Source organism: Leuresthes tenuis, unplaced genomic scaffold (assembly GCF_036924035.1).
Source record: "Leuresthes tenuis unplaced genomic scaffold, fLeuTen1.0.hap1 SCAF_13, whole genome shotgun sequence".
Classification (NCBI taxonomy): domain Eukaryota; kingdom Metazoa; phylum Chordata; class Actinopteri; order Atheriniformes; family Atherinopsidae; genus Leuresthes; species Leuresthes tenuis.
The window spans coordinates 12,429,755-12,490,702 of record NW_027325367.1 but is presented as its reverse complement, the minus strand read 5'-3'; the positions used below and the strand labels follow the sequence as shown (position 1 = coordinate 12,490,702).

At 41.9% G+C, this 60,948-nt stretch overlaps 3 protein-coding genes across 6 annotated transcripts; 2 read left to right on the top strand and 1 right to left on the bottom strand.

Moving 5' to 3' along the window:
* Positions 1-629: 629 nt before the first annotated feature.
* On the bottom strand, positions 630-15,313 carry snx9b (sorting nexin 9b). 4 transcript variants are annotated; one of them, XM_072361815.1, is made up of 19 exons: positions 14,996-15,313; positions 12,777-12,863; positions 11,740-11,814; positions 10,696-10,827; positions 10,090-10,167; positions 9,005-9,167; positions 6,797-6,935; positions 6,553-6,640; positions 6,319-6,444; positions 6,040-6,157; positions 5,790-5,920; positions 5,491-5,594; positions 5,287-5,390; positions 5,084-5,161; positions 4,896-4,972; positions 3,535-3,624; positions 2,380-2,494; positions 2,199-2,290; positions 630-2,018 (listed from the first exon to the last, which is right to left on the bottom strand). In XM_072361815.1, the coding sequence occupies exons 1-19, from the start codon at positions 15,005-15,007 to the stop codon at positions 1,971-1,973; spliced, it is 1,857 nt and encodes a 618-aa protein (XP_072217916.1). In that variant the 5' UTR covers positions 15,008-15,313; the 3' UTR covers positions 630-1,970. The 4 variants fall into 4 exon arrangements, with proteins under 4 accessions (XP_072217916.1, XP_072217917.1, XP_072217918.1 ...); XM_072361816.1 differs by having other exon boundaries at positions 6,553-6,637; XM_072361817.1 differs by lacking the exon at positions 10,090-10,167 and having other exon boundaries at positions 14,996-15,311.
* Positions 15,314-16,958: 1,645 nt separating this feature from the next.
* moxd1l (monooxygenase, DBH-like 1, like) lies at positions 16,959-21,587 on the top strand. The gene is made up of 13 exons (XM_072362198.1): positions 16,959-17,354; positions 17,476-17,622; positions 18,546-18,698; positions 18,799-18,882; positions 19,107-19,262; positions 19,411-19,513; positions 19,607-19,779; positions 19,873-19,961; positions 20,089-20,185; positions 20,260-20,319; positions 20,670-20,788; positions 20,918-21,002; positions 21,145-21,587. Exons 1-13 carry the CDS (start codon positions 17,085-17,087, stop codon positions 21,301-21,303), a joined length of 1,695 nt encoding a protein of 564 aa, XP_072218299.1. The 5' UTR covers positions 16,959-17,084; the 3' UTR covers positions 21,304-21,587.
* Positions 21,588-21,834: 247 nt separating this feature from the next.
* rps6kc1 (ribosomal protein S6 kinase polypeptide 1) lies at positions 21,835-44,815 on the top strand. The gene is made up of 16 exons (XM_072361843.1): positions 21,835-22,007; positions 23,681-23,716; positions 24,829-24,949; positions 25,166-25,281; positions 25,377-25,470; positions 25,568-25,621; positions 25,720-26,142; positions 26,956-27,080; positions 27,265-27,363; positions 28,988-29,035; positions 29,539-29,671; positions 31,991-33,643; positions 34,342-34,431; positions 40,498-40,580; positions 42,111-42,206; positions 43,270-44,815. Exons 1-16 carry the CDS (start codon positions 21,906-21,908, stop codon positions 43,369-43,371), a joined length of 3,375 nt encoding a protein of 1,124 aa, XP_072217944.1. The 5' UTR covers positions 21,835-21,905; the 3' UTR covers positions 43,372-44,815.
* Positions 44,816-60,948: the final 16,133 nt, after the last annotated feature.

Genomic DNA, 60,948 nt, shown 5'->3' with positions numbered 1-60,948 from the left:
CAGAAATTCTCATTTTAGCACACAATGGATAGATTGTGTGGCCTCCAGTAAGTGCTATTTACCTTCAACAGGCTTCAAAGCGAATGCCAAATACCTTCTGCACGTTTGTGTAAACAGAGCAGACATGTTGAACAAAGGCAACGTCTGCAGGCCGACGTCAAAGAGCCTCCAAAATCATAATTTACTCAGTTAAAACTCTGTTACATTCACACTTTTTTTAAATAAAAAATGTAAAAAAAGAAGATTTTTTCCATAACAAAATTAAATTGTGACCCGAAGGCTTCAGGCTCCAGTGAAGCAATAATCCCACAAGAGCACATGTCCTTAAAAATAACCAGCATGAGAATGGTTTCAGTTTGATGAGATCTCCTCATGAAAGCTCTCTGTGGCCCACACATCCAGCTGCACCTGATGGCAGCGATAGCAGCGTGGCGGGTGAAAGGCCTCTTTCACTTCCCCCACCAGAAGACTCCACAACGCGCTCTCTTCACACAAGCTGACGACTCATTTCTATTCCTACCCATGTCTGCACAAGAATCTGCTGAAGTGAATGAGGGCTTTAGTGTGAGCCAGTCAGTTATACAACATATAGAGAACAACATCAGGATTCATACACACACACACACATCTCCATGAATACAAATCATTGTTTAATAAATCAAACAAATTTAGCTCTTCTTTCAATGACACCATATAGCAAATACTTCTATACATAAAACATTATCTTAATGACAAGAGGCACTTGACATAGAGTACATATATATATATCTATCAAATTATAAGAAAACAAAGAGTGAACCAGATTTGAGGCTGATTGAAAACTGGGATGTGAAAGCGAAAAAAGAAAAGAAAATACATTACATGGGAACTGTCAACACTCGTTGCAGCTACACCTTCTTTTCAAAGACAATAATCGGATTAAACAAGGAGAAATACTCTTCAGGGGGAGCCAGAAGAGAAGAAACTTGTTTTGTGGAATAATTAAGCCCATCCCGGGCTCTTACATTCTTATTCCACATCTTGTCTGCCGACATGTAAACTGCAGTGTCAAAGTATGTGCACATGGTGGGTGGTTTGAGCTAATTTAAGCATTTCTAGATTCTCAAAAGGCACAAGAGATGTGAGTAAGCCAGGAAGAAGGTGGAGCTTCCTGTTAGCTTTTGAGGAAGTGCAGGATGAAAAAGGGGTAAGGCACTGCCAGCAGTGGACATACAGACGACACACACTCTGCCTTTGCCTGCTCTTTCAAGGCTCAAATCCAAAGAGGAATGCTTCTACGGTTCTATGCATAAAGTTGGTGAAAGTTAAAAGCGTTTACAGAAGCAAAAATGATTCAAGAAAAAAGACAGTAAAGCTTTGATATGGAGGTGAGGCTGCTTTGAGAAATGCTCTGCCTGGCTTTGCCCTCTGACAAAGCAGAAAACGCCTTTGGTTTTGGTGTCTGCACGTTAATATTCGACTGTGCAGCTATTGTTGCCTCATTCAAAGGTCCTTTAGCATGTTGACATGGAAGATTGGGAAAGGAGCAGAGTATGGCTTTAAAACAGTCTGATATAATGTTGGCACCCAAAGCTGTACAAAAATTGTATCACAGAGAATAACGCAGCAGTTCAACTCGTGCAATGAAACAATTCACGGCTACTCTAAGTGCAACTAGGACGTTTACTACCAGTGTTACACGTTTTGGACTTGGAGAGGAAAGGGTGTAGGGAAGTCATGCTGCTCTTACAAACCACTCGTGTCAACGCCTCCTCTGCTCTTTCACTCATTAACTGTGCATAAACCTGTGAGAGCAGTGGTGAAAAGCAACAGTGTGCTGAGACTGTTTGCATGGGCAGTAAAAAAAAATAAGATGTGGTCAGAGTGAAAGAAAAAGAGAGGTGAAATTCAAATTAAAGAACGCAACATAAGCAAAAACATTTTGGAGATCGGACTGGTTTAACTTCTTGTCTTGTAGTGCGAGACGGCTCTCACATTGTAGTGAACTGACTGTGTGCTTGTCTCAGCTTGGCAGCAATCTGGGGGGGGTTTAGGCAAAAAGAAGCTTTCATAAATACAAAAACAGAGAGGGCTCATGTGATAATTCAGTACCATCGGTATCTAAGCACTATGCAACTGCAGGTTATAAAGCAACGAAAAGGACAAACTGTTACAGACTCAAATTTACTTAGATGAATGTTCAATGAACATGCCATTACCGTCTCGTAAAACTTGACTTGTTCCTCCAGGTACAACTGCATGACCCTGTTGTAGTCATAGATACGGTTGCTATGGAAGTGGTTCATCTCAGCTGCGCCACAATAAGAGGGAAACGAGCGACATCAGACAGCAGGCCATAACACACCACACTGTTGCAATCTTTTTCATCAGGACCACTACCTTGTAATGCATAAGACATGGTGCTGACACGCTTCGCCATGGTGACTTTGTCCTGAGGGGTAATCTTATTGGTGGCCACCAGCTTATCAGCCTCCTTCACCTTGTCTATGGCTGCCTGTAAGAGTTGAAAATAAGGAAGGAAACAAGGGAGACTTCAGTGAGACCAAAGAACCCAAACCTGTACATGTTAACTTTACTTAAGTTTCTTGGCTGGGTTGAAAATGACATTTGTAAATCACCAATGAATTAAAACCCCTGACAAGCGTAGGTGAGAGTTTATTTAGTGCCGGTGTGCATGCAACAGATGCATCATAATATGTGGTCCTGATAGAGCACAGTGTGCTTTTCTCAAAGAAAATCTTTGTAAAGAGTTTATGACATTCATTCAAACCACTGCAGTTCATTTCAACATACACAACATTGGGTAAATCAGTGCAATGGGTGTTTGAAATAGATGTGGACAGCCTTAAAGGTCCATTCAAGTCTCCATGACGTCGCACAACGTTGGTTTTCTTTCCCCATGTAAAACCTATATGACAGATGTGTCGACTGTTATAGTGTAACTCTTATATCTAATGGACTTTTTTTAAATCCCCAAAGAGCAGCGGGTACGCCAACCCATACATCAGCTGACTCAGTTATATTTGAGCTCTGAAACGACAGGTGCACAAAACTCCGCTCACTTTTTTTCACCACTTCTTTTTTAAGTGGTGACATTTTTTTTCCTCAGGAGTCTTTGTACAATTTGCCCCTCTCCATTTTAACCCTGTCCCTTCCCTGCCCTCACGGAGTCATTTATTATGCCTCTCGATGTGTCCCTTCTTAGCAGGACAAAGGCAGTATGGAGAAAAATGACATTTCTTCTGAAATGTTCTTGTTTGCTTGCCTTGATAGCAGCGTATGGGCAATTTAGAGTGGGAGTATTGAGTTACACTGTATTAAATCCAAATATAATTTTCAGCCATTTAATCCAAGCTACATTTTGTAACTGTTCATGCAATTGAAAAACTAACTAAACTAAAATACTCTACAGTCTGAGCATTTCCTTTGCACCATTTTCAATAATGGTTCGTCAATCAGGCTGAGTTTGTCTTGTGAAAAACCTTTGTACTGATAACGTTTTCCCCATTTCCTGTGGCACAAGAAAGGATGTACCTTATGGACTCCAATGGTGTCTGGGAAGCATCCAAGAAGACCCTTATATTCATTGTTGGTCTCCATGACGAAGTGGAGGTCCTTCCTGGGCTGAAAAGCAAAGAAACACAAACCAGAGTAGATAAATGTAAAAAAGGAAAAGGTGAGACTCTCAAGTACCTAAAATTGGAACAAAAATGCCAAAGTTATCTCGAGAACAGGAAATAATGCAGGACCCTGATAAGAGAGCACACAGGGATACTTTATGATCATGGATTCAGAAGAGCCTTCAGTAGGCTGAGACAGTTAAAGTTGGACAGGACTTTGTATAGGAATAGAAACACCAAACAAATAAGTAATTAAGTAAAAATATTTAGCTGGACACTGCTTATATCCAACATGTAGGTGCATCATCTGCATTATATTTGACTATGAAAAGGGAAAAGTGAATGAATGTAAGGATCTCAACAGTTAATCTGCACTGTTTTAGCTTTTTGTGTCCTGAGATGAATCCATGTCCAGACGTTATCAGCCTCCAACACTGAACTATATAACAGGCGTCACTAAACTACAGCCAATAATCCCTAAGGAGCACTAACAAAAGTTGTCTGGATCAGCAAAAGCTTACCAGATGAATCCTCCCTCTGGAAGCTGCTGGGACATAAAAAGAAATAAAAAAAACAAGCCAAGAAGCGACTTTATTATACAAAAACCCTGTTCAGGCTGTCAAAAAAAACCATACGAATAAAGAAATACAGCGTAAAACTTAGAAGTCCTAGTTTGCCCGCAGTCTCCGCCTTTACTGATACACCATGAGCAGGACGCTGGGCTGAAGAGGTCATGGAAACAGGACAAGAAGAATGCAAACACGGGCCGTGATCAGGAAAAGCTCACAGATATTGTGAGATGCTGTGAACTGAGGCCGATGATAGCAAAGACTAAAAAAAAAAAAAAAAGCTCTGAGACATGAAGAAAAACAAGTGTCATATATCCAACAGCTCCCGCTTACAGTTCCAGTGTGTAAGAGGTCCACCGGCAGGAATCTAATATCCTATTCAGAAGTATATTCAGTTTGTGCTGAAGGATTGTAAAGTGGTTTCTTACAACCTATGGATGTTTTCTTCACCACTTGATGTCACTAAATCCCAAACAACCTGGCAACCTGAAGAAAACTCCGGGCAAAAGTAATTCTCTAAGTTTAACATTATTTCGGGGATTATTTCGCCTTTATATATATATGATGGACAGCGTTGGGCAGCTCGTTCAGCAGGAGAGAGAAGGCTGGCTGCGGTGAGGACGTCTCGCTCTGTGCGATTTATTCTGTAACCTCTTGAAAAAGCATCCACATTCCACGACTTCAGAGCAGCAGCTGAAGAACCTACCTGCTCTGCCACCATCTGGGCTATCTCCTCATACGTCTTCCCCGCTGCGGTCATGGCGTCCGTCAGAGTTGACTCGCCTACAACAGAAAAGGTGGAAGAGAAGTTGCAGTGAAGGAGAGGAACTGGAAGTGAATACCGCTGGGAAAAGCACTCAAAATAGCCCATGTTGTCATGCTGGTGGTCTGTACCTTGGTATCCACTGCTGTTGAAGACAGAGGAGAGGTTTTGGAAGGCTTTTCCAATTCTCTGGTACTCTTTTGGCAGAGCTATCGAAGAGGGGAGACGAGTTGACAAAATACTCATAAGAATGATTTTTTAACCCAAACAGTAATTACAACCCAAAGCGAGGGTGTGATAACATTTATTTAGCTTCGGCTCAGTGTGAACATACGTCCTGTACATCTCTTCCAGTGCTCCTGTCCCACAGTGAGGATTTCCTTCACGCCGTCGTCCATGGCTTTGGTAAACCTGCTAAACTGCTCACATTTGAGTTCCCTGCGAAAGAGGAACAAACACTCAACGCGTACACTACTGCGCACAAGTCACTCAGGTGCTTTACGAGTCGAGGCTGCTCTGTTTGCAAAGTCTCATTTACACTTCACTGGGCTCCAGGTCCGAAGCTTCAGGCTCTATCGTGGAGAAGATCATCACTCCAACTGCCTCGTCTTTTTCTGCTTTTCTCTTCCCCATCTTCCAGTCCTGCACCAATAAGTCACCCACCTCAGTTAAACAATAAATGACTGCTACAATCAAATGAGTCCCAAACCCCTAACTATTACTAACGATAGACAATAGCAGCTCGAGCCCACACAAAATACTGCCTTTTGCATAAAATCTAATAGGTAATGCCATCTTGAAGTCTACATCTAGTCTCAGTCAAAGAAATGAATATACCTTCTCATCCTTGTATGTGAGGAAAAGCTGAAAGACTTCGCTGCAGGAAATAACAGGGTGTCTACACATCCTGGTCATCCAACCCTGCAACCGCTCCATACGCATCTTAATAAACTCTTCCTCAAAACGGCCTTTAATAGATGGAGAAGAAAAAGAACAGCGGTTTTCTAGTTATGAGTGCTGCAAACCACCTGGCATTTTCAACCACCCACACAAGCGTTTCTAAGCAGCGTGAGAGTCAGGCGCTCACCTGTCACCTGCTTGTCTGGTAAAGAAGGGATGGGGATGGCTGACCCAAACTTGTCCAGGAGCCTTTCGTACAGCCAATCAAAGTGCTTGTATCTGTGATTGACCGTCCGATTTGTGGTCTGCGAACCAAAAACGGTGAGTAGGTCATTTAGCTTTAGCTTTAACACATCCATGTGACATGAACCTTTACATGGCTTTCTTGCAGCCACCTGCTTTTAGCCAACGTCTAAGATCCTGCTTGGTATGTGCAGTTAATCTCAGAAGGCTAATGCATACTCACGTTAGGTGTGATTTGGTACTCGATGTAGCTCTTGAGGCCGTACATCTTAGTGCCTTTCTTGGGATCAGCTACAACACAGTCCAGCTGGCTTTCTGGGTAAGACCACACTGGGCCAACCTCTCCCACCTGAGCATGAAACACAACGGTTTAGAGTCCTGCAACACAGTTGGTTAACGCATAAAAACATGTCATGATGCATTGTGTGGAACGTGTATGTATTTAGAGATAACCTACATAAATTGTTAGCTTCTCTTTGCCTTTGGCAACCTGCTTGCAAAGGAGGTAGAGCTCCGGACCAGACTTGGAGAACCCTGGAAACCTGCTCAAAGACGATGCACAAGTTAACTGATCAGTTTGAATTTTCTTAACAAAGTCTGAGGAGTTGCCTAGTTTAAATCAGTACTTTGTCCCTCTGGCTTTGCATTAAAAACGTATTTCCAAACTTCTCGTGCAGTATTAATAATTCATTGACTCTTACTTGTTGAGGGATATTTTCATTGATGATCCATGCACTCCACCCCTTTGTATTGCTCCACCATCTCCAGATTCTGATTCTGCGTAACCGCCGGTGGACTTCATGTCATCCCACTCGTCATCCCACTCATCATCCTCTGCTCCTGAGGTAAGATTCACCAGTTACCAGTTTTAAACCACAGGCCCAAGAAGGAACTGTTCTGTGCACCTTCACAACGTGTTCAGTAATCTACTTTACTTTGTGTAAAGAAGTTTCCATCCTCAACAAGTGGAGGGAGTAAAGGAACTGCATGAAAATCCATAAAGGCAAGCCTCACTCTTTGGCTTCAAATATCCGATTCTGTTTTCTTGAACCTATGGATGTATTTTCACTGGCTTCTGAACTGCAGAGCTGATTTAAGACAAAGTGCAAATCTGTAAAATGTTGGCATGCACTGAAGATGCATTTTCAGTGTTTCTACTCTCACTTAGAATACAGCAACAGTGCTTGTGTCTCACAGTGCACATCTGTGTGTTGTTTTTTTATCTCACAGAGGTTTAAATTTGTCCTTGGGTACATTAACCTCACAGATAAAGTTTCATATGATAAAAGTTGACATGCGATAATATTTCCACACATTCACTTAGCTTGATTGCTGCTTTACTGCCATATGCAACCAAATGTAAAACTATTAATTTGGTCAGAATTGGAATAAGTCTAAACCTGGTTATTCTATATAAACAAAGCATGCAATCAGCTAAATCCACCTACATTTCTCTTCAGTTAGTTTGTAAAAACAATTTTGTTAGCAGACAGCAGCTCAATCAAACCAGAACTAACAAAGTTGAACTCGTCCTGCTGGAAGACTGCTTGTTAGCCTCTGACCCCACAAAGGCTCGAGGCTTCTTTACTGCACCTTTGCCTGGCATGCTAATAAAAAAAAGAAAAAAAAAAGGCAGAAGGCAGCCACAATGTGTGCTTTCTCATGTTCCAACGCAGTTAATATAGTGTTAATATCCACTATCACACACATGCTTCAACAGAAAACGTAACTCAGCTCTCTGGCAGGAAGTATCACTCATCAGAAGCATTTATTGCCAGTTCACACACACACAAAAAAATCAGGAAGTTTCCAACAGGCGATAAATCAGTACCTGTGTAATCAATAAGGTACGGATATGGGTAGATGTCTTTGGCAAAAGTGAAAGAAAGAAAAAGTCTGTTATTGCTTCTCCTCGCAGTGTTCTCTTTTTACAAAAGCAACTGGAGAATTTTAAAATCCAGGTCGAGTCATTTGTCCCACTGAGTCATGAATGAGGTTAACTTTTCCAGTCTGGCAAAAACAAAATAATGACTTGATGGTCCCGTCCACGTGCTGGAGCATCTCAGTGGAGGGACTGTAGGGAGAAAGTCTCTCCTGTGAAGACAGGGAGGACCAAACCGGCTGAACTTACTCTATGTTCTCCTTGCATCTCATTTGGTGTCAGGTTAAGCATGACAGAACACTGTCCAGAAATGCAAGAAGGAAAATAATTAAATAAATCCTTTCTTATATTGTTCTGAACTGCAAACCCCAAATTCTTCATAGGAAGCCCTAATTCAAAATCCCAACACCAATTCAAATCAAGCCATCTCGTGGCTAAAAGCACTCATACAGACACTAACAAACATTTTTCACTCAAACAGAAACCTTTTTATGCCCGGAGAGCTGGATTGTGGTCAAAAAGTTCAAACATTTGCACGGGATGTTTACCGAGACCCTGAGTGCTGTGGAAGGCGGCAATCTCTCCTATGAAAGGAAAGCATCCCAACAAAGAGGTGACTGTGATGTCTGACTACCGAGCCAAGCCAGGAGCAACAGAATCTACTGTAAATGTGTTGCACTGCAGCGTCACGTTGGCTTGCTTAGTTTGACTGAAATCTGGGAATTAACCACATAAAACAAATATGATCAATTGTAAAGGATTAAGTTCTTTCTGATTCAACATATGCTGAGGTTTTAAATTGAAATAATAAGTCATTTGTAATTTTATTTAGATGAAGATCATAGAAACCTCTAATACAGGCCAACAATATGCACCAAAGCACATATCCAAACATAAGTTCTGGGTGCTGTGACAACCTAAAACGTTAAGTCTACACAGTCAAAATACTGCTTCCTATCAGCATTTATTGAATTCCCACCTCCCAAAGTTATCATTCATCTGACATCAAGCCAGTCAGTTTGTCTACCTGGGCCTTGATAAGCCTGCGGGTGGCCCTGTGACGCAGAACCCCAGGGGTCAGCAGCACTCTTCCCGGTCTGGGTGCCCTCTGGATTGGACGCCCAGTTGTTGTTGGAGCCCCCCGAAGGGTCTGTGTTCCACACCGACCAGGGATCATTACCGTTGCTAGCCTGCAAGAGACAGACAAATAAATTGTCAGGGATGAAAGGGACAGAGGGACGGGACAGAGACTCTGTCTGTTTAATAAGAGGCTGACAGCAGTCTTAAAACAACATGCTTTTCCCAGCATGTAACACAGACCCGGCCTCCAACCTCCATCTCTGTTGAGAGATAAATCAACTGAACAGCAACAGGGTAGTGTGTGAATGCTGCTTTATGGATAAGGTCATATTCAAAAGGCACATGCTTCCACACAAACACTACTTATTTCTTATTTACAAGCTCAAAATAAACCTCCATGCCATGCTTTTTAAATCTACAGGAACAGGCATGCAACAGAGGGTGTGTGTGTGTGTGTGTGTGCCTTTAGTGGGTTGAAATTAGCTTAATGCTAGCCAACCCTGAGCTTCTTAAATGTAGACTTGAGAGATTTCAAAGCAAACTGCAGCTATGGCATGACCAAATAAACACATGAATGCAGCTAGGAAAAACCTGTCACAGCATTTTTATTATATATATATATTTACTTATATTATAATTTTTTTTAAATCAAGGAGAACATTTAATGTACATTACATAACAACTTATATAAATCATTATTTAAACTCATGACATACTGAAATCATTTGGAAAGTGTTCTAGTCAAGTGATTCATCGTCTTCATTACCGATCATTGATCTTTTTCACTGTGGTGCTGATTCAAATGATCTAGTGTGGGAGTTGATTGGTGTGATCTGTGAGCATCTGTGTATCTGCACAGGAGTGCAAGGTGAATGGAGCAGGCGAGATCATGCTTTCTGCAGGCAGTGGGAGAAGGAGGGACAATTTGCCAAAGTTGGCAAATGAAATGGCTTTGGGCCTAGAACAGGTGAGGGGCGAGAGGGCTTGGGCTCATGCCTCTGGTCACGCCCACCACCTGAAAGTGGCGATTACCTCATCTGGGGACGAAAGGAAGGGGGAAACTGGGGTGTCGGGGGTGTCCGGCTGGGGACTCAAGCCCCCAGCATCCACCTTGAGGGGAAAAGAAGGTGACATCATCACAAAGCGCCAGCAGTGCAGGTAAAAACAGAACGGGGTGGGTTAAAGGGATGATGTTGATGTGTGTGTGTGTGTGTGTGTGTTTGTGGGCGAATAAGATCAAGAGGCCATGAGGGACAATAGCTGACACATTTCCTGCCTTGACTCAAAAATGTACTGCCTCTCAATTTTTTCCTGATCCAGCAAAGATCTCGTTTTTGTTGAACTTCCTGCTTGCTAAAGAAAGAGGATTTCATTGAATTTCTTTCCTCCTTGTTCTGCAATACGAACGTGAAACTCCGCGTCAGTTTTAGGTGACGTGACTGCAGCGAATATCTTCCTCAGCAGCTGCTCTCACTTCTGCATCCAGCGCTCAAATGAACTGTGTCACCACTTACTTCTGCTTTTTGTTTTTCCTTCAGCGCCAACACATATTTCTGAGTGGGAGAATGGAAACATGACAGGTGCGCTGCTGCGCTTGATGCTGCTGGCTTTATCTACACTTTGCACTGGGTGTATCACCTGGGATTGCACGGGTGCTGCTGTCGGCGCAAATGCGTCAAAGAAAGACAGGTCTTGGGATGCGACATTTCCCACATTTGGAGTAGGTGCTGCGGTTCCTGCTCCTTGGAATGCAGGAGCAGACTTATTGAGCTACAAATGAAAGGACAGAAGACAAAGAAAAAGGACAGAAAATATTCCCATTAGGTAAAAAGGACAGATATTCCACTAACTTAAAGCTTTCCAAAGGTACAATCCTTTACTGTAATATAACCGTCTCTTTAGCAGTCCCCTCTGGCTTACAAATAAGCTGACGTTCACACATATACTCATCCCATTTCTGTAATAATGTTTTGTTTTTGCAGATTACTCGGACATAAAGAGTAGTCGCTTGAGAAACAGAGTCCTGATGTTTTTCTTTCTAACTTACATAAGCTACAAGTGCTGTTGTCATCCGTGTGTTTCTATGATTTGGAGGCAAAAATTAAACAGTCTGAAGGCAGCTGGGAAGGTGAGTTAAGGACAGGCAAACCACAGAGTCACACAAGCTTGCCTGCAAAGTTAAACAGACCGATGGTATCAATCTCTCAAGTGTATACATAGACACTGCATTGTTAGAAACTGTTTAAAGAGAGGCTAAATTGTTAACATCACAGGCCTCGGTTTTAATCAGACTCCTTCTCTGCCTCTTCCTGGATGTCTTTAGAGTGAATCATTTCCACATAATGAAGTCAGAGTTGCTGGATCAAGCAGGACCCACACACTCCCATACACACAAAAACACTCTAATCAGCAGATCCCTGAAGGAGGCACATCCTGTTGTGAATCTAGTTTCAGAGACAGCACCACAGTGTGCAGCAGTATCCCTCCACTGATCGTGTGAAATGCCATGTATTCTATGTGCTTTGGCAGGATGGCACCTACACGCAGACCTCAAAACATAAAAAAAAAGAATGGCTTTTGTTTTGTAATTCTGCAAGAGAGGAATTCGCTTCAAATGCTGCGCGAGTTGTGAAATGTCTGCCAAGTTAACCACCTCACACCTCGTACCGCTGCCTAACTTACCTCGATGTAATCTTCTGGCACCAGTCCAACCTCCCCTCTGGAGTTCTCTGCTTCAATCCAGCCACCTCCAATGTTCTGAAACAACGTGACATCGAGCAAAACATTAGCATAAACGGCCTGGGCTGGCAGAGCGCTGGGGAGAGTAGGTGTCTGCATAACATGCACACAAAAACACTGTGAGATACTGAGAAAAACGACAGAAAATGAGAACTAGAGCATGCACTGGAATGTCTAAACTCCATATGCACTGCACACGGAGCTGATGGTTAAATCAGATCATTCACCTTTTCCCCAGACTATGTTTGAATGATTTGTTGGGGCAAGAAATGAAAGCAAACCCAGCAAGAACTGAAGGAACCAGCTTTAACAATTTGCACATAACTTAAGAGTTTTGTGTCAGGGAATAAAGTAATAACCAGGTTAACTAATCAGCTATAAATGTACTTACTGCCTCGGAAACAGACAGTTTATCTCGCTAAAAGAATAGTACTCTGTTTCCCGACTTAGATTAGAAAAGTATGTAGGTCGGCACACGGTCAGTGATCTTTGAACTCTTGGCAACTGACATTAATGACATCATGTTTGCGGAGTTGTTTTCCCGATTCTGTCCTTCGGTTGTACATATTTACGACACCCACGGCTCCAGTTCAACGTGAGAGCATGTGATTATGACCTTTACAAGACCGTTCCTTTTTAATGATAACGCAAAAGGTAGAGCGTCCTTATCGTCACATTCTGTCATATGCAGTGCATTCTCTCACATCAGTTCCAACATACACATTTATTAAACAGCTGCAGTGACAACAAGAAGCTCCATCTTAATTCCTAATCATCACACATTCAAGATAGAATTCATAGGCACAAGAAATTTTATGTGAATAATGTTAGAAATGATCATTCATAGCAGAGAATTTGTATTTGCATAGTTCCTTCTGCTGCCTTTGACCCCTGTGAGAGTATGAAATTCAACACCTTATCTACAATGATGATAAAGATTAAGTATAAGAGTTTATTAATGTTATTACTGTATTATTTACCTGATTGGTAATAGTGATCGTCTCGCCTTCTTTCACCGTCAACTCATTATTTCCAGGCTCAGCGGAGAAGTCATATAAAACCTGTGCCTGAGGACAATCAAGGAAAAGGCTTACTGAATGATTAACACACACACACACACACACACACACACACACACACACACACACACACACACACACACACACACACACACACACACACACACACACACACACACACACACACACACACACACACACACACACACACACACACACACAATGACACCTGTGGAAAACTGATGGTTGTAATGAATAATAAGGGCACAGTGAAACAGGACAAACTAGTTCTTCAGAACTTGTGCTAACTCTTGACTAAATGCCTGTTTAAATTAAAACAAGCACCAGAGCCACTACGTGATTCAGTTTAAAACAGGAGCTTTCTAGGCTTTCTCCAACAATGAGCTATATCTTTGAATCTGTCATTTCCCCAGATCCCCACAGGAGCTCATACACACACATATTCATTCAACTGTAGGTGCAAGTAGAGCGAATACTACTCCAGCATGTTGTGAGGCTCTAAAACAGTATCAAAGTCACTAACAGGTTCAACGACCATTAAGATGGAAGGCAAGGTAAAACAGAGATCTAATCTAGTGTTTGCCTGTTACCTCCTGGGGTGATGGTGAATGACATTCTTAATCAGGGACGTCATAAGAGAAAGAAACACACCTCTACTGGCTCAGATATCATTTCTATGTAGAATCTTGACCATCCGTGCTTGGTTGCATGAAATAACCCAACAGATAATAACCCAACAGATAAACAAGTTTTAATTCTCTTAAAACATGTCCAGAGGAGATATTTAATTGTGGTCAGCACACCGAACGCAACCTCTTTCAAATAATAGAACTGGCTGTACCGCAGATGCTTGAATTATTAATAATTAAACTCAATGAAAGTTTACATTGCCCGCAGCTTTTACTGCACTACTTTTCAGGGATAAACTGCATTTTATAACTGCCTGCATTCATCAGCTTTAGATTACAAAGAATAGGACCAATTAATTAAAACGTTTAAAAGGGGTAAAATAACAAATAAAAAATCTCTACATTCATCAGTGGCAGCATTAAATCGATACACATGTTCTGTACGTGGCTGTTATAGTCCTGATTTTAAGGTTTCTTACCAAATTTTTAAGGCTCTAAATTAGCCTAGATCTAGGGGAACGCTGTCATGCTCCAGTTAGAACGCTGAAGTCAGCCAAACAGATGTTCTTAGATGTTAACCAGATGCTCTCAGATATTTGAAGAACCAGACACAAATACAGGAGTGATCCCAGTGGCTGCTTCCAACCTCTGAAATAACTTCCAGATTCATATATGATCTGCTCGGACATTAAAAACTATCAAGGGCCCACCCTTTCTAACTGGCATTTGATTCGAGCAGAGCCAGACATCTTGATTTAATTCACTGTGTCTTAATCAGAATGTTTTTTTGTTGTTGTTGTTGTTTTTAACCACTGTTGGTGTACTTTTTTTTCCATTTGAATCATCAATTTTGATTGTACCGCCCTTTTATTTACCTAGCATAGTTTTAAATGTACTTGAATGTATATATAAAAATACGCATTAATAAAAAACAAACATTCGGCATATGGCAAAAGCATAATACTACTCTTATATTCTTATAAAATGAAAATGGGCCGTTCTGCTTAACAACTTTTACAATGGGGTAACTAAAGCCTATTTCAACGCTAACAACTTTACTTTACGATAGTTTCAATGCAGGACTTAAATATCTTCCAAATTATTTTCACTTATTCTTGTATTATCTATTTTAAACAGGAGATCAAAGTTCTTCTACAGCCTCTGAATACAGACTGCATTTCCCATAATTCCACTGGCGTAGAAATGACCCGCACTAGGGAGGTAGTAAAATGTCACAAGACGCTTTCTTAATGAGACACATTTTCCATGTATACCAAAAACAGTTTAACACAAACTCGCGCACAGCAACCTTCCATGATGCGCTTCTTATACCAGAAGGCTGTCTGAATGTGTTTAACTGTTAGTGTGTAGCTTATCGAGTGAAGTGTTCAATGTAAAACTGATAAACTACAAACTGACTGAGTTCATTGCTCGAACTATCAGCAAAAACAACTGTCAGCGGAAAATTAAAGTAGGCAGCACAGCCTGTTTTGACGTTTAAACAAAGCCCAGAAAAGTTATGAGGCCTACCTTAAACGCCATTGTGGGAGCATTGATCAATCATTACAAAAAAACAGGCCCAGTAGTTTTGAAGATTTCCAGTCCTCAGCTGAACATTTCCACCCCCCCACCCCCGCGCGCTGCTCTTCAACTGCAACTGCAGGCGAAGAAAATACGAGAACTTCTCCCGCTGGAAAGCCGCCCAAACGCAGTCATGAATACACTGTTAAAACCTCTTTATCGTTTAAAAACTAAAAAACCTGCAAAAAACAACGGTGGGAAGGACAAATGCTACGCTACGACTGCCAAGTTAGAACCGAGAGCTGCTGACAGCAACCGAGGAGGGAGTGACCTGAGACACCGAGAGAAACCGGAAAGGTAGTCCAGGTCTGACATGCTCACTCTCATAAAGAATAAAGAATGATCATGTGAGGAACAAATGCAGCATGATCGATACATAAAGAAAGCACTAAGATTATAATGACATGACCAATTATGATGTTTATATTCAAATATAAAACATATCAAACTTGAGTTACAATACTACCACAAATAATACTGATAATGCTGTTCTCAATAATAATAAAAATATTGACAACAATGATATCTCTTATGTTCAAAAAGTCAAACAGCCATCGTATTAATTTTCTGTTGCTTGTTCATAAAAAAAAAAGAAAAACATAGCTATAAACTATTTGAGACTATGTAAAATTAGGCTTGTACTGCCTTGTCTGACTTTATACTGATCACTTGCCATGGTTTTGGTGGGTTATCACACAGTAATCTCATGTCAGCCTCTTTACTTAAGCAGACCGTCTGTTGCTGACACCATAGACATGTAAATATGTCTATGGCTGACACCTCTGGCGGAACTCAGCAGCTCATAAGGGAGTGACCCTAAACCAATATATTATGCTTATGTCGCCCTCTGCTGGGCTCAATGTTCTACTACATTTTAAGCCAAGGTCCACATTTGACACATTCATTGCTACACTTTGATCCAACGGAAAATTATGTTCAATCTAAAATTTTGTCCAACCCAAATGAACCCATTTATGCTCAACAGAAACACTTAAATGCAGTGCAGCTCAACAGCGCCACACTCTGCCAAATGATCATACGCAACAATCATTACCTCGTTTGATGTTGATATATCGTCAACGAAGGTGGATATTATGGCTGTTTATGGCTTTTGTCTGTATTTTTAGATGGTGTTGCTTGTTGAGGTAACTGGGAGTGCCGATGATTTCTAAGGCTCCAATCAACAAATGAAAACTCAAAGAAAAAAACAGAAGCAGCAGTAATAATGTGTGATTTTACCAATTCACACATTGTTGTTATTCTTTCAATATTCAATACAATGGATAGGCAATTGGAAACATTAGAGATGTGTTCAAACCCCATATAATAAAACTAAAGATACTACACCAAGAATATGTTTCTGTGTTCCCATTTAACCCGAAATGACTTGAGAGGTAAAGACCTGAATGCAGCAGTCAGAGACTGACCACACCATTCACATTCCTACAAAACGAGATTGTTTTGGCTCCAGTGAAGTGTTTGATATATGAGAAGGTGACAAGCTGAGAGGGGAGTAAGCCGTAGAATGTAGCTCTCAGTTCGCCTCATCACCTCCTCATTTATCAAACACCTGAGTCCAGCTGCAGTCTGTCAGTGGAAAAAACAGGTGAGTAGCAGCTGAGCCAGGAGCTATGAGGGGATACAGTTTACTGTAAACTTTACTGTGAAATCCCCAGTCCACCTGACAAGAGCTCACTGAGAGGCGTTATGTGAAGTACTTTGGTAGTACTGGCAAGGGAGGTTGGAAGTGTAAACTGCCTTGACATCAGAGATGATCTGTCAAATCTAATACTTGGTATAAACATTTAATAATTCTTTCAATTCAAAAATAAAATTTGCAGGATATGACTGGGAGCACCAAAGAGCTCCATATATGAGACATTTTGGAGAGGCGAATCCTATATGACTGAGCACTTCTTGCCCGTATCACTTGGCTCCATCGACCGGTGCAGGTGTGTCATTGCAGAGGTGGGAGGGTGTTTGGCAACTCCACAGGCATTGTGCTCAGTTCATAGATTTACAACCTTACAGTAGCATCATGTCTGCTCTGCTTCTTTTCTTCTCCCTCTTACTGGCCTGGACAAAAGGAACACGGGCCACTGACCATACCTTGCCTTTCATGGAGTACCTGGACCCTGACCGTCTGGTCTGCCTTAAGTGGGGCTTTGATAATCTCCAAGGAAACATTACTTTCCAACTGGCAGTCAAGTCCACAGGCTGGGTGAGCTTTGGTTTGAGTCCAAACGGAGGCATGAAGGGGTCAGACATCGTCATGGGGGGACTTGGACCCAGTGGAAGCTACTTCACTGTAAGCTGAAACCACACTGCAGACACACGTGTTGCAGTTGATTTTGGTTTGTCCACTCTCAACGGCAACCATTACACTGAACTCTCTGTTCTCTGAAAAATTCTATCCTTTCGTCCACTAGGACCGTCATGCCAGAGGGAACTCCATGCCTGTGGTGGATGAGGAGCAGAGCTACACTCTCCTGTCTATGACTGAAAGTGATGGTCAAACAGTCATGACGTTTCAGAGGTCCATTCAAGCATGTGATGACAAAGACTTCCACATCACCGTAAGACCTCTAGTTTATTTGTGTTGCTCTTGCTACAAAATGCATGTATGGGATCACGTGCAATGCCGATCCCTGAAGTATTTTAGGATTTCATCTCTAAGAACCTCTGTATATAAAGATATCTGCCTGTACAGAAGGCGTGGTGTCGCATTTGGTTTGAAGATGGATTTTTTTTTGAGAAAAAAACAAAATCATGACAATCTGTAGCTTTTCTGAGAAATAATGTGGATATTTTAATTTCAGAATTGTCGAGTGAAGCTGGTTAAATCTTTTATACAGAAGCAGGGCAAGAATAGATAAAAAGACAAGAAACATTTCCATCACCGGGTCCTACTTATAAAACTGAATTAAATGAGGCTTTTACACCTATTACACTTGAATTACACTTTGTTGCATCATGAGTAGCCATAAGTAATCATGTAACCAGGATCGGAATCATGAGTGGAGTCACTTTGATGAAAGCTCTCTTCTCCATTGTGGCTCACTGTTTGCAGCTTTACCGCCTGTTTTATTGTTGATCTCATTCTTAGTGTAAAGCTCAAGTTTCCTGCTTATCGGAACATAAAATCCACAGAAGGTTCCTTTGTCGTGCTCACCTAAATGTTCCCTTACACTGGCTTAAGAAAGGTGTTTTGCAATCGAGAGACAATGGGAACACAACAAAGCGGTATACAAGATTTGTTTTTCCACTGAACAGCCGAAAGGCTATACAGTTTCTGTAATAAAATCTATGGAATGAGCTCCGCAGCTCCTCACAATGAACTGTGCAGTCAGCAGTAAGTTGTCTTTGTTTAGTGCTTGAACCTCTGAAAAACACTTAGCCTTGGAAGGTAGATGTATAAAAGCGCATAACCCCCCCCCCTCCCCTTGTTATTTTTATGATTTGTCATATGTCCTAACTGAAATCATCATCCGTCTTGTAGGCTCGACCCGTCAAAATAATCTACGCCTACGGAACCACTGATGAGATCAAATACCACGGAGCCCGCAGAGGCACCAAGGATGTAAACCTGCTCAACTATATGCCGAGATCCACCCCATCCAATGCCAACTACCTCAGTGTCAAAGTTGACAAAGTAAGAATGACTGTAAACAGGACAGTGACTGTCAATGTGCATTTCAATGGCTGGTAAGCAGAAAAAGGGACTTATTCACTATTAACTTCATCATTTGCAGGTCACTGTTCCTGCCATTATGACTTACTATCACTGCAAGATTATGAAGTTTCCCAAACTGAATACAAAACATCATATTTATCAGGTAATGATCTTTTTTGCCATCTGTTCACAAGCTACTTCAACAAAAGTAGCTTAAATAAAAAAAAAAAAACATGTTCTTTATGTAAGCATTTAGACTGTAATGTAACTGTATGTAGGTCTCACTCATGGAATAAGAATAGAATGGAACAATTATGCAACAAGTGCCGCAACGCGAAAGTAAATATACTTAAATCTCTTTGCCGTATCTGTCCGTTTTCACCTCAGATTGAGCCAGAGATCGAGCACCCTGATGTCGTTCATCACATGGTGATGTATCGCTGCCCCTCGTATGTGACAGAACCCTCTGATGAGCCATGCTTCAGGGGTGAGAGAGGAGCTGCCTGCTTTGGAGTAGTGGCCTCGTGGGGAGTTGGAGGAGGGGTGAGGGAGAATCAAGTTTTTGACGCTCTAGTTTTTGTCTTTGAATGCTTCTGTCCGCCTTTGATAAACATTAGCGTCAGCGTGACACTTTCTAATATTATTACCTACTATCACAGCACCGATGCAAAGTTTATCTCTGAAACCTTAGATATTTGAGCTCCCTGAAAATGCTGGTATTCCTGTTGGGGGAGTTCATAGTGATACATTCTATAGGCTGGAGATCCATTACAACAACCCTCAAAAGAAAAAAGGTAATACACCATAGAGCTATTATATACTTTTCATGCACACATTTTGTTGCTTTGTTTGTCTTGACTGTTTTCTCTTATTCTCTTATTCTATAGACATTTTAGACAACTCAGGACTCAGACTGTACTACACTGACCAACTCCGGCAGCATGATGTGGGCATTTTAAACACAGGTGTGCTGCCAATGAGCCCACTGCAGTACAACATTCCTCCAAAAGCCACTCAGTTTCACACCTACAGTATTTGTAATACTTCCCACTTTGATCAGGTATGCTGCTTTGTAACAGGGATTAGGAATAGCAGGCATGCATGTGCACACATTCCAGCTACATCCATGTAAGATTCTCATTTCAACCCACAGCTTTTGAATCCTATGCCTGACCTTCAAGTGTTTGCTGTGTTCTTGCACACTCACCTGGCTGGGAGGAAAGTCAGAGTTGGCCATTTCCGGTAGGAAAAGCAGCACGAGTGCATCAGCTGCCCACTGGATTAAGAATTAAAATAAGATGAAATAAGTACATACTAAGAATAGTTGTTTGATGGTATTCTTGTGTCTTATCATTGTTGATTTCTGTAGAAATGGAAAGCAGATAGACTTCTTGGGTTTGGATGAAAACTACAAATTTGATATGCAACAGATTGTCAATTTAGGAAGCATCAAGACCATAAAAAAGGTAATCTTCATGGCATTATGAGATATTAGTTGTGTTGGTTCTCATGATGCTACATCCCTTGTCTCTCACTCCAGGGTGATGAGATCTCAGTGGAGTGCACCTATAATACTGCAGATCGCACTGAAGCCACTAAGGTGGGTCAATACAGTTATGATATCAGCAACAGAAGATTATTTGAAAGAAATCCGTGTTGTTCAAGCAAAATAAGAAAAAGAAACACGAAAAGCCTGCTGTATAACTTTCAGTGTTTTTTTTATGTAACAAATGAGAAGTTTAACGGTTTATCTATTGATATATGGGACAATTCATGTGTTATGTAATGTTAAACAATATCACAACATAGTTTTAAGACATAATATAAAGCATCAGTCTGTAAAATATCTCTGACAAAGTCTGTTGTGTGGTGATCCATTTGCAGACATGAATAAGAAATGTCAGAATTGATCTCATATGTCTAATGACTGCCATGGTTAATACCTTTCAGATTGGTTTATCCACCACTGATGAGATGTGCCTGGCCTTCCTCTTTTACTACCCTGCCATCAGCATCAACACATGCATTAGCCACCCCATTACAACGCTTTTATTGAACACAAGTGGCCAGTAAGACCCAAATGCAATCCTGCACCTCTCATTTCTCCTGACACTTACCACATGCATTATATATATTTTCATTGAGAAGATGTATCTTGATATGTTATTTTGAAATACATCTATGATCATTTCTGGCAGGTTATCTGTGGAAACATCAGACCATGCTGAGTATGAGACCTTGTTGAAGAATCTTCCACAAATTGAGCATATCTCTGATGACCACGTAAGATCCATTGAGGGCAGCCCTAGATGTGTGCATATTCTATTGTGTGTCCCTTGTTCAGTGTGGATTGATTTACACATGTTTTAGTGTTTATTCATCGTCCACTACAGTATGAAACATTCAAAGTCATTTCTTTTCACAGAGCAACTTTGTAGTTTACAAAAATGCTTCTGTCAGGGAGATGATGAAGACACCCACGGTTGTTTGTCAGAAGAAAAATGCAGCAAGCAGACTCTGCATTTCCTGGATCATGAGCACAGGAGGAATCGTCCTTCTTCTCCTCTTGAATGACATGGTGTAACATGGTTGTATGTGATACACATTTAGTGTCAGACCTTTAATCAATCTAAATGAAATAGACCATTTTGGAAGATGTTGCAAATCAATAACTTGTGCTGTTTTTTTTTTTAGTAAAAACAGATACTTTAATTCTTTCCAATCTGAATATAGTGGGCATTTAATTTTTAATTCACCTTCAAACCTTTTCTGAAAAAAACTTTTTTTAACAGCAGATATCCTAACTTGTTATATTAGGAAAATCAGTTTAATGTAAAACCAGTGTTACGTAAGAGCATTAAAAACATGACACAAACACATCTGCTCTTCTGTTTGTATACATTTATTCTATTCATTGTGTTCACTGTACATTTAAATGTTGGCTTTTATAGGAGTTATGAAATCATCCACCTAATAAAATTGTTCAAAAATACATATATATATGTATACTTAACTGATACACAAAATCAGTTTTGTGTTCCAGTCACAGAAACATACGCAGATCCACTGTCCTTCCTCAAGGGGGAGATCCAACTCAGCCTGGTCAACTTGTCACTGACTGCAAATCAGAGAATGAATGTGTACGGCTAGCCGGCTGGTAGCTTCGGCAATGTTGTCACTATCAGAATGATATCACAGCGGGACAGAGGAGAATTCGCTCGGTTTTATACTGTGACAGATCCCAAGAAGCATCAGAAAGGCTACACTGTCTACAAAGTCACTGCAAGAGTAAGTAAATGGAGGCGACGTGCTCTGATAGCTAGGCTAAAGCTAATTGTTGTTGGTTAGCTATCTAGCTTGAGCTGTGTTAGCTAAGCTAATGAGCTGAAGATGCAGGCTGTTAAACCTCTCGGTGATGGTCTGACAGTGATAGCAGCTTAAATAAACGCCGCTGGTGGGAATGTTCAGACTTGGTTATGTCTTAAAGTATGGGTTATATCTTTGTCTTTTGTGTTTTTTTTTTTATTATAGTCAGCATTATTAAGCAGACTGTTGGACAACATGCTAATGTCATGTCACATAGCTAAATAGAATAAACAAACAACGAGGACAGCTGGTTCATGTTGTCAGAAATGTTTTTGCATTGATAAACATTTCTCATCGAAATACCAGGGATCATAGCCTGATTGTAAGCCAGTAAGGCCCTGAGGCTCTCACTTTTGGGCTCTACACCAACCCTACCAAGAAGTAAAACCTGAGGGTCCACACCATAAGGCAGGTTTCACATACACAGGGTGTCTTTTGATTAAATGACTCAGCGAAGCGTGAAAATCCAGATCACAGTGACATTTTGGTGTCGTTAGCTTGTCATCAGATGAGTAAGTCAACCCAGATTTTCCTCTGACAATGAGAGCGTTGGTTTAAAAGGGATTGTGAAAGGTGACACTGACCTGGAGCTGCATATGTTTCTTTTAAAAAAAGAAAAATTCCTAAGCCCAAGAGGAATATGAAACTACAATCCAGGCTAAAAGTAGCACATTAGCTGCAGCCCAGGTCAGGAAGGAAAGCTGCCAAAAAAAATGCAGAACATACAGGCGTGTTGTGGGAGTAGTCTTTTGGCATGTCAGACAGTTCTGGCCTTTTAATTTCAACCTAGTGTCATTTAGTGTTTAAAAAGCAAACCTATAAATATCTCAAAGTAATAAGTGAGTATGATGCTGACTGTCTCTGTGACTTTATTTCCTATGACTTCCAGACAGAATAAAGCTGGATTTTAAGAGAATAAGTGTGTAGATATATTATAAGGCATTTTGGAGACAGACAATTTCACATTCATTTTAAGTTTATGCGAGGAAATGTGACCTTTTGACCAAGTTCCCATGTACTGTAATAACTAGCCAGTACGATGTGAGCCACCTTTGTAAAACTGAAAACCCTGAGTTAAACCTGAAGTTGTCTCACTAAGCCACTAATCCTGTTTTGTAGTGCTGACTCTGGACTGTATTTTGTGTGTTTCTGTGTCACTTTTACATATGTGTATTGTTTCTTTGCATCCTGTTCCAGTGTGATTGACTTGATTGAGCACAAAGTCTATTAGAAAATATTGCAAGTCATGAAGAAAACCCCACAAAGCAACGCACTGAGTACTGATGTGGCCTAACAATGAAATAAATCTCATTATTCATTCTGTCAGACGTCCAGTCAACAGCAAGTTCAGGGAGCTGCGTTTCTTTGTCTCCGATTGGCTGACATCCTACTTATCATGACTATTGGTGATGTCCCGTTCTAACACTCAAGACTTTGGTCATTTGCTTTATAATGCAGTCATTGTGACACTCAGTGCTGTGTCCCCCCTGCTCACACTTGTGACTGCCTCACAAGAAGGTCGTTGCAGGGAAAAGCAAGAGACACTTCTATGGAGTTTCCAAATCTTTGAGCTTTGTTCTTCCTCTTCCTCACAGATAATCTCCAGGAAGAACCCAGAAGATGTCCAAGAGGTAAGACTTGCAGCCGTAGTTTTAGTTTTTTTAGCTGTAACTTTGCAAGTGTGCAGTGCTTTTTAACCTTCAGCGAGTGAGTAAGTAGGGGGCAACTTTTATGAAATACTGTGTGACAGAGGTTTGGTGAAATGATTTGGCTTAGTTTTAAAATGTAGTTCACAAAAAAAGTTGAGAATTAGGCCAATTTATGGGAAATTGCACAAATTCATTCCTTAATTTTTTCAGAATACTCCAAACTCGTCTTCTGTGAGATTAAACATTGTCCACAGATGAAATATTCAGGGATGTCTTGCAAAAATGACTCATCTCTGTGTCGTTGTTGTTTATAAAACATATTCGTTTACCTCAAAATAACCTATTTTTTTACCCAGTTTGAACAGTTTTATGGAACGTGTGCCCACCCTGTTGCCTCATTAAGTATCTGCTAGTTTGCACTAAAACACACACATGCATGATTCTGTGCATTTAAAGCAGCACGAGGTATGCAGTCTCGCCCAGACCCAGAGCTAATGCAACAGGCGTGATGTCTATTACTGCATGTGTGTCTAACAGACAGAGCGAAACAGTTTTGCCCAGAAACGTACATACTTCCATTTCTCAGTAGTGACTCTGTTTGGGAGTGGAGTACGCCTAGTTTCCCTCAAAAATGCCAGCAATTTAGGATTTTAGCAAGCCGGACTTGCATCGTAAAATTAGGACATTATGTTTGGATGTAAGTAACTACATTAGCCAGGCTTGTGTGAGAATGTTGATTGTTTTATTGCATGTCATGTGAAATGAGGACTTGAACTTGTTGGCTGAATTCTGTTGATCCTTGCATCGGCATGGTAGCGCCGTTAGATTTATGGTATTTTAAAACCACAAGGTGCCATTGCTGCAATGTTACGTAAACAGATATTTGAATGATTTTAAAAAAAAATCTGAAAATCAAAGTGATTAGCTGATTGCATCCATCTCCGAGTATCAAATCAGCTACTTCCTCCAGCAGTGTTGGGTAAACAAAACTGATGCTGGATATCTCTAACTCAAATTGATTTATTGCTCGACTGCTCTCATCAGTAAACTCCCTGTTTGTCTCCATGTGTGTCCTGTCTTTACCCGCTCTGTAGATAACAGTATGGAAGAGATACAGTGATTTCCGGAAACTGCATCACAATCTCTGGCAGCTACATAAGAATGTATGTAGCCAGTCCGAGCTGTTTCCTCCCTTTGCTAAGGCCAAAGTCTTCGGTAAGAAGCGACCCCTCTTCTTCCACCTCTGACACACATTTGCGCTAATAAGACCAAAAGGCTTTTCCTTTTTTTTTTTTTTTTTTTTTTTTTTTTTTTTTTTTTTTTTTTTTTTTTTAACGATTGCACTGGAGATGGTGTTCTCCTACTGCTCTGTCCTTAGTCTTTGGAAATGTGACATGTATATGTGCCTTGTGTCCATGTATGTCTGCGTAGGTCGATTTGACGACACAGTGATTGAGGAACGAAGACAGTGCTCTGAGGATCTCCTACAGTTCTCTGCAAATATCCCAGCTCTATACAATAGTCAGCACATCCAAGATTTTTTCAAGGTATTCAGTCTCACTCATGTACTATGTATGTGCATATTATGTATTATCCCAGACAGAATACTGACTGCATTCTTTTTTTCTTTTTTTTTTTCCAGGGAGGCGAGGTCCACGACGGCTCAGAGCTCATTGGACCAGCTGAGCCTTTCTCTGACTTCCTTGCCGATAGTTTATCAGACTGTAGTTCTGATGGTACGCTTTCATAAGATTAGTCTTTCCCCAAATCAGTCCTCCTCTTAATGTATCACGGTTACTATCTCAGTCTTGTATGTGTGGACGTGTTTTTCAGTTCAAAGAGACATCAGTGGTGCAGAGGATTTGACTCTCACATCTGAGTATGGAGGTAAAGTTTGCCTATGTGTCAAACGAACACACTTGTGCATTTGAGCCTAATTAGATTTCATATTTTAGCGAGTTTCATGTAAATCTTGTCCTTTCCAGGCCCGTCCAGTGACAGCGACCTGACCTCTCTCGCAGTAGATACAGACTCATTGGCCGGGTTGGATGATGGCATGGCCTCAGGTCGCACCTCCCCAAACCAGCCACAAGGGGGAGCCACTAACATTAGTAGTAGCTGCAGCCCTCGCTTGCCCTCCTTGCATGAACGCCGCACCCCATCACCTGCCCCTGTCCCTGCCTCTTCAGCTCCTAACCCAGAGGTCAGCTGGCCAGGTCGAATGCCAGTCGTTTCTGGCAGTCTGAACCGAGGAAGTGTTGGCAACCCTAAAGACTTAAAGTCGGACTACCTCGACAAAGCCAGCGAGCTCATCTGTTTTGCTGTCCAAAAGGAGAAAGAAAAGGACTACCAGGCAGCTTTTTCTTACTACCGCAGTGGGGTCGACTTGCTTCTGCAAGGAGTGCAAGGTCAGAAAATTTGATGAATCACCTTTGATGGCTGCTTTTTTGTTTACTTTGTAGATGCCCCTCAAAAAGCAGCTTTGGCCCGACAGGACATAGACAGACAGCTGGGGTAACCTGTGGTCTCTTGCGCTGGGATCTTTTGGATCCTGTGGGCTGTTGGTCTATCAATCAGGCTGGTTTCAGTGGATCTCTTAAATGCTCGATTGAACTGATATCTGGGGAAATGGAAGCCTGGGTCAACAGCTTGGGCTGCCATTCCTGTAGAGTTTTTACATTGTGGTGTGTCTCGCTGGGAATATCCTCCTTTATGCACCAGATTATAGGTTCTTAAACTGGTAATGGTAATGTAAAAAAAGAAAAAAACTCAAAATAAGGTGTGGTACTAGTACTTTTGGAAATGAAAACCAATGTACCAGATGATAAAAACAGAGGAAGGAAACAAAGTACCATTAGGATGTTGTCAGCAAAAATAAGCCCATTGCAACCAGTTAAGCATTAATTGTTTGCCGGTAAGTGTCACTGTGTGAACTGATGGGGAGTGCTGTGTGGATGGTGCTTTTACTGAACAAAAAAAAAAAAGGCAAAAGAGATTTCTCAGCGATGCGCACATAGTGCATTCACTGAAAAGCTGATATTTAGTTGATTCCAGTTATTAACATCCTGTTAATCCCAAAAAACGCTTTTACGTTTGCTGATCATAGTGTCGTAATACTAGCACTATCTATTTAAAGAATAAATAAATAAATAATTGCCTGTATAGAATGAGTTTATTTCTTTCTTTTTTGACAAATCAGAGAGATCACTCTTCCTTTTCAGGTGAGCCAAGTGCCACGCGACGAGAGGCAGTGAAGAAGAAGACTGCTGAATACCTGATGCGTGCAGAGCAGATATCCAGTCAGCATCTGAGAAGCAACATGGGTCAAGGATCAACACAGACAGTGGTGAGTGGAAGGCAAATGTCGCTGGGAGTTAGTGTTGTTCAAATGTTCTTCATTTCTTGGCTGTTTTTCATGCCATTTGCTTGGGTAAAATATTGCAAGACATCACAATAAGTAGAAATCGCATCTTTTTGTTGCATTTCCCTCCTATTTATATTAGTCATGATTTATTTATTTTGTTCCCAAGGCTTTTGGAGCTCAGTGCTGCTCTTCCTCTAGCAGAGGAGGGCAGCAGAGTCCGTCTGATGAGCTGACAGCTTACAGGGTGTTAGGAGTCATAGACAAGGTAAGCTGACTTTTTAGTAATCTTGCAACCAGTTTTGGTTTCATGTCTTATGAAGTCGAGGGAATCTGTATGTGAGATAAATTGATTTGTGTAGAAACGAAAGATTTCACTCTGTGTGGTGTAATGTCAGAGATTTCTCCAAATGATGACACTCGGGTCGAGCGAACACACATTTATTTAAGCATAACCCCGACCAAAAAAGTCTACTGTATGCATTTTCAAATTTCTCCTCCTCGTGCCCTTTCCTTATTCTACAAGCTCGTTTATCTGCGGCGATAAAACCTAATGGATTTACTAGATGTATGGCAAGGGCTGAGTGTGAGTATGTTTAGCATCAGTTATGACTACCACAAGGTCAGTTTAGGTTGCTGGTCCTCTCAACCAGCTGCCGGTGAAGCAACTTCACCACTCAGCCATGAAATGACTTGGCAGGCAGCTCAGAGAATGACACACAACATTGAATCTACGATGCTCATCCTACACACACACACACACACACACACAAAACCGTAAGGACAATGTTGACACAATACTAACATGTGTTACTGCACAGAGGTGGGCCCAAAATACACAATGTTTCAGAGGCTACTCAAGCATACAGGGGGGGGGATCCATTAAAGTCTGGCTTTTTCTTTCCATTTTCCCTCCTCCTACTTCCTCCTTTCACTTTAAATGAGGACAGAGGGGACAGATGGAGAGAGCTCCTCACCCTACTGCCCCAACCCCCCACCACCCCACCCCTCCTCTCCACTCCCCCCCCCCCCCCCCCCCCCCCCCTTTCCCTGATGTTTGTTTCTTAATTATATTAGCACCCTGGCTAGCACTGCCACTCTGTTTACTCACAGCTCCATTCATATCCATTTAGCCTGCACCTGTTTGGTCCCAGTCAGGGTCGCACCCGCAGTACACGCAACGCACTACACACCAACCACACACACCGGGTCACACACATATGCTCATGCTCTCCCCTGAGAACGTGAGGGAGCACGAGAGCAATGGAGATGTCAGAGAGAAAAGGAGGGCTGATGAGGGAAGGGAATGAAGATATTTGGGAGAAAAAGCGCAGGAAAGTGAGCTGAGCGATGGCAGGAGCTGCCTTTTTAGATTTTGGTGCTTGTGGATGATTTAGAGAGGACACTGATAACCACTACTGTCTGTTATAATGCATCGCTTCGCTCTGTGGTGACATTTTTTCAAGGAGCACATATGCTCTAAAAACGGGGGAAAAAAGATGTGCATCTCATTTAAACAGAAATGCGAGCAATTGTTATTCTTTTATAAATCCCAATTACTGCTTTTTGATAGTTCTTCCGGGTTATTTTTCTGTTTTTGAATCTATGAAATGTCCCAGAGAATTGAAAAGTTGCTGTCATAAAGTCTTGTTACTAATTCAGAGCTCGTTTTAGTCTACTTTATATGAGAAGGACTTAGTTTAGTCAACACAGCAGGGTCCAGCATTGTAGTGCCAGTTTTTTTTTCTGGTTGAAACTTCGGGATGTACATTTATCTTGCAGTGACCCGTATTTGTGACCCGGTCTAGTCACTGAAAAACACAACAGCTACATCATCTTAGACTGCATATGTCTGTTCGTACCCAGCAGTTAATGGCACTCTCCCGTCGTAGGTTCTTCTGGTCATGGACAAGAGAACACAGGAGACGTTCATCCTGAAAGTAAGTGGAATTTGTGTGTATGTGTGCGCCTGCCCTGTCTCCTCATCGTCCTGACTGTAAGTGTGAAGTGTGCCAGAAGCCCCTGTGTGTGACCGGTGTAATTGATTCTAATGGGCCTGTCTCTGTCAGCTCCTCTGCTCTCAGGTGTGAGACGTGTGCCAGATGCCAACATACTGCACAGGCACAAATGACTACACACACACATACAGGCATAACCCCGCAACTCTTGCACGGAACGTGAACTTTACTTGTAGCGCTGATAGATTTGTGTGGCTCCTTTTTAGAGTCATGCGCTGTTTGTAGCTTGATGAGTCCAGTGACTTTGGGCTGCCACATGGTATAGCTGGCACTAGTTAATGGAAGGTTTCTCCTCTGCTACTCTCTTTTCCTCATCCTTCACACAGTCTTCCACCGATCCATGCCCTCCTTCATTCTTCTTGAATATAAATATTTCGATTTCAGTGCACTTGAATGAACTTAAATGACTTTTTCCCTTCTTACAGGGTCTGAGGAAAAGCAGTGACTGTGGGCGGGCTAAGAAGACCATCATGCTTCACTCGGTTCCCCATATGGTGCAGCTGAGGAAGTTTATCGTCTCCGAAGACACAATTTTCCTTCTGCTGCAATATGCCGAGGGTAAGAGACACGTATCCTGCTCCTGTTTAATCTTCCCTCTTTTGTCTTCTTAGCCTCCACCTGCCTTTTCACCGCCTTCACCTGATCCTTCTTTGTCTGAACCCCCCCCGCTCTCTCCGTGCCCTTGTTGCAGACAGATGTTTGATAGAGATGGGTGTGTGTCACAGGTCGTTATTCTGAATACCAGGTGGTGCCATGCTTCATTAGCTATGCCAACACCTGGGCCTCCTTACATCCCACTCACTCTAGGATGTGTCTGTAGGCCGTGTGTTTGGGTGACTGCGTTCAGTGAAAGGCAGCCATATTTTTTTAATGCCCTGCAACCTTTTCAATCTGGTGTACTCTCTAACCACCCTGTCTAATATTAGTGGACAGTACTGAATATCATATGGAGCTGTTCAACATGATTTAATAAAGTTAATCTAATGCCTGTTCAATCAAAAGCTGTGCACAGTGGTTACATCCCAGTAAATCCAGGACTTCTCCTCTTTCCACTGTAATGTGCAGTTTATTTTAACATGGATGCAGCTGATGTTCTGAGTGAGGATAGACAGGCACGCAAAGGGAGGCGGTGACCTGAGTGACATTGGACAAACAATATGTGGATGGTTTTACTTTCTAAGCCATCAAGTGCCCCACAATCATTATCATCACTGTGAACTCCCTATTCATTCTCATCACACACGAACAGATGCTGGCATCCAATGGCTCACGCTACAGCTGTGCGTGTGTGTGTGTGTGTGTGTATGTTTGCTTGCGCAGCCAAATGTTTGAGATGCAGTATTTTCATATACCAAAAAAGTGAGATGCACGTCTGTAAGACAGTGTCATGTGATGTTTGAGTATTTCTCGGCTTCACACTAACGTATGAAGTGGATTCCTGCACAGGAACACAGAGAATCTTTTTGGTCTACAAAGACTCCAACTTGTCTGTGGCATTACATTCTCCTACTTTAATTAGTTACTTTCTTATAGCTGTTACTAAAGTAGAACTAACCCTTGAAGACCTGATGTAACATATGGGTAGCATTTTAGGTCTTAACGGGAACTCCGGTATTTTTAAACCTAGACCTTATTTCTGGCATGAAATACGTTTATCTACTCACCGAGAACAGTCTGGCGAAAGTCGGCGTCCATCAGAAGATATTTAGATAACTCGCGGTCGGCGTATATCCAAATAACGGAGTGAACAGGGCAGGGACGATGCAGCCTCTAAATAAGGCATTATCCGTCTTTATTTCACCAATACTTTAAGAAGAATGAATGAATGAATGAATGAATGAATGAACATGTACTATAGCTCTGCTAGCTCATAGGTGCTGTTATGTGGCTACTTGCGGCTATAGGAGAGCTAACGGAGGGATTTCTACACAGGCACTCTACTGGGACCACTTCATCCACACGCCCCCCTGGAGCACATCATTTATTGCCTGTTTCTCATGTTATTAAATGCAGAATTTTCTTTTATCAAAAAGTTTAACTGGATACAAGCTGTAACTTAAAAAGCTAATTTTCAGTTTAGTTACTAGAATGAACTTTTCTAGACTTTTCATGGTCTACAGTATATCTGGCTGGAAGGTGCATTATCACATGCTGACTGATGTATAGGTAAACCTGTTGCAGGTTGCCCAATCACTAAACCCTCAAAGTGTTCCTGATGTTTTTAGTTTGAGTGCTTTATTGTGGAAGTTGATGAGAATGCAAAGTGTTAAAGAAAACAGGAACGGTTGTGACAGCACACGATGCATGGAAACAGCACATTTCTATTAAGGGGAAGCAAAAAAAAGACTTTTCTTGTGTGTATTTAACGGTTTTCTATCAATTAATCAGTTAGGTTGCAACAGTTATACATTTTTAGTAAGTCAGGAAAGCCTTGAACATAATGAATATGTTGCAAACTCTACAAAGAACCAGTCAATAACCACCACAGTCAAGACACCGCCGTGCGTAAATGTTTAGTGTTTTACCAAAAAGGCTGTGATGGGATTCATTTATGTGAGGTTGAAGAGGGGCAGCTCCTTCCTGCCATGAACCTTATGAATTCTTTCTCCTGCACAAGTTAAGGACACGAAGAACATTTTTGATTATTTGGGAGGTTTTCCTTAGAATAATCCTGCCACCCAGTGCCTGCCCTACTAAGTGACATTTAAACAGCCTTGATTGTTGGTTCGATTGATTCATCAGTGAAGGACTGTAATGTCTCAAAATGGCAGATGTTTTCTCTCTAAATTCCTCATTTCATCTCCTTTTATCTCTTTCCCCTGTGTTATGCATCCCCCTTTTTCTGTGTTGTTAATGCTCCTTTTCTTTCATCCTCAGGTGGGAAGCTGTGGTCTCACATTGGAAAGTACCTTCATAATTCCAGTCCCGAGGAGAGCTTTGACATTCCTTTCATTCAGAAGAGCCACACAACGGCTGTGCACTCTCCTCAACACACCATACCGCAGTTGGATGTTGGTTCGGCCAGCTGTGATTCGGAGCCTGCTGCTGGATCAGATTCCGTATTAGGTACACAAAAGGAAGGCGAAAACCTCTTTGTGTCTCCTCTTAAAAGTGCCCTCCCTCCCAGCCTCATTGAACAGATTGGAGCTCAGTCTGGAGCTATTTCTGAGGAGGAGTGCACCAACAGTTATTTGACACTTTGCAATGAGTATGAACAAGAGAAAGTGGAACCAGATGCACTAGAAGAGGAGAAGAGCGAACAGGAGATGCTCTCGTTGGACGTGCCGAACGCGACCACCACCACGTCCTCGCGTAGCCGCTCGCTGCTCAGCAACGACAGCCTCTCTTCCCCCATCAGTTCTCAGGAGCTTGGCTTCTTCAGTGAGTTGTCGGACAAAAGTGACCACACCCATGACAATGACCAATGCCAGGGCGATGGACACGATCTCAGTGAAGTCTTCAGTCCTCTGCGCTCCCCCGTCGGCCCTCTTTCTTTAGATCAGTCCAAGCACACGCCAATGGAGTTTTTTCGTATCGACAGCAAAGACAGTGCAAGTGAGGTGACCTGCCTCGACTTAGGAGAGCAGCGGCCATCGCATAAGCGGAGCCCCTTGGTTTCTGCTTCTGACTTTAGCTGCAGTGTCACTGACAATCTCCCAGAGCTGGCTCAGGAGGTTAAGGGCCAGAGCTTGGAGTTTTGGGGGTTGGATTGTAGCGATAAAGGCTCTAACGAATCGGTGCCAGTCATCTCATTCAAAGACGTCGTAGTAGTCGAGGATGAAGGTCATCCACCAGACCTGTTGGTCAATCTTCCTGTGATGAGCGGTACTGAAGACTCTTTCCAGGAGGAAATGGAAAATTCAGGAGTGTGTCTAGGCCTCGAGGTCACAGCCTCTCCTCAGAAGTGTATCCAGCCTGATGTTTTACAGCTTCACAATCAGCCTGAGGAAGGAGAGGAGCAGCCACTGGAGCAGGAGCTTTTATCTTTCTGCACAGCCTCTGCAGCCTGTGACACTAGCGCAGCATCTACATCTCCTTTCAGTTCACCATTGGATGACAGCCTGACATTTGGACAAGAGGCTTCTGACAAAATGACTGATCGCCCTGAAAGCCAAAACAATGAAGTCCCTCTTGACACAGGCATTCCAGATACTGATTGTCATAATGAGAACCTAGAGCTCGATACAAGAGTTAATACAGACTATGTTTCAAACCCAGGTGACAACAGCACAAGCCCCGTCTCAGCCATAAATGGGGCTCAGGCCTGTGCAGCCGTTGAAAGTTTATTCGGTCTTGATGGTGAATCATCAAGAGTTATTAGTAACACAGGAGGCAATGACTTTGATAAAGAAGTGTCGCGGCTGTTTGCAGAACTGGACAAACTGTCGTTGGCTGCCTCCCAGGTTCGTATCCCGGAGGAGTTCGTACGATGCTGGGCAGTAGAGATTGTGACAGCCTTGGATTCTCTGCACCAAGAGGGCATCATCTGTCGAGACCTGAATCCCAATAACATCCTGCTCGATCACCAAGGTTAGACATCTGTTAGACATCAATGACTTCTGCGAAGTGAAATTTTTTTCAATTTTATGTGCAGAATTTTCTTTCTATTATTATTTATTTATTTTCTTTTTCCGTTGGCTGTGTTCCCCAAGAGCTAAACAACTCTCAACATATAAAGTTAAAGAAACAGTCGCTTTGGTTTTGGACTGAGGGACCACCTATTTCAATCAATCCCAATCTAATCTTTTAGAGTGGTGGTTCTTCCAAGAAGGAAAATAATTGTTTTACCATGAGGTCACAGATTCCCCCTCAACTTCTTCTTTTGTCGTCCTACAAGCATCTCTCTCCACCTCGTTATCAACAAGCATCTAATTAGCTGAGTGGCTGTTTTCGTCTCCCTGGTGGTAATTATTGTTCTAAAGGGCCCATCAACAGCCTAGTGTGGTGCATCAGTCTGGCTAGCTCAGGCTAATGGCTACGGCTACCTAATGACACCATTAGTTCTAATGATAGCGTTAACGGGTAGCGGCTAAACAGGAGTAATCGCTCGGGCTGTTTGGTGGAAAAGCTTACAGAGGGATGTAGAGAGGCAGAAAGGAATGGAGGAAGGAAGCGCTCCAAAAGTGGGTGAATAGTTTGAAAAGTGGACTGTCTGAGTGACACCAGGCTGGGTTTTTACAGGAGGCAGTGCATGAAAATAAGGCCTGACTAATGTGTTTTCTCTTTAGGTCATGTTCAGCTCACGTACTTTTGCAGCTGGTGCGATGTGGAGGAGTCCTGTGACAAAGAGGCCGTTGCTAATATGTACTGTGCACCAGGTGAGACTCTTATCACTTCATTCTTTAAAAGGCCCTTTATGCGAGTGTTTCTGTCACTTCTGAAGTTTTATATGGAAATACAAGGATTAGGTTTTCGGTAAGTTACTTTCTTATGACTGCCAAACTCATTCATAGCCACATATGAAACCGTGAACAATAATGTTAATAGTGTTCATTCATTCATTCATTCAGACCTTTCTTTTATTTATTTATTCTTCAGAGACGTAAAAAACTTGATTGTTTAAAGTTGTCCACAAAGTCCTGATGTTTTCTGGAGACAGATTTTTTTAAAAAAGAAAGAAATAGAAGCAGATTTTTGTTATCAGAACCTTTGATCTGAATAGGTTAAAGCAAACTCAACCCAGCCATGGTTACAGGTTTGCACATATTTAAACACTGGCATAGTTTTCATAACATTCTATACAGTAGAAATAAAAGTCTTTGTGTTTTGATTAATCAAAAGCATTTGAAACATTTTAAAATTGCAGCTATTTACGTACACATTCCCTCATTTGAAAGGCTTTTTTTGAGAATTCTCTGTAGGCATTAAGTCTCTCTTGAATTCTCCTTTGTGGGGCCCTAATTGCACTGCAGCTGCCTTCAGTTGTTTACTCATGGTGCTTAATAAAACCCAAAGACTTGTGCATGTTTGTTATTTTTTTGGTCTAGTCCTTTTCCATTGAAACAGAGGGGGCTGTGTGTTAAAGAGCAATCATTTCTAAACCCTTCCGATATGTTTAGCCTCAGTCTAAACATGAGTGTCTGCTTCATGGCCCACATCCATCCATTATATGACTGTAACTATGCAGTGAAAAGCTAAAAAGAGCAGAAAATTCAGCAGCATCTAAATACCTCAGACAGACACAGTCAATGCTGCTTCCTAAGTTTTGAGAGGTTAGATCTTGTTGCAGTTGTCCCGCTGTCCTGTAGAGTGTGATGTTGTGCAGCAGTCTGTCCGTAGTGTGACGACCCGTCCGCTGCTCCCAGCTGACATGTGGCAGCTCTGGCATGCTGTTGAGAAGCTGCCTAAAACAAATAGCTGTTAGACTACAGCACCAAGTTCCTACTTAGTGCTTCTGCATGCGTTCAGGAGCATTTGTATACGAGCATGTGTGCATATGCATTTGCTGTCAGTATGTGGCTAGTATTTGCTCATTATGTTACTGCTCTTATCATATGGATGCACTATAGACTACCTGATAAACAGACAACATAGATGACTGCTAATTCAAAGCAATGTTCGCACTCAGAGTCGTGCACAGTGGTCCTCGCACTCATTCGCTGTTACAGTGAGCTATATTTTCATGTTCATCCTCTCAATCCAGGACAGCCTCTTCAGATTTAAATCCTCCTTGGGTCTAGAAAGTATAGAGTCTCACTGTTGTAATTAATCTGAGAGCAACAAATGCTCTGTTTAATATCCAAAGTGTTCATTTGTGGTCTCTTTGTAACAGCGTGTTTAAAAGCTTATGCCTAGGAATAGAAGCATTTTGAGGCATATGCTTTAGTGGGCTGCAGTAGATGACCTCAAGAGAAAGGAGTAAATCTCAAACCCGGAGTTGTATGAATAATGCAGCTTAAATGCTGAGCAGAGACATGTCTGCTTCTCAAATTGTTGTGTAACGAATGCTGTTTTATTCCTGGGCGGTGGGACCTTTTCACACGAGTCTCAAATGTGGGATGGATGTAACCTGTAATACACTGAACGTACTTTTCTGATAAAAAACTGATTTATTAAAACAAAAGCAGGAGGATTTTGATCAAAAGCAGGATTCACATGTGATAGTTGCCACGGCACCACAGAAAGATGAAAGCTGCAGGTGTCGTCATGAAATCGTGTATTAAAGTGTGCTCAAAAGGTCTTAAAGTGTTCAAATTTTCTCTAACCACCTGTTACGAACTGGAATTTATCTCATTTAGAATGACGTGAAACTGAATTAAACTGTGATTGGTCAACTTTGAAAAATCGATAACCGAACCACTTTCCGTCCTTGTGGAATTAAGGTCCGTGTGACTTAAATGTCGAGCTCAAGTGTAAGCTGTCCGACACATGGCGTTTGTGAATGATGAAACGAGCGAGAGGAGGCGATGCAGTGAGAAACTGGCACCGTTGCGTTGACTTTGCCATCCGCTCCCACGAGCCACAATTTGAAAATACTTTACAAGGAAACAGTGAAAAGTGTGGAAGGCCGCAGGTGAAAGCAGCTCCTTGATGACCTGAGCACAAACTGAACTGAGCTCAGACCAGCTGTGAAAGTCTTGATAGTTCAGACGTTTGATCCCATGTGGATTATTAGATGTAGTTCACACCAGCCACCAGCAGGGGGTGTGTTATCCTGCTGTGAAGTGAAAAGTCCACTTTGTCTCAAAACGCGGACAACTTCCTCCCTTCTTCTTGTTTCTCGTTCTGCTCATTTTTGCGTTAAATTCAGTCAAAACCATGCACTGCAAATGAATGACCATCCCTCACTATGCTTGATTATATTTTTTCCACTTCTCACGTACATGCATATCTCAGTAGATAGAGCTAAGTACATGTGAACACACACACAGACCCAGAGGTTAGTGAGTGTGTGTGTGTGTGTCTCTCTCTCCTGCCCTTGTTATGTATTGCTGTTTATCCAGACAGGGTCAGCTCTTGCAATGGCTTCATTCCTGATGACAGATTTATGACTGTTTGCCAGAAACCTAGCAGGGGGCCTGCTGTGACTGACCGCGCTCGTGTGCATATGCGAGTGTGTGTGTTAGAAGGAGGGCAGCGTGTTTTTAGAACGCACATATTCACACCCAAAAAAACACGGGAGTGTACTTGGAAAATATGGTGACGGGGTATTAATCTGTTTATCCTGCACTTGTGCTCATTTATTTTCTCACCGTTTTGTCTTTGCTGATAAACATCAGATGGCTAATGTTTTGTTCACTCATAAGAAAAAAAAAAATAAGCCGTTGAGTTCTTTCAGCACGACCTACTTAAAGCAGAAATAGGAATTGTTTATTGTTCTGTTTAGAAGGAAGCGAGGCCAAAACTGATTGTCTTGATCGCCTAAGAAAAGGGAAATTCGGTCTTCTTCCTCTCTGAGGGTAACGAGGCAGTTACTGAGGACTTCATCCTCCTTTTTTTTTTTTTTTGTGATCTTTTTACCTGCTCGGCTCTGCGTGATCTCATCGAAGATAAGGTGTAGTTCCTCTTTTGCCTCTGAGCTGTCATCTCATTGTTTTCAAAGGCCTTTCAAGGAAAACATTACACTCTGACAGTACTTCCGCTTTATTTGTTCCCTGACCTCACAGTAAAGACACGTAACAGCTTGGTTCCAGGATTGTTTTGCATAGATAATTTAGTTGGTCATAACAGCCGTATCCACAGCTCGGAAGGCAGTAACACTCATAGTTTTGACACCAGCTCAAATTTTGGCAAACGGGCAAATAGCTCCCAACTATCTTGCAGACACATACATTTATTTCATATATCCAGTTTTGACTGTGCCGCTCTTCTGCAGGTAGGTGCAGGGTAGGGGTTGGTAGCTCTAAACAAATCAGCCACTGGTTATGACAAATTTTTATTTGGTTACACAAAGATAAAATTAGAAATTAGACTGGAGGAGAAACGACAGTCAGTGCTCAGCCTCAGTGGGAATACCTGTGAAGAGGATGATGCTCTTATACGTCTCGAAATTCAAGCAGACACTTCTGTTTGACCCAGAATGATAATGCTGTCAGTCAAGTTCTTTTCTACCCCTGTTTCTCAAAGAGCAGACATTAAAACCGTACCGAATTCCCAGAGATCTCTGAACTGAAGCTGGAGAAGCAGCAGGTTCAGTTTGGAACAAAAAGCAGGATTCTTATCCTCACGTTTTGTCTGAACATGTTTTTTTTTTTTTTACATTTCATTCTCTATGAAATGTAAATGTATTTGTGTTCCTGCACAAATACTGTTGTGCGTTTTCTTCATATCCTCATGCCTGTAAGTCTTATGTAAATGCGCTCATATAACATTATTGAAGGTGCTTTACTGACAAGCTTGCCACGGGGCACTAAACACCAACCCTTCCTTACTTCCTACCTGCACATACTTTACTTCCTCTTTCTGTAATGGCCGTAAATGAAGTTTTTAGGGAAGTGTGTCTAACAGGAGAAGAGAGAAAGTTCCTTATGGCCCCCATGAGAGGAGATCGAGTGTGATTAAGATACAAAGCGGGGGGGGAACCGCATAGTTGAGGGGAAAGGGAAGGAGAAAAGGCCATGAGGGGAACATACTGCATTGTTGTCTTCTTATATCCGCACTTCTCTGTATCCTTTGGCTTTCTTAGAATTCTCCTGTTTTTTTTTTCTGCTGCTCAAGAAAAAAAAAAAAAGCCAGGTTCATGTAGGTATGTCCACATTGGGAAATGTACACATCGTGTGCACACTGTAACAGTGGGTTTTGATGACCCATGGCCTGTGGATGCAGTTAATTCTCCCTTCCCATCCTCTTGTTCTCCATCTCGCCTGCTCCCTTCCTCGCTCTGACAGAGCGGTAAGTGTAGCCAGCTCCACTGTACTCTCCCTGCAGCTCCTTAGACATTAATCCATTGTGATGACATCGACCTTGCTCTGAGACGTGTGTGTGTGTGTGTCTGTGTGTGTCCAGTATTTTCCCTCCAGCTCATAACTACACAGGTATCACTGGTCCGTTCAATGACGATCTTCTCTCCTTGGTTGTCAAAACAGTGGTCCTGGGGAGCCCTGAAGACTGGTTGCTCAGTTGCTGTGTGTGTTTGTGAGTGTGTGTGTGTGTGTGTGTGTGTACAAAACGTGCAAGTCTTATCGTAGCCCTCTCTAACCTTGGCTGCAAGAGAGCTGCAGAGGGCCCTGTAGTTCCCAGCAGCCTCCAGGAGATGAAGGGTCTTTGTCTAATATGCTCCCACAGCTGAGGAGCCTGGTCCCTGGGCACAGACGGCCGTGACCCTGGGTCCCGGCCCTCTGGGTGACCAGGCCCCCCCCTCCCTCTGGAGAGCAGAGGCAAGCTGAGCAGCACACGAGGCCATCTGGTACCCACTGGAGCTACCATACAGCTGCTACAAACGAATGTCACTCTGAATTTCTGTGTCTTACTACAGTGGAGTCTGCAGCCTTCAATCACGATGCCTGTCGCAATGGTCGTAGATCACAGATTAGCAAAAGATGGCCATGCAGTGAACTTTAGACGTGAGCAAACTTCCTTTTAAATGCTCAACTTTAGACTGCTTTGCCGTCTTTACACCCTTGTAAATATGGTGATATTTGGACTGAATTACAAGACGCAAACCTCGTGAAACTTCTTTTTTCTGCAGTGTCTCTGAATAGCTTCCAGCGGTAGTTTAACTCAGATCATCTTAGATTTTAAATCTAAATCATAGTTGCTGTTTTATTTATTTATTTTTCACAGTTGAAATTCTGTGACTTTGATGTTTGGACTTAAGGAATTGAGGATTTACCATTTCTCCTCTATTTCCTGGCTCTTGACATACTAAACTACTAATTATTTAAATGGAAAAAAAGTGTCTGTGGATTAAAAGACAATGACAGTAACCATTAGTTGAAGCCATAGGCAGAGTTAAAAGTAAACGCGCGAAAGGAAATCGGAACACCTTGTGTCTGAATCCTTGTCACCAAGTGTTCGTGCTTTACATTTCTTGTGTGTGTATGTCGTACGAGTGTGTGTGTGTGTGTGTGTTTGCGTTTGAGGTCAGGTCATGCAGATGGCGTGAAGTTGCAGCACAGACGGTTTCCTCAATTTAACTGCTTTTTATTATGCAAATCGGCCTTTTATGAGACACGCTGTGTGTGTGTAAGAGACTGTGTCCATGTTCTTGGGCTCATTTTGAATTGATTGTATAAATTCAGTAAGGATGTCATTTGGAAGCAGAGTTTAATGTATACGATTTCAAAGCAGGAGCCATGCAAGTTTGAGAGAGGCGGTTGATTGTTTCCTTGTTTGACTTTAATTACTGGTTCATTTTTCTCCCAAGCACAGAAAACATTTCTTGGCTTGTTAAAATATTGATTTTTTTTTTTCTTTCCTCTGCCTCTCTTTTCCTCTTGTTTCAGAGGTGGGAGGTATAAGTGAGGAGACAACCTCGTGCGATTGGTGGAGTTTGGGCGCCATCCTGTTTGAGCTCCTGACAGGCATGGTGAGTCAAAAAAGTACAAAAAAATCTTTGCTGCTAAGGTGTTGTGAGATGTCTGTAGGTGTCTTGGCTTTCAACTCTCTCACACTCTTTATGGTGGTGCCAGGTTGTGTGTGATTCTGCGCGCGTGTCTCTATGTGTTTGAGTGGGTGGAGTTCGTTGTTTCGGGGGGGGTGCGTTTGTGTGTGAGGTGCGTCTTGGCTGCGGTCTCTTACTCTGGTTCTCGGGGAGTGCCAGGGGTGTCGGTGTGACTTTCTCCCCCAGCCTGAGCTCCATCTGCTGGGCCATTGGGTCAGCTCTCCCTGGGCTTCTTTGCTGGCTTCTGGAGCAGCGCTGAGCTTGGAGCACGCTGACCTCAGATCAGCATGGAAGGTGAAGACCCGGGCAGCTCTCGGGGTGCCGCAACTCGGCTGGTCCAGGATCAGAGGGACCACCTTTCAAGACAAGCTTGGGAAGAAGAGGAGCATCTCATAGCTTTTAGTTTAGCAGACGATAGAACAGAGTCTTACATGTGCACACACTAATTATTAGAACTAGCCCATAAATAAACAGACAGAGTGTCACTTTAATATTTCATTGTCCAATACATTTGAATAAATAAACTAATTGCCACTGGGCATGTTGTATATTAGCCATCATTGCTTCCCTTCTTTGGCCCAAACCGAAGTCACGGTGCTGGGTTAGTGTTATTGTGTTTAACACACCTACTTACCTGAATACAAAAAAGAAAAGAGAGCTCAGTCACACAGATGTCTCCTTTGATGATTATGTCTTTGTACAGCCCTGGCAGGAATACACACACACACAGCCACACACAGTGTCTCTTGATCCTTGCAGGATAAGATCCTGCCTGGAGCATTCTTAACTGCAGCTAGGAACGCAGCCAGAACTCCTGCAGCACGTATCAGAAGAGGAAGATGGGCAACAGCCCTAACTGCTGGAAAAAAAAAACCCTCAATACAAACACACAAACAGTTTATGGCTTTTGTTGCTGCACACACTCTGTTGCAGCATTTCCAGTTTGTCATTGTGGATGAACTGTTGCTGCATGCAGAGATCAGCTATTACTGTCAATTCTGTCAAGGGTAGGGAAGAGTTCTGTGATTGGAAAAGCATTTGACTCTTTTGATTCTCACTTTCATGCCTCCTCAGCTGATCCGGCACTTTGATCTTGTGAGATTTTGCTTTTAAAAACGTCACTTTTTTTTTTTCTTTTTTTTTTTTTTACAACTGAGCAACTGACATAAACGAAGAACAAAGGCACAAAGAACAATGTTTTTATTCTTTCTGTGACATTCAGTCTGTCCGACACCCACAACAGTTCCAAGAAAGAGCAACAGCGGTGACATCATTACCTTGTTTTCTGTGTGATCAGTGTTTTTTCAGGTGCTCTGACTTTTTTGGTCTCCTCCTATTTGTTCAGTTGTGATGCTCCAACATTGACTTGTGCTCTGCTGGGGTCAGAATGTTCTTTTGTTTAACAGTGATCGTTATCTGTCTCTCTTCTTTCCACTCCTCCTTCCCTCTGCACAGTCTCTGCTGCGTTGCCATCCAGCAGGAATCGGTCGCCACACGGCTCTCACCATCCCCGAGTCTGTTTCAGAGGAAGCCAGATCCCTGCTGGAGCAGGTGAGAGCATACATACTCATCTCAGCCAGGGGTTCCCACCTCACATATTCGATTTATTGCTTTTTTTCTGTGAATCTGTACTTGGTCAGCTGTGATTTCATCATTTCATCACTATTCAGTTGGATTTTTTGTCAGGTATAGGCTCCCAAAATTGAGTTACTTTTTTTCTGAACTCATAAAGTTGCTCAATGATTTAGGCAAACATCTTAAAATCCGACTCACCCACAGGCAACTTCATAGATGACTCTTCTGTGTCTGTAATATTTGGATATTCTCTGTCAAATGGACACAGCAGAAAGCGTCGGTAACACAACAGAAAAGAGTTTTTCTGCAGCTGCAACAACAGTTTGTGTGAAATAAAAAAAAAAAAAAGAAGAAGTGCTGGGTTTATATGACCAGCTGGAATCGCTTAACAAATACAAGAGCTGTATCTTCAGAATTAGCAGTACAGAAAACATGGTGAGAGAATCAAGTAAGATCTCCAAATGCACTATAAAAATAAAAAAAATCAGTCCCTATAACTACCTTAAATGATTAGGAATGTACGTATTTTTCAGACAGATTACGACCGATAAATAAATCTGTTCCACTCCTGATGGACATGTCCTTAATAACAGCGCTGGCACCATGCTGACATCTTAAAGCTAATTGCAAATCCTCAAAACGGCTAATCTTTAGATGTACATTAATATGGTTTGCCTGGATTTCTCTCTGCTTAATGTAGCTCAAATCTGACATAGAATTAGTGTGGTTGTGCTGTGATGGTGACTTAATATACTGACTCTTTTTTTTTTTTTTTACTTAAATTGTAAAATAAAATAAAAAGTTACAATTACAACTGCCCGACCTTTAAGGTTTCTGGGTCACAGCTCCTAAGTAATAAGGTTATCTTAATTATGTAGAAACCTTATAATAGGAAATTAGTTTCAAGCCCTGCTACGCTATTATTCACTTTTGCTAGTTCTTAGCTGTAAATGTACTGGTTTTGAAACACTAATGCTTTAATGCTCACTTTTTTTTGGTGTGTGTCTTGCCCCCCCCCCCCCCCCCCCCCCCCGTTCAGCTGCTCCAGTACAACCCAATGGAGAGGCTTGGGGCCGGCGCGGGAGGAGTGGATGACATCAAATCCCATCCCTTTTTTGCCACAGTGGACTGGCCCAAATAGACGCAGTGCATTGTGGAACTGTGAAAACCATCCCAAAGTACACATACAGTAAACCCAGATTATGCATTTCTGCACAAATCTCCCCTCTTTTGTACGGGCATTCAGTTCACATCGCATTTTATCTCAAGTTTGAGAAGCAGCAGTATCTCCTCATGTTAGACCTGCACCAAACTCTTCTTTGCCTCGTGTACTTTATAACATATTTTGGCGCGGGGAACACTTCATATGTGTGTGGTGTAATCATTTCTACAGCAAGTGTGTGTCCTGAGTGATGTTCCGCAACGACACAGTTGCTTTTGCACTCCTCATTCAGTAGCTATAAGCCAAAATGATATGAATTACTGACAGGTGACACCTCTGTGTCCGTATGTTATCTCTGCATTAATGAAAGTATCCACTCAAACTGACACAGATGCACGTGTGCAATACACTCACTTTGTTCCCCACACTGAAACTTGAATCATTCCTCACGGAGCCCTTTGAGATTAGCTGACATGGCACTATGTCGCTTGGATTGATGAACTGGTATCTAAAATTTTCTTCAATACAAAACTTTTTTTTCTTTTTTTGCCAACAAGCCGGTGAAGAATAACATAAATGGACACTATGCAAGGCGAATGATCAGAATATTTAGAGATAGGAGACTGGGGTGTTGTTTGTTAAGAATAGTCTTATTTAATGGATTATTACTGGAAAATGGGTCGAGCGAAGAGGCGTAGCTTAAGTTCTGCCTCTGTGTGGACAGGTTTGTGTTTTTCATTTAAGAAAAAAAAAAAAAAAAAAAGGAAGAGAAGGCCCAAGTACGTGTTTGTAAACAGCCCTTTTACAGTTTGAAGGTGTTTTTATGAATATCAGAGGAAATTCTCTGCATTTTGTGCATGTAGGGTTAGAACTAATGTAATATATTTAATACAGCGAAAAAATGATCGAACAACGAATAATGTGTGTCAAGTAAAATATGCCTTTTTAAGGATGTCCACCCAGGTGTCAAGTCTTGATTATGTCCAACTTGCCAATCATTCCTTACCATATCAGTCAAATCCTTGTTTGATTGTGTTAAAGCTGATTTTGTGCTATCACAGACTGGTTTACATTTTTATTGGTACAGTCTGTGCCATATATCACTTCCTGTATAATCATGAGAGGCTTTTGAGAGTCGTGGAGGCATACTAAACATGTCTGATACATTTGTCTAATCAATACTTAGATAATCACTCCACTGTAGATGCTTCACCGTTTTTCTCCTGATGATGCATGGTAACTAAAACCTAAATTACCAGCTTCATATTCCAGCTGTTTTTAATCAGACGCACATTTACTGTCACATCAGATGTTCTCTTATTTCTATGATGCCCACGTTGTCTGCTCTCTGTGTCGTGTCAGCGCACGCTGGAAAAAAAAAAATAAACATACCTGGATGAGTTTGTGGACATCAGTGATACCTTTTGTGTGTTTGTGTGTGTGTTTTGCTTTTCCACCGGACAGATGATGCTCCTAGAAAGCTGCTGTCACTCCATGCTGTCACCAGGAGCGTAATATGCGACGGCACACGCTCACGTGCAGAGCTGTCAGCTGACACTTGGGGTGCAGTTAGTTTTTCCTGCTCGTGCACTGCATGCTTCTCATTACAAAAGCCAACGAGTTGCACCTTTGTGAGAGCAAACGCAGCCTGGGGAGGAGGTGCGATTTTGACGAGGATCCAAACTGTGACCACCTTAAAGGGAACTTGCTTATTTGTGTTCATTAGACCGTGATGTGAGAGGTTTAGTGTGACAAGTCAGGAGGAGGTTACACAGGCTCCAAAACAAGTGCCTGAGGGTTGCATGGAGTGCAGGAAGGGTGTCTTGCTTTTACAGTGGAGCTGAGGTTCAAACCCCTTTGCGCTGGAGTCAACAGCTGCTTAACTTAGCATGAAGAGGTCAGGAAGCAACTAGTCGGCGCTTATGCGTCGTATGTTTTTTCTACAGATGATACAAACAAAATATACCTTGTGTGAAAGCAGGTTTTCATGTAATAAGGCCTTAAGGTAACCATGAAAACACAGAATCTTGTGAGCATAGGACACTTCGGAGCTCACATATGTAGATGCAGAAAATGTTGAGAAACCTGTGTCCTGTTTCCATTTTCTTCTAAATCTTTGAGTCGTAGGACTATATGACAAAAGAAAGACTTGATGACCAAAACAAAGGACAAAGTCTTTTCCTCTAAACTTGGTAGGGAGGCCAGAGAGCATTTGCAGAAATGTTTAACTCCTGCTGTATTTCGAAAAATAATCTCTTTGCTCATCGTTTCCTGTTTCTCATCATTTTGGAGGTATTGTTTTTATTGTTATCATTTCCAATAAACCTCTCGAAATCCATTATATTTTTCCTTTGGAACAATCAGATTACTTAATAATGCTTCCTTCCTCGGCATCTCTTTGACAAATCTAGCATTTTGAATTAACATGTGAGTGAATGTGGAGCGTCTTCCTGCTTTGTCTCATTCACCTGAAACGACACGTAATAATATACACACCCAGAGATACACACAGGTGAGGGGGAGCTGTTATCTGTGTCGTAGCGCATTCCCTTGTGTCAGCGTTATCGCCACCGGGGTCAAGAGTCTGGGCTGATTAGTGCTTGTCATAAGGACCTGTCTCACATTGCACACACACTCAGGGCGAGAGGTTCACTTCAGCTCTCTTCAGAAACCTGTCAATCTTACTCAGTGTAGCTGTGAGATGTGCCTTGAGTGCGTTCACTGTGGCTGCAGGACCCCTCTGAGCATATTTTATGCTCTAGATAAAGAGCGCATTTAATTCATGGTTACATTTTTGTGACATGGTGTGACAAGGATTAAAAGAAAAAAGGACATTCTACAAAAGTGGGATCTATGATTTACTGCTGCTTACGGAGGCTTTGCATTTTGAGATGAGTTCTGTGAGGAACTGAGTCAACCTGATCATTTACCTTTAGGTTTCCCGTACTCAGGCCTTTTAAGAATTACTAGAATAACTGTTACGGTAACCTTGATTATTTGGCAGATTATTTCAAATCTTCATAACTTACGCAACCCGTGGCAACACATATGGAGTCTCCTCTCTTGGATGATGTTCACTCAGCTCGACAGATCAAGAAGAGGGAGAAAAAAAACAAACTATAAACTCACCCAGTCATGAGAGAAAAATCATTAATCCATGAACCAAAAATGAAAATCAGTTATTTCTTTGTTGCACCTCCTTTGGGTTTTGTGACAGCTCGGATTCTTTGAGGATCGATCAATCAGGTTCCGAACGGCTTGTTTAGCAGTTGACAGATCAGCTTTCCCGGATGGAGTCCATTTTATTCAACTTTCACCACGGATTTTAAACCGCATTGAGATCCAGACTGTTCGAAGCCACGTCATTGACTTGATATGTCTCTTGGTGAGGGAAAGTTTGAATGCTCTTTGTTCTATGACAAGATGCATTATCATCCTGAAAAATGAGCTCAGCACCAACAGGCACCACCACCACCGCCTTTTGATCGATGGAATGAGAAAACTGTCAAAATACACCTGTGCGTTTACTGCAGAGGAGGTGACTGCCATCTCCCCTGGTCCTTTATCTGACATCAACCCCATATCATTAATGACTGTGGAAATGTGAGGGTTTTCTTCAGGTAGTCATCTTTATGTATCATTAGACCTGCACCAAACACCAAGTTCCAGCATCATCTCCTCACCCGGTGCAGAATCTTTTATCCATCACTGAATAGCACTTTTATTCAATCCCCCACAGTCCAGGACTGCTTCCCCTTCACCCACTGTCACCTTGTTTTCTTCTCTTTAGGTTAGTGATGCTTTACATTTGGCTTTTGTATATAAATCTAATTTCTTTGAGCTGATTTCTTACAGTTCTGTCACAGACATTGACTCCTGTTCTGACCGTTTGACTAACCCTTTTACAGCATTTTGTTTGCACTTGCTCCCAATTTTAGACGCAGCTGTTTGGAAAGAAACAACATCTTTAGTCGCACTTTGTGTTGAATTACCTTCTTTAAGGAGTTTTACAATCCTTTCCATTGTTTCCCCCGACGGCTCTCTTTTTGGGGCCGCGTTTTCTGCCAATCAGCCTGTTGCAACAGCTCGTTAAGTTTTGCAAGCGCTCTTTTAATTGCAGACCTATTTGCATATCGAGATACGTGCAGGTATTTGTTTTACAAATGCAAATTACAGTGCGAATATATATTTTAGTTGTACTCGATGAGAGGAAAAAATGCCATTCATCGCAACTATGTTGTGTGGTTTTTTTTGGTTTTTTTTTAGGTATGTTTTACAAAGATAGAAAGTTCAGATTTCAGATATGAAACAACTGAACAAACATCCTCCCAGAGCAGGGATGCTATAGTTTTCTGCCTGGGGTTGTACATGTTCACTTTTCTTAGATAAAAGAATTTTGTCCCACAAATGTACCGGTTCACAGCTCTATGTGTTTCAAGCTGTGACACGCCTTTCTGTTTTTGATGCTCACACATAGTTTGAACCTTGTGATTAATTCTGTGAAGTTGTTTTCCTGATGTTTGACAAGAATACATGTAAGCACCATGTCCCGAGGAACATTTCTTGATAAGTCTCTTCCACTCCGATGTACAGAGAAATATTAAATCTGCTATTCTCTGTTATTTTAGTTATTTTACAGATAAATAATAATAACTCCACAACTGTATTATTTTAAAAGAATACTGCACTCCACAATTTCTCCACAATACCACATAAGTATATGTTAAGGGCGATGTTGGGTTCAGTGTTTTCTCTGGTTACAATTCGACATGTGAACATGCTGCAGATTAAATCCCTGATATTCCAGTTGGGAGACAGCCACCCTTATAGTATGAGCCACTCATGCCATCGCTGTATTTAGCTCATTCTTGGGAATTGAAATCAAGGACACTTACTTGTTACAGCATCCATACTGACACCTGAGTGCTCCTCTCACTCAAAGAGCCAAGTTGCACATGTTTCATCTGTGTGTGACTTTATGTCTGAAGCCTCTGGAATTAACTCCTCTGGTCAGAGGCAAGCTTAAGAGGACGCACCAAGGACTCCTATGATGCAATAGAGGCCCCTCTTTCTGAGCCCTGATACCCAGGCCTGCAGGCTGAATTGACCCCTGAGCCCCCTTCGCAGCTTCCTGCTGCTCCCTCCCTCCCTGTTCCTCTCTCTCTCTGTGGTCTTTTCCCACCTCTGTCTCTCCTTAAATGGACCTCCTCTCAGCTCTGCACCCATCGCTTTCACATGGAGGCACCAGTGAGCAGGCAGCAGCCAAATGGCCTGCCCTCTGCTTCATATTGCTGGTGGTCAGGTTTTGTTTTTGTCTTTGATGGTTTGACTTTAGTACTCAAAGCCCAGGAGGACTCCGATAGCCCAGGGACGGACACACACGTGCACACACTCACTCACACTTGCAACAAGCTGAAGAGTTCCGCTCTGAGACCTCGGGCATCTTCTCCAGCTTCTGTCAGAGCCATGATGTCATTATGAGAAGACACAATGCCTCTTCATTATCCTCCATACACACAGGCACACACACCCACACATTCTTATCACTGCACAGACACACGCAGACACAAGGTTCATGGTCAAATGAATTAGAAGCAGCACCCAGTAAAAGCACAGGTGTAAAGTGCTGTAAAACAGTCACAGTAAAAACATGTGCAGGTAGAAAAATCCTTAAAGTTAATTGCATGTTCACTTTTAGTTGAATCTTTGTAATGTTGTGAGTTGGTTTTTATGATCTCTAATTATCAAAGCAAATAATATTTTAGCAGAAAAGCTGTTTTTTCACGGTACAGCCCCGCTTTCTCTCTCAAGTTACTGCACCTATATTATGCGATGGTACTTAATCTGCAGAATAAAACACATTTAAACTCTCATTACAGGGACTCTATTGTTTTGGTCTCGTGCAAGTTGTATCGGCAGGTGTCCGCTGTCATCCATGGCGATCGCGACCAAATGATGTCGGTTAAAGCAGAAGAGTTGCAGTCAGTCGCACTCAAGGCACAAATGTGTCTCTCCAAAACTTTCTCATGTGAATGATCTTCGTCGGTCTCACATTGAAATGATGATCGATTTGAACTGACACTGGTCTGATGTGAACCTGGATTTCTCAGTTCCACAAAATGACAGTTGTTTGTTATAACGGCTACAAATCAATAGACTCAAACCACTTACCCCGGAGGCCTATTCAGTGTAAACATTAGGTAAAGGACTTGTGGTGTATTGGGGATGGTCGCCTTCAAACAGCCTATGTGTAGATGGTACAGGAAGAACTCTGCTGACTTGGTCGAACACAGAAACCTTTTAGTGTCCACCAGGTCCGTGTCAGAATTACAGATTGATGCATCAAATCTGGAGAGATCCTCAAAGCCCAAATGTCCACGCAATCTCTGTCTCACTGTTGGTGCTTCTTCCTTTAAGTAAGGTAAAACCTTCCCCTATTTGGTGACCCTGAAGATGCTGCGCGACCAGACACATAGCCAGAAGACAAGGTATACATATCTGGTGAGCCTCCCCTGGACGCACTAATGAGTGTGTTATTCTAAAAATGTTTTCTGTTCGACTATATGAATTTCCTATCTTGAGATGCCCTGTTTCAAGAGAAAATATTGCTGCTGGGATGTGAAGTCTCCCACCCTCTTTTGATATTCCCTCAGTTGCTGAGTTTGGTTTCCAGCATTTTTTTTTCAACGTGCAAAGCGGAAATTGAATTCCAGCTAAACAATGTGCACCTTTTCCTAACCCAAACCAATAAGTTCTTTGCTTAAACTTTACCAGACACAATGTGAAAGGTAACGTAAAAGCAACCCAAACCTAAACCTAAAAGAGACAGAAATCTGAAAGTAAGAACACACTAAGAAATTCAACAGTTATTCGTCTACAATATCCCGAGAATCTCAACAAAGATTACTGACCCTGTGTCGACATAGTTAAAAAGAAGTGTACTTTTTAAAAAGTACTTATTTCACATAATTCATAATTCAACAATGAGTTGTAATTGAAACTAAACCACAACTGAAAATGAAGTACCATATTTTTCGGACCATAAGGCGCCCTTAAAATCCTTTAATTTTCTCAAAAACCGACAGTGCGCCATAAAATCCGGTGCACCTAATGTATGAATTAATTCTGGTTGTGCTTTCTGACCTAGAACCGATTTTATGTGGTACACGGCGCTCAAAAAGCTGTCAAAATGTTTTAGCACGGCCTTCATAAGCTACGAAGCTGCACTGTTTGATGGATTGAGCATTACGGCCACCGTAGTCACGAGCCTCGCAGAGTAATACTATCTGTGCTTCAACATTAAGGTGTGTGCATTCATTCATTCATTTTCTATACTCGCTGCCCCAAAAATGGCTCCTGTTAAGAGACATGCTTGCGAAGCAGATTTCAAACTCAACGCTATCAGTCACGCAGTACAACAAGTGAGTTGAATAAAGGTGGACTTATCTGAATTTTGTTTGATTTAATGCGCCTTATAACCCGGTGCACTTTATGTATGAAAATAGACCCGTTAGCAGTCAATCATTGATATTGCGGCTTATAACCCGGTGCGCTTTATAGCCCGAAAAATACGGTAAACTCTAAAAACATAGTGGTACAACATCAGATTCAAACATTTGTCTCTTCTGTCTTGTGCTTTATATAAACTCCAGTGTTCAAACATCTAAATAGGGGTGGCCTTTTTGATGTGACAGTCATGTGACATATATGTACATATGTAACAATTTTACTACGTTGATTCTGAAACTAATGTACAATGCTTTTTAGACCAATGCAGCAGGTACACATATTTAGTAAGTTATCATCTGCCACTGTACCAATTGTCACTGTGTACAAATTATTAGAAATGTTAACAAAAAACTGACAAAAGCTGAAGTCACTGCAGATAAAGATAAAGCTCTAACTGGATCTCCTGCTCTGACTTTAATTAGCTGCTGTAATACTACTTGTCAAAGCGGGGTCACTGCCCCTTTGCCTTGGGGTTGTCTCACACTTTAATCTGATCAGATAGCACAAAGCCGCTCTGTCTCTTATCTTAACCTCACTGCAGGACTGAAAAAATAAGCTCTGCACTAGCATTTCATGTCCAGGCACACAATTGGTTTCCCGAATTAACTACAAATTGGCCTTAAGGGTTAAGTGATCTTACAAACAAATCATTGACCCACTGAGTGCATCACGCTCCCTTCACCTGCAGTGGTTCTTCATTAGGTCTGTGGATACAGACTGTACTGATAGGATTTTGCCTCGAGACAACACAACTGGGTCACTGGTGGGCCACTGGAGAGACTGTAGGTCTGTGGGTTGTTGTCTGCGAGGTCATAGGAAGAACCCAAAAAAGTCTGCACTAAATATATGGCCTTTGATTGTTCAACAAAAGTCTTCTCACATAAAAGCATAAAACTCCAAAGCAAGCTGAAGATTTAATAATCTTGGAGGTTTTCCAAAACAATATGTGGGAATTCCAGTGATCATAAATAAATAAAGGAATAAATGATAATCTCTCGAGCCGACAATGCAGCGGACACGTTTCGGTGTGAAGCCCTCATCAGGATAAAAGGTATATAAAACATTACGCAACCAGCATGACTAGTAATTACACAAAACCCACAACCCCAGTAACTGATATGAACAATTACAACAATAAAATCGAATGAATAAAAAATCCAGATTAAAGTTAGAACGTGAGGAGTGGGTGATACAGATGAAAACTGGCATCAATCTCTTAATCCACATTTTAAAACAACTGTCAGAATCCAGATGCTGCAAATAAAGCTCATAGTGTCACATACACTGAACAGTAATCCAACTCTTATTTTATACCGCAGAGGATGTTGACTATAATCTTAATCCTTAATCCAAATTGTTTGAAATTTTTTAGAATAATATTACAGTTTCTGTGGGTGAGTATTCAGCCTTGTTTGATTAGGATGGCAGGATGACTGTCACCTACGTGTTTCTCTGGACAAAAAAACACTTACTTATTTATTAATTATTCACTTTGTATTTGTGTATTATTCCTTGATGATCAGTCCTAATGATGCTGATGGGGGAGGGTTCTGTTTCTGTTCTTATAAAACCAGAATCATATAGAAGTCAACATTAAAGCTGGTAAAAAGAACGAGTTGTTTCGTGTTTTTGTTTTGTTGTAGCCGCCAGCAATCAACATGACAATGCATTCTATACTCGTGAATTTAAAGGAAAATGTCAGGCCAAACAGTATGTTCTTTAAATTAATCTCAAAAGACAGTGGGGCGTGCAAATCCAAGCACACATTTGCTCTGCAAATGAATAGTTCAAAACAAATAAAGATAGTGTTAAAATCTTAAAGTCAAGCATTTTTTTTTAAGTTCCCTAGCAGCAGATATATTTCTGCTAATGTCTCATTTCTGCGTTTTTGCCAAGAGAAAAAAAAAACTTTAATGACTTTAAACACCTTTAAACAATATCACAAACAGACCTCTCACAAGCTGCGAGTTGCCTGCTGGCCACAGCCCCGTGTTTTGAGAGACTCGCCACTTAAATGCAGGAATTGCAAAAAAATGGTGGGAACAGCACTATAATTTGTAATTAGTTTAGTAGCAAACCCCATCTGTTTTGGGGCCAAATTTGCAAAACTGTTGTCCAAGTAAAGGAAGACCGCAGAACCGTGCCTTCTCTGGAGTTGTTCATGAAATCACTGCTGTTGTAGTTTGATTCCTTTGATCTTCTACGTGGAAGACAAGGGCTGTAAGGACACGTTACTAAGGTCAAAGCTTGACTTTTATCAGAGGGAGACTCTCACCTTATTTCATTAATAAAAAAAAGAAGGTATAACTCTTCCAAGTCAAAGAGATGATCAACAGTTTTCAACAGTTCATTTTAGCTATTGCTGCACAATAGCCCCAAACAAAATGTCAACAGCAAAGTTTATGTACTTTTGCTACTCTCAGATAACATTGCATTCTTTTCCCGCATTAACCAGTCAGCAAGTATATTATTTTATGTGAACTTTAATTTCTTTAAAATATATGTTCAAAAATAAGAAAAAAAAGTGGTGGAGGTCATAAATATGCATGGATAATATGTCAAAGGTTTAACAAACTTTCACTCACACAACAGAATTTATAGTTTTAACAATATGGCATGAACGCAGAATCGGATTTGTGCACCTATAGTGAAATAAAACAGGAAGCTCTGTCGAGTAACAGAGTCCAGTCTAAATCCCTGCTAACCCTGTGAGATGTCTCAATGCCCTACAAGTCAAATTACCCAGAGTGTCCGGCTGCATAAAGCTTCCTCTGAATACCTCGACTTGAAGTGCCAGTTATTTTTCCTGCTCTAAGCATTGTTCTACCTCACCTTCTCCGCCACATTGGATTTAGAGATCTCTATATTTAACCCACATGCCTGCATGTGAGTCACGGTACGACAGGCTCAGATGGTAAAGGAGTCCCAACCGGTGCCCAAAAGATGTGTCACTAGTAATACCTACCCCCCAGGCACGAGGTGTCTCCTTTCGTTGCGCTGTGGGCCACTCTGATCTGTGTGGAAAGGCAGTGTGCCAGAGCCCAGGCATGCCGTTAGCTGCTCACTAACATAGCATTAGCTCCACGGTCATCTCTGTGGGCCTCTGTTGTCTCAAATGTTTCCTCACGCTCGACTACACACACCTTCTGTGGCTCCACATCGCTTGTTAGCCACAGACCCCCTCTGTCATAAGACTGCTCTCCCCTCGCCCCCACCCTCTGATCATGTCTCCTACAAGGCCTTTATACTTTATCCATCTTTTTCTCTCTTTCTCATTCTCTCCATCCACTCTCTCAAGGGATGAAGAGGCCTAAGTAGGGGCTCCTGTTAGTGCCACACACACACACACACACACACATGCAAAACCATCTTGTGGATGCAGCTTTGGGGGAAAGGCATTTGACTTTCCAGCAAAAGGAAAGAGCGATAGGCGAGAATGACAGAGAGAGTGCCATCATATCACTTTCTCCTCTCCTCTTTGGGGCAATGGGGTTGCCCCGGGCAATCCTTGAGGCTAATGCGATGCTTGTTAAGGAGGAGACGTTCCTAGGAATGTAGCTTGAGCGCTGTGCTGGGAGCGAGACTCTGACCACTAATCTGTCTGTTCCTTCAAGGCGAAAGTCTTCTTGGCGATGATACACATACTGTTACTACATACACACGCAGACATACACTCAACCCAACTTAGTCCCAGCCAGATGACATCTCACTCACCCTTGGGGGGGAAAAGCAAAGGAAGAGGTTTAGTGGGAGAGGGGGAGGCTGGAGGAAAAGGGACAGCAGATTAAGGGAGGTAGATGACAACTCATACATCTTGACAGGGGAGGGGGGGCAGGCATTAGATAGAAAAGCGAGGGGGGGGGGGGGGGGGGGTAGCAAAAGAAACAACCAGGTGGGAAGGTTACTCTGATGTGCCTGAGGCTATGGGGAAGATGCTATAGTGATGAGTGAAATGTGAGGAGAGGAGAGGAGAGGCAGCTTTCACAAGCAGTGAACAGAGGCCACAGAGTTAAATGGACGTCATGATATCAAGGTGTCTGAGGTAAGAGGAGTGAGCAACATCTGACCATAAAGTGTAAAAGGGGTGAAAAAGGTTATGGTGTAAGGTTAGCAGGGCAGAGAGCAGTTTTCTTGAGGGAGTGTGGAGGATCCTTGGAGCCCTGGCACCTTATGGCATGGCCTCCAGTCAAACAGATGCTGCAGGCTTTGGCAGCCTTGAGCAGGGCACAGATGAGACCATTAGTAGCACGGGAGGAACGTGCCTTGTCTTACAGAGCAGTGCAGGACTGTGTGTGTCTGTGTGTGTGTGTGCAGACCTGTCTCTAAAAGAATGGAAATAAAAAAGAGCGTGAGCTGTTTGTTGATGTAATGCTAATGTACTCCGTTGTCTTCAATTGATGGAACTACATCGTGCGGCTCCGGCTGTCTCATGCTAATAGGAAGAATTGTTTATAAAAGGTTACATTACAGTGGGTGCACCTGTAGTAAACTGTCATTTTTTTATGTTTAAACTGGCCCACAGTTGTCTCACTCCTACATCTGTATGTCTGATGTGTGGATGAGGCATCAGTGGGAAAACAGCCAGATGAAATATGGTTGTGCTGTCCACCTCTTATACAAAATCAGCTATGGGCTCCTACACTGCCGATAGAGACAGTGTAGGAGCAAATGGGACTGGATATCCAACGTCCTAGATTTAAAGACTTTGAATACAAAGCCACAGCTGTCACTTTTTCTGCAGTGATCTTAAAATACTGACCTCTTTACATACAGCTTTGTATGGTCTTACTTTGCTGTTATCATTATTATTATTATTATGATTATTATTATCATATTGTGTAAATAATACATCCATTGCTCCTTTTTTCATTCTAGTTTGTTTCATTCTTGACAAATTGCACTTGCATGTTTAAGAAAAGCAGACAGGTCAGAACAAATATCTTGCCTAGTGAGTCTATGCCTCTGTTTTGAAAAACTACTGACTCTAGTGGGTGGAAAGTAAGTGGAAGAAGAGCAGCGCCAACTCTCTCCTCACTGTCTATTTTCTCTCCTCCATCTCTATTTTTTCAAGTGTAAGTGATAATATCCTCCCTTTTCTACCTCTCACTGGCTTGAGTGATTTGCTAAGGCGGTGTGTTCAAGTGTGTGTGCATGAATGTGTGTGTGCGTCTCACATTAGCCTTTTTCCATTAAAGCAATTTCGCCGCCCATTGTATTCCTGAAGAGGACCTGGGAAGTCACTAATGGTGCCTTGCGTCCACACTTGCTCGCGAGCGCACACACCCGCGGCACACGCACACAGCAGAACATCTCTAAGCGTGTGCTATCATCACCTGTCGCCTGATTGCTGTAAAACACACACATTAGCATAGAATGAGACACATTATCACTCCTGATTATGGGACGCTAAGAGGTTTCACGGGGGGAAAAAAAGACCTCACACCTTTTCTCCACAATGCATGCTGCTAGTGAGATAAATGCATGTTGTCCAACATCTCTGACTCGACTGAAACAGCCTGAAGACTCTGCTGATGGATTTAATGGCCTCTTGTTGTTCATGTTCATAACTGCTCAGATTTGTCATGTCAATACTAATTTTTTAAATTCAGAAAGCACTGTGATCCAGCTGCCACCCATCAAAACACGGACTGTGTATGTTTCTGGCTGTTTTGAAAGTGGAGTGAAAAGCACACTGCTGGTGGGGATTTTTTAGTATGTTATTGCGCATTTTAGTGGATTGCATTCAAATCTAAGTAGAAACATACACAAATACATCTGCCACGAAAGGTGACATGGAGCAAAGTGCATGGTTAGCAGGTGGCCTCCTCTTCCCTGTCTTGATGAGTACAGGAAGTGTCCACCATGTAGAGCGGAGGCAGGGGACACTTGTTTGAAACAAAGGTCATCTCTCCCTGCTGCTCCCACTGTTTTCATAAGTCCAGGGCATCTGAAGAGGTCCTGTCATGTTTGACAACCTTCACTTATTTCAGGGGTGAAGGGGGAAAAAGAGGAAGGAGAGAAGATGTTGGTCCCTATTTTCTTTTGTCTTTCCGGTATTTTTTCACAAGCAGACTGGAAATGAGGGAAGGATATGTCTGCATCCTTATATAGCCTGAAAAGGTCACAAAGTGATGGGTGGGGGAGACTGAGACGGGAACTCCCTCACATTTGGGTTTAGTTTGTTGCATGTTGTAAAAAAAAGGGGACTTTCCTGGTTGGCAAAAGAATTACCAGATTTAACTTTTTGGAAAAAAGAGAAGTAAATCTTGAGGTCCACATACCTTGACATTTTGTTAAATACATTGCTTTATCACCAAGGCTTACATGAGAAGATCTTTTTTTAAATATATATATATAGTCTTAAAGTCTCTCTGTGTGGTGTTGTCCAGCTGTACTATGATCCAGATTGTAATTATACTTGGAAATTTATGTTGTGGCTCCAGTTTAGTTATTAATTCCTGAAACCCCCCAAGCTGAAATGCTGCATATCTTTGAATATAAATACTGGTAGCCTGCTGTAGCTGACTGTGCTGAATAGCGGACAGACAGTTGATTTTGAACACCGATGTTGACCCGCTTATATATGGTTTCTCTCCTGCATCACTTGGGTGGAAAGGTAGCAGGTTTGTGATTTATAAGTGAGACAACGGCTTTGTACAAAGTCACAAATAGCTTTATCTTTGTTTGTGACTCTATCATTTATGGTCCCAAATCCAAAATGTTTTCAAGGACTGCTTCTCAGATCATTTGGTGTCTTGACTGTCCTTTTAGAACAGCTTTTCTCACTTGTTTCCTCCACTTTCATAGCAATTTAACAACTATTAGCATATTTTCCAGAGAGTTTGGTGATTCTGGAGAATGCTGAAACTAGAATTTGGATTAGAATTCTAACTTTAAATGTAATGAAAGTGTCATGGTGACTGCAGGGACTCTGACTGTTGGAGCAAGATAAAAAGAAACGATGATGGCAAAAAGATTTTCAGATCTTCTGGATTAAACCAAATATATAAACTTCGCTGATGGAACAAACTGAGAGCATGCCATCTAGAGATTTTAACAGGAACAAAGAAAGTAAAAGTGAGTGCATTCAGATTTCCTTGGCACTTAGTGGCTTCGTTTAGCCACCTGTCACCCAGCACACAGACATACAAACACACATACACAGAAAGTCTGTGATAATGACATAATTGTCCCAGAGCACACAGCCATGCAAATATGGAAGATGGCTTGTGTTGCCATCCGTAGGTCTCTGCCATCTATTTCCATTATTCTAATGCACTTCTACTGATGACCTGCTCTCACACAATTAACAGTCAGTGCGCGAGAGGCAGAAGCAGAGAGATGAACAGACATGGAGGGAATGTGTGGTATTTGATAAAAAAAAAAAAAGATTTTTAGCCTGACCTTTTGGGCTTAGAGATGTAACATTTAGAAACATTTTGTTTTGTTCACTTTTTTCTTGTCTCTTTTTATGTTAGAGCTCGTGGGAAACAAAATAGGAAAAAAAAGGAAATATTCCTCACTTCTCTGTCCTCCATGTTTTTTTTTTCTGCATCTTTTCTTGCTTCCATATTTTCAATGTGTGTGTGTGATCTTGAGAGAATGGGCTGTTGATTCTGGTCGGTTCCTTGGCTCCCCATCTCATGGTCTTGGCCCGGGTCTGATCCCTGTGATTGGATCGGAGGGCTTTTGTGGTGGCTGATGGGACAGAATTAAGCCAAGTGGCACACAGTGAGCACGCTCCATGGCGGGCAGATGGACGGAAAGTGAAAGAGCTGTGATTTCTCATTGTGTCCCACCGTCTTTTGGGGTATGTGTGATACCCCCAGAGCACATCTTCCATCCAAGAGCTCTGTTGTCAAATCAGTGGCCACCGCTTCCTGGATCCAGAGACACGCCTCTCCAAGATTTCATCTTGGTATCAGACCACAACTGGGTTGTAAGCAGCTTAGCGAAGAATAATGTGGGGCAAGATATGGCTGCTTGGTCTTTGTTTAAGGCTTTGTCAGGACTGTGCAATACAATCATTTCACATTATTTCAAGACAGTAATTGAATATTCCTGATGTTTCTGTGCAAGAGTTTGAAGTTTGTTACACATATTTGCAGTTGTTCTTATTCCTACACAATGATCGTTGCAACACAATGAGCTGCTATTTATATCAAATTATATGATCAGTGCACTTGCAGATGTGCACAGCTGTTAACAATGCACTCATATGCTGATGAGATTTGGGAAGTAAACAGATGCCGAAAATGTCTGTTTAAACATATCCCCAAACCGATTAAAAACACATAAAGGGGTTATGTGACTGAGGCTGTTAAAGTTCCCACAGATCATATTTAACCTCTTACCTTTGGAGTCACCTCCTGTGCCCAACCCCTGCAGCTTAGCCTCAATGGGATTTACAACACAAGTGTGCGTAATAGTTATTTGACCCACAGCCTTTTCTGTGGATACATGTGAGTGAGTGTGTTTGGGTGAATTTGACGATTAGAGCAGATTACTTACACCCATGTAAAAACAGGAATTAGTTCCCAATAAGAACTGCTTAAAGGGCCATAAAACGTCAAAGATAATCATTAGGCCAAGGGGAACATCACACTTTGCACCACATAAACCCCCACTCTCACCATTACACATTAAAAAAGAATAAATACTTCCACCCCGCTTATTCTCAACCCCTCTCAAAATTAGCAAACTGAGCCGTCAGTGGCGGTGCTTAACTGCTCCTCTGATCTGGACATTAGCGAGAGGGCTTTGGAGTTTTAGTTTAAGGGGGGAAATCAGGCGAAAGGCCCAAAAAGCCTGAAGTTCAAGCCAGGAAGGGTGGACAAAGTACTTTCTTTCAAGTCCATCCTCTGGCTATAAATCAGGCAGGTCCTTTTGTCTGCATTTCCAAGAGGAAGAGGAAGACAGAGTGACCATAACACACAGCACTGGTAACATGGCATCCCCAGTAAGGGCTTCGTGATCTACTTAGAAGGGCCATGGCAGGCCTGGCCAGCAGAAGCCAGAAAGATGCCTGAGCAGGCTGGCAGAGGACCAGACAACCATTTAAATCTGCTACTATGGCTAATCTCTAATCTGGAGATTTACTCTATCTGGTCCCCTCTGTTTCTCTTTCTCTCTGTTTCTACTCCTCCACATCTATAAATGGAGCAATCTGTGAGTATTTCAAAAATGCATTTATCCCCCAAAATGTGTTATTAAAGACTCTCTAATTCCCTGCACATCTCTGTGCTACCCCAGCCCCGCCCCAAGCCACAACACACACACTTATGCTCCCAGTTTTTTGCAGATGGTCACATAATGCACAATCAGCCAAACAAGACGGCTGATTTTTAGGGAGGAATGTTGGGCTCCGTCTCCTTTGGAGGGGATCCTTGGTGGACATTGCAAGCTAGAGAGCATTAGATAGCTGTATGTGGTGTGCCAGCACCAGTTACAACCAATCCTGAATCTTTTTTTTTTTTACTGGACTATGTTCCAGTCCAAAACTGCAGGAAGGAAAATCGTTCCTGCTAAAAACAAGGTATCTTGAAAACAGAAAAGCATAGTATGTGCCATGCATATACCAGATATTTACTTCACCTTGCATCACAAAAAAATATGTAACTAAAAAGCATGATTTGCACATTCTTGATAATAATTTTTTTTTCGTGGACATTGAAGCTATTTGTTTGAATTTTCTCCTCCATTGGCAACTAACTCACCTTTCACCCTGAATCACTCGACACATGGGAGTCTTGAAACTTGCATGATGAAGACATGATGTGTCATAATAATTAGGAGCTGGACAAAGACCTGCTGATTAACATGGAAATTTATGCAGTCCCTTGTGTTTCTATGCAGCTAAATTTTTCTTTATATTTTGTCCTCCAGGTCTGGATTTGATCTCTTCATTTTCATTGTCCCTCCACTGAATGTGCAGCGTTCACTGACACTAATGTGGTGCAGGTCAAGAGAGGAAGGGTCCCTCCTAATGTGCATCTTCTTCTGAGCTCTTGCCTCTCGCCACTGCCAAAAAAACAATGCATCCCTCCT

Excerpts from the sequence above, each read along its gene's own strand:
- rps6kc1 (XM_072361843.1), top strand. The coding sequence starts at position 21,906 with ATGATATCACAGCGGGACAGAGGAGAATTCGCTCGGTTTTATACTGTG. Across the intron at positions 24,950-25,165 it reads TGCTAAGGCCAAAGTCTTCG|GTCGATTTGACGACACAGTG; the intron begins GTAAGAAGCGAC and ends ATGTCTGCGTAG. Across the intron at positions 29,672-31,990 it reads TCTGCTGCAATATGCCGAGG|GTGGGAAGCTGTGGTCTCAC; the intron begins GTAAGAGACACG and ends TTTCATCCTCAG.
- snx9b (XM_072361815.1), bottom strand. Across the intron at positions 5,921-6,039 it reads ACCAGACAAGCAGGTGACAG|GCCGTTTTGAGGAAGAGTTT; the intron begins GTGAGCGCCTGA and ends CATCTATTAAAG. Across the intron at positions 2,495-3,534 it reads ACACCATTGGAGTCCATAAG|GCAGCCATAGACAAGGTGAA; the intron begins GTACATCCTTTC and ends CAACTCTTACAG.
- moxd1l (XM_072362198.1), top strand. The coding sequence starts at position 17,085 with ATGTCTGCTCTGCTTCTTTTCTTCTCCCTCTTACTGGCCTGGACAAAA. Across the intron at positions 17,623-18,545 it reads ACAAAGACTTCCACATCACC|GCTCGACCCGTCAAAATAAT; the intron begins GTAAGACCTCTA and ends TCCGTCTTGTAG. Across the intron at positions 19,962-20,088 it reads GTCAGAGTTGGCCATTTCCG|AAATGGAAAGCAGATAGACT; the intron begins GTAGGAAAAGCA and ends TGATTTCTGTAG.